Here is a 71,152-nt window from a genome sequence, read left to right on the forward strand (position 1 = left end):
CGGCGGCAGGACGGGCGTTCTCACCGGTAGGGTGGCGGCGGCAGGACGGGCGGTCTCACGGGCTGGGCCGCGGCGGCAGCACATACGGTCTCACGGGCCAAGCGGCGGCGGCAAGACGGGCGGTCTCACGGGCCGGGCGGGGGCAGGACGGGCGGTCTCACGGGCCGGGCGGCGGCGGCAGGACGGGCGGTCTCACAGGCTGGGTGGCGGCGGCACGACGGGCGTTCTCACCGGTTGGGTGGCGGCGGCATGACAGGCGGTCTCACGGGTCAGGCGGCGGCGGCATGACCAGCGGTCTCACAGGCCGGGCGGCGGCGGCAGGACGAGCTGTCTCACAGGCTGGGCGGCGGCGGCACGACAGGCGTTCTCACCGGTAGGGTGGCGGCGGCATGACGGGCGGTCTCACGGGCAGGGCGGTGGCGGCAGGACGGGCGTTCTCACGGGCCGGGCGGCGGCGGCAGGACGGGCGGTCTCACGGGCCGGGCGGCGGCGGCAGGACGGGCGGTCTCACAGGCCGGGCGGCGGCAGGACGGGCGTTCTCACGGGCCGGGCGGCGGCAACAGGACGGGCGGTCTCACGGGCCGGGTGGCGGCGGCAGCACGGGCAGTCTCACGGGCTGGGCGGCGGCGGCAGGACGGGCGGTCTCACGGGCTGGGCGGCGGCGGCACGACGGGCGGTCTCACGGGCCGGGCGGCGGCAGGACGGGCGGTCTCACAGGCTGGGCTGCGGCGGCACGACAGGCGTTCTCACCGGTAGGGTGGCGGCGGCAGGACGGGCGGTCTCACGGGCCGGGCGGCGGCGGCAGGACGGGCAGTCTCACAGGCCGGGCGGCGGCGGCACGACGGGCGTTCTCACCGGTAGGGTGGCGGCGGCAGGAAGGGCGGTCTCACGGGCCGGGCGGCGGCGCCAGGAAGGGCGGTCTCACGGGCCGGGCGGCGGCGGCAGGACGGGCAGTCTCACGGGCAGGGCGGCGGCAGGACGGGCGGTCTCACTGGCCGAGCGGCGGCGGCAGGATGGGCGGTCTCACGGGCCGGGCGGCGGCGGCAGGACGGGCATTCTCACGGGCCGGGCGGCGGCGGCAGGACGGGCAGTCTCACGGGCAGGGCTTCGGCGGCAGGATGGGCGGTCTCACGGGCCGGGCGGCGGCGGCAGGAAGGGCGGTCTCACGGGCAGGGCGGCGGCGGCAGGACGGGCGGTCTCACGGGCTGGGCGGCGGCGGCAGGATGGGCGGTCTCACGGGCCGGGCGGCGGCGGCAGGACAGGCAGTCTCACGGGCAGGGCGGCGGCAGGACGGGCGGTCTCACTGGCCGAGCGGCGGTGGCAGGATGGGCGGTCTCACGGGCCGGGCGGCGGCGGCAGGACGGGCGGTCTCTCTGCTGGTTTCTGGTGGGCCTGGACTCCGCATTCCAACCTCTAGGGCTGGGCATGGCCCTCCCAATCTAATTCGCCTCTGCTCTCACAGTCAGGTACATTTTGGTGGGAAAGGGAAGGAAGGAGTATGAGCTGGTTGGAATCATGCTGAAGCAAACACATCCTAAGATGGGTCTGAACTGCAGGAGGGTTTGGACTTGGCTCATAAAGAGCATGAGATGAGGCTTGAAACTGGAGAAATCTCTTCCGTTCAAAGACTTAGTGGCCTCAATAAATAAATGAAAACAGCTTATTTGGATGAGCAAAGGATTATTATTATTATTATTATTATTATTATTATTATTATTATTAGTCTCCCCACCCCGATACATAGCGTAACAAAGAGAAAAAAAGATATATAATAAACCAGCAGACACACAAAAATCAATCTTTAAAGCAGGCAAAAATAAATACATATGAACTTATACCAGCTTTAAGGTGTTTCCAATAGTACATATAAAAATGTAATTTTAAGAAAAATCTTAGCCTTCCAAAGGTGAAGACTTGTCCATCCATTAACGGAATACCTGTATGATTGCTGCCTGCAGTAACTTGCGCACTAGGTCATGGAAGTGTCCGTATCGGAGTCAGACATCCCCTAAGTTGGAGCAAAGCCACTGTAAGTGCATCTTTTATTATGTATGCATTCATCTTCTATCAAAAAACATTGTCCATATATATTAGACATGATAGCAGTGAATGCAGCTGAAGTTGTACAATTAAATAAAAAATGTGTAAATGCTAAAGAACATTTGACAGTTAAATTGCGAGGAATAAAGAAACCATAAGAAACATTAGAAATAATTGCTTTTTATATCGGTCCTGGAGGTTTTGCTGAACATGATTAGAAGGGACCAGCTGGTTAAAGGGGTACAGGTCGGAGTTAAACAGTACAAACTGAGAGCATTCGCAGATGACTTGGTACTTACATTACAAGAGCCAGACACTAGTACTAAAAGAGTCTTAGAATTAATTCAAGAGTTTGGTCAAGTCGCAGGATTTAAACTGAATAAATGAAAGACTAAGGTATTAGAGAAAAATTTAACAGTTACTGAAAGGGAGAGGTTCCAGAATGAAATGGGTTTAACTGTGGTTAAGAAAGTGAAATACTTGGGGATTAACATGACAGCTAAAAATGTGAATTTATTTAAAGACAATTATGAGAAATGCTGGACGGAAGTAAAAAAGGATCTAGAAATATGGTCAAATTTGAAGCTTTCACTGTTGGGCCGTATTGCTGTGATCAAAATGAATGTATTGCCTAGAATGTTGTTTTTGTTTCAAACATTGCAAATCGTGGACAAGATGGATTGTTTCAAGAAGTGGCAGAAAGATATCTCGAAATTTGTCTGGCAGGGAAAGAAACCCAGAATAAAATTTAAGATTTTAACTGATGCAAAAGAAAGAGGGGGATTTGCCCTGCCGGACTTTAAACTTTACTATGAATCAGCAGCTTTCTGCTGGTTGAAAGACTGGCTGCTTCTTGAGAACAAAGACATTTTGGATTTAGAAGGTTTTAACAATATTTTTGGGTGGCATGCATGTTTATGGTATGACAAGGTTAAAGCTCACAAAGCTTTTAAAAATCATATTCTCAGGAAAGCATTATATAATGTCTGGATTAGATATAAAAACCTGTTGGAAAATAAAACCCCAAGGTGGTTGTCGCCAATGGAAGCTAAGGCTGTGAAAAAACTCAATATGGAGGCAAAATGGCCGAAATATTGGGAAATTTTGGAACAAGAGGGGGATAAATTTAAATTGCAGAGTTTTGAGAAATTAAAAGACAAAGTGAGAGACTGGCTCCATTATTACCAAATAATGGAGGTTTTTAAGTTGGACAGGAAAATTGGCTTCCAGGTGGAAAAATCAAAATTAGAAACAGAACTGATAGAACCCAATACTAAGAACTTGTCAAGAATGTATAACTTGCTGTTGAAATGGAATACACAAGATGAAACAGTGAAATCAGCTATGATAAAGTGGGCACAAGATATTGGTCATAACATTATGTTTGCTGACTGGGAAGAGTTGTGGACCACCGGTATGAAATTTACGGCATGTAATGCCTTAAAGGAAAATATTATGAAAATGATTTATAGGTGGTACATGACCCCAGTCAAGCTTGCAAAAATTTACCACTTGCCTGATAATAAATGTTGGAAATGTAAAGAAACTGAAGGTACTTTTTTTCACCTTTGGTGGACGTGCCCAAAGATTAAGGCTTTCTGGGAAATGCTATATAATGAAATGAAAATGGTATTTAAATATACCTTCCTTAAGAAACCAGAGGCCTTTCTCCTGGGCATTGTCGGCCAATTGGTGCCAAAGAAAGATAGAACATTCTTTATGTATGCTACAACAGCAGCAAGAATACTCATCGCAAAGTATTGGAAGACACAAGTTCTACCCACCTTGGAAGAATGGCAGATGAAGGTGATTGACTATATGGGACTAGCATAAATGACTGGCAGAATCCGGGACCAGGGGAAAGAGACGGCGGAAGAAGATTGGAAGAAATTTAAGAACTATCTTAGGAAACATTGTAAAATAAATGAGTGCTAGAATGATGTGGTTTTAGAAATTAAATGGAGTACAGCTGTAAAGATTAAGTTAAAAGAAAAGAAAGGTCGACAATTAGATAAAATTAAGGGTGAGGATTTGCTGAACTAAATATTTGAAATAGGAATGCAGAAAGGGGAGGTATGAGGAGGTCAGTGAAGTAAGTTTTAAGAAAATAAGGTTTTGAAATTATACTTGTTCTTTTTTTGTGTTTGTGTGTATTGTTTTGTTTGATATAATTTGTAAAATCTTAATAGATATATATATATATATATAAAAGAGACATTAGAACAGGCATTCCCTGTTTCCAGTTCCTACCTCAAAGTAAAACGCCATGCCGATGGCTCTCTTTTGATTGTTTGGAGAGCACATATATTCTTTTGCCAATCGGGAAATCCTCCTGTACTCTTTGGGTGAGGAGGTGAATAAGGTCCTGAAACATAAGAGTAAGAGCAAAGGATTCACAAGCCTGAAGCTGGCAGGAAGAACCGCTCAGTGTTCCTGCACAACCACCACCACCACCAGGTTACTTGAACGCTGAGCAGAGCCTCCCACCTGCATTCGCTCCATAAGACGCACACACATTTCCCCTTACTTTTTAGGAGGGGAAAATTGCGTCTTATAGAGTGAACAATATGGTACATTTTCTGAAATAAATAAGAAGTTTATCCCCATTTCCCCAGAAAGCAGGCCTTGCTCTTCATGCCTCACCTGCCAGTCCTTTTCACCTTCTTACCTTGCCAGAAGACGAATGCCTTTGAAAAAGCTTTCTGGACTTGACAGCATATCCCAGCAGCTTTGCAACCCCAAAGCCTCAGAATCATCAAGGTATTCAAGACGCCCAATCAGTTGTTTCAGGGCCTTCACAGCGATCCTGAGTCAAGTGAAGGAATTAAGAAGATTATATTTTTAAAATTTGTATACTGCCCTTCACCTGTAGATCTCCGAGCAGTTCACAACATAAAAATGCAAGTTAAAAAGCACAAAATACAGAATAAAAACAAGAACCAAAGCAAACCAATAACTCCTCTCCCTCCAACAAACACAGTTGAAAGGGCATAGGAGGTGAATCAGCCAATGGCCTGATTGAAGAGGACCATTTTTGCCTGGCATATAAAGGCACCAGGCAAGCCCCTCTGGGGAGAGCAACCCACTAATGGGGAGCCACCACAGAAAAGGCCCCTTCTTGTGTGGAGGAGGCACAAGTGAAGAGGGGCTTCCGATGATGAGCACAAGGCCTGGGTATGCTCATCTGGGGAGTTTTAGGTCCTTGACATCTTGCAGTCCAACCCCAACCATCACCCCCTGCAGCCTCCCCCATGTTTCCAGCACAAGGGGCAACCTTTTGGCTGTGATGGAGACTTAAGGTTTCATGACACGTGAGTCCCACCACACCCAAATCAGCCCATCGTGCGGGAGAGCCTCCAGCATCATAGAATCATAGAATCATAGAATCATAGAGTTGGAAGAGGCCACAAGGGCCATCGAGTCCAACCCCCTGCCAAGCAGGAAACACCATCAGAGCACTCCTGACATATGGTTGTCAAGCCTCTGCTTAAAGACCTCCAAAGAAGGAGACTCCACCACACTCCTGGGCAGCAAATTCCACTGTCGAACAGCTCTTACTGTCAGGAAGTTCTTCCTAATGTTTAGGTGGAATCTTCTTTCTTGTAGTTTGGATCCATTGCTCCGTCTCCGCTTCTCCAGAGCAGCAGAAAACAACCTTTCTCCCTCCTCTATGTGACATCCTTTTATATATTTGAACATGGCTATCATATCACCCCTTAACCTCCTCTTCTCCAGGCTAAACATGCCCAGCTCCCTTAGCCGTTCCTCATAAGGCATCGTTTCCAGGCCTTGGACCATTTTGGTTGCCCTCCTCTGGACACGTTCCAGTTTGTCACTGTCCTTCTTGAATTGTGGTGCCCAGAACTGGACACAGTACTCCAGGTGTGGTCTGACCAGAGCAGAATACAGTGGCACTATTACTTCCCTTGATCTAGATGCTATACTCCTATTGATGCAGCCCAGAATTGCATTGGCTTTTTTAGCTGCCGCGTCACACTGTTGGCTCATGTCACGTTTGTGGTCAACCAAAACTCCTAGATCCTTTTCACATGTACTGCTCTCAAGCCAGGTGTCACCCATCTTGTATTTGTGCCTCTCATTTTTTTTGCCCAAGTGCAATACTTTACATTTCTCCCTGTTAAAATTCATCTTGTTTGTTTTGGCCCAGTTCTCTAATCTGTCAAGGTCGTTTTGAAGTGTGATCCTGTCCTCTGGGGTGTTAGCCACCCCTCCCAGTTTGGTGCCATCTGCAAATTTGATCAGGATGCCCTTGAGTCCATCATCCAAGAAGTTGATAAAGATGTTGAATAAGACCGGGCCCAAGACAGAACCCTGTGGCACCCCACTAGTCGCTCTTCTCCAGGATGAAGAGGAACCATTGATGAGCACCCTTTGGGTTCGGTCAGTCAGCCAGTTACAAATCCACTGAGTGGTAGCATAGTCAAGACCGCATTTTACCAGTTTCTTTACAAGAATATCATGGGGCACCTTGTCAAATGCCTTGCTGAAATCAAGGTAGGCTACATCCACTGCGTTCCCTTCATCTACCAGGCTTGTAATTCTGTCAAAAAACGAGATCAGGTTAGTCTGACATGCCTTATTTTTCAGAAATCCATGCTGACTATTGGTGATCACAGCATTCCTTTCTAGGTGCTCACAGACTGTTCGCTTAATGATCTGCTCCAGAATCTTCCCTGCTATTGATGTCAGACTGACTGGGCGGTAATTATTTGGGTCCTCTCTTTCCCCCTTTTTGAAAATAGGGACAACATTTGCCCTCCTCCAGTCTGCCGGGACTTCGCCTGTTCTCCAGGAATTCTCAAAGATGACTGCCAGTGGTTCTGAGATCACATCTGCCAGTTCTTTTAATACTCTTGGATGCAGTTCATCTGGCCCTGGAGACTTGAATACATCCAAACTAGCCAAATATGCTTGTACTATCTCCTTAGTTATACTGGGCTGTGTTTCCTTTGCTGAATCATTTGCTCCAAATTCTTCAGGTCGGGCATTGTTTTCTTTATCGGAGAAGACTGAGGCAAAGAAAGCATTGAGGAGTTCAGCCCTTTCTGTGTCCCCTGTTTGCATTTCACCATCTTCTCCTCTGAGTGACCCCACTGTTTCTTTGTTCTTCCTTTTGCTACGAACATACCCATAAAAGCCTTTTTTGTTGCTTTTAACCTCTCTAGCAAGCCTGAGTTCATTCTGTGCTTTAGCTTTTCTGACTTTGTGTCTACACGTGCTGGCTATTTGTTTGAATTCCTCTTTGGTGGTTTCCCCCCTTTTCCATTTTTTGTACACATCCTTTTTTAATCTTAACTCAGTTAAAAGTTCTTTAGATAGCCACCCTGGCTTCTTTAGGCACCTTCCATGTTTCCGTCTCATTGGTATTGCCTGACGTTGTGCTTTTAGTATCTCCCTCTTAACAAACTCCCAGCCATCATGAACTCCCTTTCCTTTTAGTATTACTGTCCATGGGATCTCACCCAGCACTTCCCTAAGTTTTATGAAGTCGGCTTTCTTAAAGTCAAGAAATTGAGTCCTAGTATGCTTGGCTGCTCCTTTCCGCTGTATAGTAAACTTCAGAAGAGCATGATCACTCGTGCCTAATGATCCTTCCACTTCTACCCCACTAACCAGGTCATCAACATTGGTTAGGACCAGATCTAAAATGGCTGTTCCTCTTGTTGCTTCTCCCACTTTCTGGACAATGAAGTTGTCTGCAAGGCCAGTGAGGAATCTGTTTGACCTTATGCTCTTGGCTGAGTTTGACGTCCAACAAATATCCGGGTAATTGAAGTCCCCCATTACTACTATCTCCCTTCCTTTTGCATGCTTGGCCATCTGTTCCAGGAAGGCATCATCTATGTCCTCCATTTGGCTTGGGGATCTATAGTAAACTCCCACAATGAGGTCTCTGTTATTCTTCTCTCCCTTAATTTTGACCCAAATGCTCTCACTTTGGCTCTGAGGATCTAAATCTTGGATCTCTTCACAGGTATACACATCCTTGACATATAACGCCACTCCTCCTCCTTTCTTGTCTGGTCTGTTTCTCTGAAATAGATTGTATCCCCCATTATTACATTCCAATCGTGGGACTTATCCCACCAGGTTTCAGTGATGCCTATTATGTCATATTTAGTTTGCTGTACCAAGAGCTCAAGCTCATCTTGTCTATTTCCCATGCTTTGCGCATTAGTGTACAGACATTGAAGTCCATTAATCATTCCTCCGTGTCTCTTATTTAAGGATTTTTTCCTCCCATCACTAGGTCTGCGTGCTGTTTGCTCCATTTGGTCTATGACATTTGGATGATCATCTTCATCAATTGATAGACTCCTACCTTCAGGAGCACTGTCTCCCTCCCCCACATTAGTCAGTTTAAAGCCCTCCTGATGAGGTTTCTGAGATTTTTGGCAAAAACATTCCTCCCAACCGTTGTGAGGTGCAGCCCATCACTTGCCAGAAGTCCATCTTCAAGAAACTGCAGTCCGTGATCTAAGAATCCAAACCGTTCCTGTTTACACCATTTGCGAAGCCAGCTGTTCACTTCCACTATTTTCCCCTCTCTCCCTGGGCCACGTCGTTCAACTGGGAGGACAGATGAGATGACAATTTGTGCATTTAGTTGCTTCAATTTCCTGCCCAGAGCCTCGTAGTCTCTTTTGATCTTCTGGAGGCTATTGCTTGCAGTGTCATTGGTTCCCACATGAACAAAGAGGAAGGGGTATTTGTCAGTGGGTTTTATGATTCCTTGCAGTCGTTCAGTTACATCTTGGATCTTAGCCCCGGGGAGACAGCACACTTCCCGAGACATCTTGTCAGGCCCACAGATCACTGCTTCTGTTCCCCTCAGTAGGGAATCCCTTATCACCACTACACGCCTCCTCTTGGGTTTGGTCGGGGTTCTTCCGTGAGCTGTCCGTTCCAAGGTCGCCTGCACATTCCCTGAGGACTGACTTTGCTGCTTGTCTTCATATACCTGATCGACTGTAATGAGGGAGAGATCCTCAAATGGAGTCTGCTCTTCGTCTTCCATGCTAGGGGAGAGGACCTCAAAGTGATTGTGTATTTCTAAACATTCAGAGTGAACCCTGGGCCTCCTACTTCTTTGAGTCACGTTTCTCCATATATCTGGCTCCTGTGTTGGTGAACTAGACTCTGCCTCCTCCTTGGTGGAGACGGTGTGCTCTGTTGCTTCCAAGAAGAGCTCCAGCTCTCTAATTCTTTGGAGCGTAGCTACACGTTCCTCCAGTTGCTGGACTTTGTCTTTTAAGAGGGCAATCAACATGCAATTGCTGCAGGTAAAGCTGCCTGCAACCTTTGGCAAGATGGCAAACATTGCGCAGGAATCGCAGGCGACTGCAGCTGTTCCCTCCCCTTCCATCTTGAGATCGTGTCGTTGGGGGTGGCTACAGAGGTCCTCCATCATAACAAGCTTGAAGACAGGACAAATAACTTCCCCCACCAAACAAAAACAAAAACAAAAAAACCTAGGTCTCCCCCCACAAACGTTTGAGACTAGCTCCCCTAAATCTAAAAGATGGATATAAGTGCGCGCGCCGCTAGGCGCGCGCTGCTGCCCTGCAAACTCTGATAAGCTCCTCCCACAGCTAATCCCCTGCCTCAACAGAAACCCTGCCCCCCTCTGACCTTTACACAGGGAAAACAGCTAATCAGCCACAAAGAAACACACACACACAAGAAAACCCTTTTTGCTCCTTCTTCAACTGCTGCCCTGCAAACTCTGATAAGCTCCTCCCACAGCTAATCCCCTGCCTCAACAGAAACCCTGCCCCCCTCTGACCTTTACACAGGGAAGACAGCTAATCAGCCACAAAGAAACACACACACACAAGAAAACCCTTTTTGCTCCTTCTTCAACTGCTGCCCTGCAAACTCTGATAAGCTCCTCCCACAGCTAATCCCCTGCCTCAACAGAAACCCTGCCCCCTCTGACCTTTACACAGGGAAAACAGATAATCAGCCACAAAGAAACACACACACACAAGAAAACCCTTTTTGCTCCTTCTTCAACTGCTGCCCTGCAAACTCTGATAAGCTCCTCCCACAGCTAATCCCCTGCCTCAACAGAAACCCTGCCCCCTCTGACCTTTACACAGGGAAAACAGCTAATCAGCCACAAAGAAACACACACACACACAAGAAAACCCTTTTTGCATCCTCTCCCATCCGAGTGTCCTTCAGATGTTTTGGGCTACAACTCCCATCTTCAGCCCAGTTATGCTGGCTGGGGCTGGTGGCAGTTGTGGTCCAAAGCGACTGAAGAGCACAGGGGTTGGGGAAGCCTGGGTCTCCTAGCTATCTAACCTAAGCAGAACCTCCATGTCCAAATGAAACCTATCTCTTGGGGGAGGGCTGAGCCTATGGGTCAGAGAGAGAAGGGAGGGCCCCCCCAAATGCATTAGCAGGTCCCTCACGTCAGCGGATGGAGATGCGAAGAGGGCTCCGGGATTAGACTTGACGCCCTCGAACCTCTTCTTCTCGCCTCATGGACAAAACAGATCTGAGTGCTAAGTGCAAAGAGCAGGTGGTGGAACTTCATCTTCAGGATGCCTGCAGCCTCAGGGAACGACAGGATGTGACACAGAGCGTTGGTAGCCTGGAGGGACAAGGAGAGGAGAACGGCATTCAGCAGAGGTCATCGTCAGATCAAGATCTCAGACGCGACTCAGAGCCTCGGTCCATCTCACTCAGTGTTGTCTACACTGACTAGCAGTGGCTGTCCAGGGTTTCAGGCGAGGGACTCCCCGACATGGAGATGCTGGGGCCCTTCTGCATACAAAGCAGGTGCTCACAGGATGGACCACTTATGAAGATGCACCCCCCTCCCAGCAAGAAGCCCCCAGCCCCATCCAGCTCCCATTCAAAACAATCCAGGAGAGAGAAACTGACCGCCATTGGCATTTGAGAAGTGCTGCGTCGCCTGGAAGTGACTTCCGCTTTGGGGTCTGCATCCTGCAGCCTTTTCAGGAGGGGTCTCAGCAGCTTGACGCTGGAATACTGGTTGGCAACCAGAGCCTTCCAGATCTCTGTGGCACTTCTGCAATTTTTCAAAACAGAATTTTTCATTTTTCCTTTTCTTAAAAAAAGTCAGGCCTTTGATATTTTCTTTATATTGCACATACATTAGCAAAGAAAGAAACCACAACTTGGAGCACAATTTTTTGCAAGTACGAAATTCAATATAAATAAATATAAATTAAGAAACCCCTTAAATCTAGCCCTCCCCATTTTCACATCACAAAAACTTACTCATCACACTCCATCGAGCAGTCCAACAGGCTGTCTACGACTGGCTGCAGGCGCTTGGTGGCTAGGCTGACAATAGCCGAAAGCGTCTGATCCTTAGTGTGGGTGTCAAGGATCTGATGGAGATGGTTGTAAATCTCCTTCACAACCATAGGCAGCTGAAAGAAGATAAAAGAAGACCAGCATGAGAAAGTGTGGTGAACCTGTTTCTATTTTGCTTAATGTATGGAGGGTTTGGTGTCAGCGTTACTCGTGCCGGTTCTCTGCTGTTCACTTGTGTGTTTTTTATAATAATTTTTATTGATTTACAACACAGATATACAATTTTATCCAATTTTTAACAAATAAATTCTCTCTTTTTGGACTTCCTTCAGCTTCTCTGACAATCATCCATCATTACCTCTTAATTACGCATTCCTTCTCCTTAGTATTGTCTTTAGTCTTCCCTCCCACTTCTATTATTTTTTATAACAATACATCTCAAATTTCACAGTGCTTCTTGAAATACAGTGGTGCCTCGCAAGACGAAATTAATCCGTTCCGCGAGTCTCTTCGTCTTGCGGTTTTTTTGTCTTGCGAAGCACGGCTATTAGCGGCTTTAAGAAAAAGGAAACAAACTCGCAAGAACTCGCAAGACGTTTTGTCTTGCAAAGCAAGCCCATAGGGAAATTCGTCTTGCAGAACGACTCAAAAAACGGAAAACTCTTTCGTCTAGCGAGTTTTTCGTCTTGCGAGGCATTCGTCTTGTGGGGCACCACTGTATCACTAACGTTGTTTGCACATCACATGTATTTTTCAGATATTCTACAAATTTCCCCCAGTCTTCGATGAACTTTTGGTCCTTAAGATATCTAATTTCCCCAGTTAGCTTGTCCAATTCTGCATAGTCTGTCAGTTTCAGTCTCCAATCTTCAATAGTCAGCATTTCCTCTTGTTTCCATTTCTGGGCCAGTAAAATCCTTGCAGCTGTAACTGCATATTGGAAGAGTTTACAGTCATAGAATCATAGAATCATAGAATCATAGAATCATAGAGTTGGAAGAGACCGCAAGGGCCATCGAGTCCAACCCCCTGCCAAGAAGGAAACACCATCAGAGCACTCCTGACATATGGTTGTCAAGCCTCTGCTTAAAGACCTCCAAAGTAGGAGACTCCACCACACTCCTTGGCAGCAAATTCCACTGTCGAACAGCTCTTACTGTCAGGAAGTTCTTCCTAATGTTTAGGTGGAATCTTCTTTCTTGTAGTTTGGATCCATTGCTCCGTGTCCACTTCTCCGGAGCAGCAGAAAACAACCTTTCTCCCTCCTCTATGTGACATCCTTTTATATATTTGAACATGGCTATCATATCACCCCTTAACCTCCTCTTCTCCAGGCTAAACATGCCCAGCTCCCTTAGCCGTTCCTCATAAGGCATCGTTTCCAGGCCTTGGACCATTTTGGTTGCCCTCCTCTGGACACGTTCCAGTTTGTCACTGTCCTTCTTGAATTGTGGTGCCCAGAACTGGACACAGTACTCCAGGTGAGGTCTGACCAGAGCAGAATACAGTGGCACTATTACTTCCCTTGATCTAGATGCTATACCCCTATTGATGCATCCCAGAATTGCATTGGCTTTTTTAGCTGCCATGTCACACTGTTGGCTCATGTCAAGTTTGTGGTCAACCAAGACTCCTAGATCCTTTTCACATGTACTGCTCTCAGGCCAGGTGTCACCCATCTTGTATTTGTGCCTCTCATTTTTTTTGCCCAAGTGCAATACTTTACATTTCTCCCTGTTAAAATTCATCTTGTTTGTTTTGGCCCAGTTCTCTAATCTGTCAAGGTCGTTTTGAAGTGTGATCCTGTCCTCTGGGGTGTTAGCCACCCCTCCCAGTTTGGTGTCATCTGCAAATTTGATCAGGATGCCCTTGAGTCCATCATCCAAGTCGTTGATAAAGATGTTGAATAAGACCGGGCCCAAGACAGAACCCTGTGGCACCCCACTAGTCACTCTTCTCCGGGATGAAGAGGAACCATTGATGAGCACCCTTTGGGTTCGGTCAGTCAGCCAGTTACAAATCCACTGAGTGGTAGCATAGTCAAGACCGCATTTTACCAGCTTCTTTACAAGAATATCATGGGGCACCTTGTCAAATGCCTTGCTGAAATCAAGGTAGGCTACATTCACTGCGTTCCCTTCATCTACCAGGCTTGTAATTCTGTCAAAAAACGAGATCAGGTTAGTCTGACATGACTTATTTTTCAGAAATCCATGCTGACTATTGGTGATCACAGCATTCCTTTCTAGGTGCTCACAGACTGTTTGCTTAATGATCTGCTCCAGAATCTTCCCTGCTATTGATGTCAGACTGACTGGGCGGTAATTATTTGGGTCCTCTCTTTCCCCCTTTTTGAAAATAGGGACAACATTTGCCCTCCTCCAGTCTGCCAGGACTTCGCCTGTTCTCCAGGAATTCTCAAAGATGACTGCCAGTGGTTCTGAGATCACATCTGCCAGTTCTTTTAATACTCTTGGATGCAGTTCATCTGGCCCTGGAGACTTGAATACATCTAAACTAGCCAAATATTCTTGTACTATCTCCTTAGTTATTCTGGGCTGTGTTTCCTTTGCTGAATCATTTGCTCCAAATTCTTCAGGTCGGGCATTGTTTTCCTTATCGGAGAAGACTGAGGCAAAGAAGGCATTGAGGAGTTCAGCCCTTTCTGTGTCCCCTGTTTGCATTTCACCATCTTCTCCTCTGAGTGACCCCACTGTTTCTTTGTTCTTCCTTTTGCTACGAACATACCCATAGAAGCCTTTTTTGTTGCTTTTAACCTCTCTAGCAAGCCTGAGTTCATTCTGTGCTTTAGCTTTTCTGACTTTGTGTCTACACGTGCTGGCTATTTGTTTGAATTCCTCTTTGGTGGTTTCCCCCCTTTTCCATTTTTTGTACACATCCTTTTTTAATCTTAACTCAGTTAAAAGTTCTTTAGATAGCCACCCTGGCTTCTTTAGGCACCTTCCATGTTTCCGTCTCATTGGTATTGCCTGACGTTGTGCTTTTAGTATCTCCCTCTTAACAAACTCCCAGCCATCATGAACTCCCTTTCCTTTTAGTATTGTTGTCCATGGGATCTCACCCAGCACTTCCCTAAGTTTTATGAAGTCGGCTTTCTTAAAGTCAAGAAATTGAGTCCTAGTATGCTTGGCTGCTCCTTTCCGCTGTATAGTAAACTTCAGAAGAGCATGATCACTCGCGCCTAATGATCCTTCCACTTCTACCCCACTAACCAGGTCATCAACCTGGTTCCCGATCCGGGCTGCCTGCTGTCTCGAGCGCCTGTACATTTGAACTTCGCGCGCGCCCAGCCTGTAACCTTCCTCCTGACCGTTTCACTGCTCCTGTCACTGCTTCCCCCTTCGGGGGGGCTAGCTGGACCTGACACCTGGGACTCTTCCCCCCCCACTATGCTCTGGTGGGGAAGCAGGTCCTGATCTCCAGCTGCTGCTTTGGGAGTCCCCGCTGGCCCCCTGTTTCTGGTGCGTCCCCCCTGGGACCCCCCTCGCCCTGACCATCGGCGCCTCCTTCTGGGAATCTTCTGATTTGCTGGAGAAGCTCATGGAATCTCTCGGGTCACTGTCATACTCCCCTATGCTGCCCTCAGATCCTTCCCCTTCGCTCTCCATCTCCTCTCTGCCCTGTGCCTCTGTCCCTGAGCCCCTGACACATATAATCCATCAACTTCATCTGCCATTCTTCCCAGGTGGGTAAATCTTGTGTCTTCCAATACTTCGCGATTGTTGTTGCATTATTTCTATCATACTTTGCTCCATATTTTTTGCAATTATTTTAGTTTTCTTATTTAATTTGAACCCTGCCACTTTCCCAAATTGTTCAATCTCCTCTAATAATTCTTTTACACTTTCTGTTGGTTCTTCAATCGTTATTACCAGATCGTCTGCAAAGGCTTTAACTTTATATTAATTCTGGCCAACTGTTATCCCTTTTATTAATTTGTTTTGTCTAATCGCATTAAGAAAGACCTCCAGGACCATTATAAAAAGCAATGGCGAAAGCAGACATCCTTGCCTAGTTCCTTTAGATATTTTAATATCTTCCGTAGTCACATTATTTACAATCAATTTAGCTCTCTGTTCTGTATATATTGCCTTTATCCCATTGAAAAACTCTTTTCCCACCTCCATATACTCCAGATTTTTCAACATAAAGTCCCATGCTATGTTGTCAAAGGCCTTTTCTGCATCCACAAACATATAGCTTGTTTCTCATTCCTGGCAGTCAGATATTCCAAAATATTAATTATGTTCCTTACATTATCCTTCATCTGTCTACCTGGAAGGAAACCTGCTTGATCCTTATGAATAGTTTCTAATAATATCTTTTTCATTCCTCTTGCTAAGATCCCTGCAAAAATTTTGTAGTCTGTATTCAGCAATGAAATAGGCCTATAGTTTTTAACTTGGGTTAAATCCGAGTCCTGTTTTGGGATAAGTGTAATGAATGCTTCTTTCCACGTTTCTGGGATGTCTCTTTCCTTTAAAATATTATTCATAACTTCTTTTAAAGGTATCATCAGAACATCTTTTAACTCTTTATAATAACCTGATGTAAATCCATCTGGCCCTGGGGCCAGTGTGGTGCAGTGGTTAAGAGCGGTAGTCTCGTTATCTGGGGAACCGGGTTCGCGTCTCCGCTCCTCCACATGCAGCTGCTGGGTGACCTTGGGCCAGTCACACTTCCCTGAAGTCTCTCAGCCCCACTCACCTCACAGAGTGTTTGTTGTGGGGGAGGAAGGGAAAGGAGATTGTTAGCCGCTTTGAGACTCCTGAAGGGGAGTGAAAGGCGGGATATCAAATCCAAACTCTTCTTCTTTCCCCTCTATTAGGGCATTCAGTTGGTCTTTTTTATCTGCCGGGATCCTTTGCACCTTTTTCCCTTTTAAAAATCTCTCAATTTCCCTCATATTATTCCTTTCTTTATTTTTATATGGTTGTCTGTAAAAGTCCAAGAATCCTTTTCTAATTTCTTTCGGATTATCTATCTCTTCGCCATTCACAATGATTCTGTTAATTGTGTTCTGCTCCTTTCTTTTTTTGATTTGCCTCGCAAGCCATTTGCCTGATTTGTTAGCGAATTCAAAGTTTCTCTGTCTTAACTTTTTAATATTCCATTCCACTTCTTTGTTTATTATCATTGCAAATTGTGATTGCAAGGTCTTAATTTCTTGTTTTATTTTGGAGTTATTTCGTTTTCTAATAAATTTTTGTTCATTGTCCATTATCTGCTTTAAAATTTCCTTTCCCTCCTTTTCTCTGTTTTTATTCTTCAATGAATTCTGCTGGATTAAAAAACCTCACATCACAGCCTTGCTTGCGTCCCATACTACGCTCATCTTTGTACGCTTGTTGCAATTCTCAACAAAGTATTCAGTTAGTTTCTTTTGTGCTTTTCCTACAATTTTCTGGTCATCCAAAAGATAACCCTTAATTTTCCATCTAAATGTTCTTTCTTCAAAGCATTTTAGTTCCAATTTTATTGGATTATGATCTGAGATTACTTTAGATTGTATTTCAACTTGTAGTATTCTTGGAGTCAGTTCATTCGAAACACATATTTGATCTATTCTTGACATTGACTGGTTCGATTCAGAAAACTATGTAAATTGTTTCTCCACTTGTGTTCCTTTGGTGGTGAGAGAGGTTGGGGTTGGCCTAGGGTGTAGTTGTTTGTTTGTGATTGGCTGTGGTGATCTTTGTTTTCGTGTGAGAGTGGGGTGGGTGGGTGTTTTGGATCAGGTTAGCCATATTGATTTGCATGCTGTTGGTGGATTATTGTCATTGTCTTGTTGGGCTGTGTATGTGATAAAGGGGAGCCATACCGGGGTGAAGGCGTCTTCTTCTGTTTGTCCCTGTGTCAGTTTCAGTTTATTGGTTAATTTTTCTAGTAGGGCTGTTTCCCATACTATTTGGTACCATTGGTCCAGGCTTACTCCTGACAAGTCTCTCCAGTGTCTGGTTATGGTGTTTCTGGCTGCTGAAAGTAGGTGGGTTATGAGTTCTTTGTCGTGTAAGTGGGCATTGTTGTCTTGGAAGATGTTTAGTAGGGCCAGTTCTGGGGTGATGTCTATTACTTGCTTAGTTATTTTACATATTTCTCGTATGGCTGTTGTCCAGAATAGTTGGATTTTGGGGCACTCCCACCACATGTGGAGGTATGTGCCTGTGGAGGTGCACCCTCTCCAGCATTTTGGTGAGGTTCCTGGGCATATTAGCGCTAGTTTTCTTGGTCTTAGGTACCACCTGTAGGTGAGTTTCAGAGTGAGTTCTTTTCGTTGATGTGGCTTTAAAGGGGGGGTTTAGACCACATTCTGATCCATTGAGTGGGGTTAATCTCATAGCCTATGTCATTCTCCCATTGTTTTTTTTATTCCGTCTAGGGGGTTTGTGGGATTTTGGAGTAGTATTTTGTATATTGCGGATACCATCCCTTTACCGTTTCCCTTTGTTGCTAGGAGGAGGTTTTCAAAGGTTATCAGGGGCCTAGTTGCTGCTGATTTTATTGTTGGATTGTTTAAGAGGGCATGTAATTGGGGTTGTGTTAACCAGGGCATTTGGGTGTCTTCTAGTTTGACTTGTATTTCTTGTGTTGACAAAGGTTTGTTATTTTTACAGAAGTCTATTAGGCGATATAAGCCTTTGGTTTGCCAGGTTTTTATCTGGAGGTTTTGTGCTGCATGGTGGAATAATGGGTGGTAGGGCAGGGGGATTAGTGGGGATGGGGTTGGTATTTTCAATTATGTCCCTCTCTAGGTCTACCCATTGTTTTGTCTCATCTTCTAGTATATATGGGATTATATGGAGTATTTGGCTGGCAATGTAATATGCTTCTATGTTGGGGATTCCCCATCCTCCTTCTGAGGTGGGGAGGTCAGGTATTTGGGGCTTATTTTTGTTTTTTTATGTGAGAAGATAAAAGAGTGTAGTTTTCTCTGCCCTCTGCGGAGTTGTGTTGGGGGAATCCAGATTGGGAGGGTTTGGAATAGGTAGGTTAGTTTTGGGAGGGTATCATTTTGATCATAGCAAAGTTTTATTAATTGACCTCAGTGTTGCCCATATTGTGTTTCCTTTGCACTGAAATGAACAGGGTGGAATAATGTAATTAAAATACTGCCAAAGCAGACAGCGAGATGAAAAACAGGGTGTTTGATTTTTGGAAGCCGAACTGCAGCAGGATGAAAACAGAGGTGCGAGCCACAGACACGGAAATTGAAGAAGAAGAAGAGTTTGGATTTGATATCCCGCTTTATCACTACCTGAAGGAGTCTCAAAGCGGCTAACATTCTCCTTTCCCTTCCTCCCCCACAACAAACACTCTATGAGGTGAGTGGGGCTGAGAGACTTCAGAGAAGTGTGACTGGCCCAAGGTCACCCAGCAGCTGCATGTGGATGAGCGGGGAAGCGAACCCGGTTCCCCAGATTACGAGACTACCGCTCTTAACCACTACACCACACTGGCTCTTCTTACTTCCCACACAATGCCTTCTTACTTCCCAGAAAGAAGCTAATTCTAAGTCCGAAGAGAATGTTTTAATTTAGAAGAAACCCGCTCCCCCTGCCTCCGTTTTGAGCCTTACGTTTTCCATCTCCATTCCACATTCATCAAGGAAGGACCTTAGGAGCTTTCCTGCAGCCTGAGAGACGGCTCTGTCTTTCACTATCAGGTTGTCAATCGCCTTCAACACGACTTCGTTGATCTGGCTGGGCGTGAGGTGCTCCCCAAAAGCCTGGCACAAAGAAGAAAGAAGAGGGAGTTTTCTTCTGCTCCACACTCTGACCACGTTTCAGTAGTCCAAGGGTGCCTTCACAAACCAAGTGAAAGACATCTCCACTCTGCCTTGAGAGGGTTGAACTAAGTGACCCCCGCGTCCCTTCCAACTCTACAATTCAGTGATTCTATTTATGTGTTTATTTAAGTAGCTGAAAGGTTTTACAACAAACAAAACTAAAAGTCAGGTGACGCCTTGCTATTTTCGATCCACATCTTAAATTGGTTATGACATTGGAACATGAAGAGGTTCAATCTAAAATCAGACTAGAAAATTTAAAAAAAATTCTCGCAGGAACAGAGAGGGTGAATAATAGTGGCTATCCGTTATATAACCAATGCCAAACAGACTGGGTGGGAACCTGCCGGCTGTGTGCTTAGTTCTTAATATACAACAAAAACACCCACCACAAGGTTGGCATAGTTCACTGGCTTGGCCGTGCCTCGTGAAAGATGCTCCGAATGAGTCCACTTTTCCTATTCTTTTTCCGCCCTGAGGAGCCCCTGCATGGTTCTCTCTCCTCCCCGTTTCAGTCTCACGAGGGAGGCTAGACTGAGAGACTGGGACTGACTGGTGAGTTTCAGGGCTGAGGGGGGATCTGAACCCCAGGTCTCCCAGCACCTGGCAGAATGTCAAGAAGTAGAATTCTGCATGCAGCTCAGGCTACCGGGCACTTGTCTTTGAGCAATTGATTCTAATACAATGCATTTCTGAATGTTATTTACACTAATAGCTCGCGCATGTATTTTTTTACACACTGTTTGGCATTGCGAAATTCAAGGACATGTGAATTTCAAAGGCGGGTTGTGTTTCAGTTCTCCTATTGTTTCTGAAAGCCTCGATTTGATAGTTTGGCTTCCAGTGTGAACTGCTCTGAATCTCTCCCTCATCCCTAGAAGGCGTGGGCTGCCTGAGGGCAGGCTGAAGTTGGTGGGGCAGGGCCCCATTGGCCCGAATGAGCAAATCTTTGCTAACTGGGAGTGGCTGCGGTCTTAGCAATAAAGAGTACAAAAAGCCACCCCTACCTTGGCCACTTTTGCGATGTTGTAGTGGAAGAGGGAGGGCCCAGGGATGAAGAAGTCTTCTCGGACCCATCTGACCATGTTGCCTTTCTTATTTTTATTCCCCCTCTTCGCCAGTTCCTTACCTAAGCAGCGTTGGGTTTTGGAATATGCATGCAAAAGAAACCAGCATTAGTGCTCCCTGCTCAAAACCTCCAGTTTTCCCACTGGGACCAACAAAAACAATTATCGATTTCACCTCAAAAATTATAATTCAGAACTGGGGAAAAGGTTCAGAAGGGGGCAACCAAAAGGACTGGGGTGCTTGTGGAGCTGGTTGCAGCATTTGGGGGGGGGGTTCCGTTTAGAAAAACGGCGAGGAAGAGGAGACACAATGTATGGCATGGAGAAAGTGGAGAGAGAAAGCTTTCTCTCTCACCGTCAGAACATGAGAACAACTGGACCTCCAATGAAACTGAAGTTTCAGGATGGTCCTTCTTCTTGCAGTGCACAGCTAAACTCTGGAACTCCCTGCCACAGGAGGCACTGATGGCCACGGACCAAGATGGCTTTCAAAGAAGATGAGGCAAATTCATGGAAGAGAAGGCTACCCATGGCTATTAGCCAGGATGGCTATGCTCTGCCTCCATGGTCAGAGGCAGCAAAGTACAGGAGTAGAAAGAGCTTGAATTCTGCTTGCTGGATTCCCACAGGCATCTGGTCAACCCCTGTGGGAACAGGATGCTGGACTGGGCTGGGCCAGAAGGCTTTTCTGATGTTCTTCAGCAGTGAATCCCTCCCCCAAGACTGCCCTCTCGTCTCTGGCCAACAGGGTGTTGGCGTTAGGCCAGTGCTGGCACGAATTCTGGCCCTCCTGAACTCCCTGATCAACCCCAGCAGCAGCCAGCATGGGCAACACTCAGGGATGATGGGAGTTGGAGCAGCCTCTGGAGGGCTACAGACCTCCCACCCTGCGGCTTACAAGAAACAAGCCATTTCCCAGCATCGCCCTCACCCATTTTGGATATCATGATGTAATGGAGATGGTACAAGGCCTCCGCTGACTGCAGGCCAATCTCCTTCACGTTGTCTGTGAGGTGAAGGGACAAGAGCGCCACCAGCCTCCCAAGAAGGGGGAAATCCTGGGATACCTAGGAGGTGGAGAGAGAGAGATGCACAGTCAGCCCTCGTCCCACAGAGCCCAGCAAGAGAAAACCTAGCACCTAGCTCTCCCATTACCCTGGGGGATGGGTTGGTGGTTGGGTCTGGTTTGTTGTTGATCTGCCCTGGAGTGTCAACACAAGGGGGCTTGTGAAGAAGGCACAGCAGAGACTGTACTTTTTGAGAATTCTAAGGAAAAACCATCTTCCGCAGAAACTGCTGCTTGCCTTCTATCACTGTGCCATTGAGAGCGTGCTCACTTATGGCTTATGTGTGTGGTACGGAAGCTGTACTACCCGGGACAGGTTGGGGTTGTGCAGAGTTGTTAAGGCAGCAGAGAGCATTGTTGGCTGCCCACTCTCCACCTTAGAGCAGATTTATGCCACAAGGTGCCATAGGAAGGCACTGGACATAGTAAAAGATCCATCGCATCCTGGTCACTGTCTCTTCGAGCTCCTGCCGTCGGGACGGAGATACAGGACGATGAAGACAAGAACGAGCCGTCTTAAGAACAGCTTCTTCCCCAGAGCGATCTCGGCCCTGAATGGGAAGCCTGGACTTTGAAAGTCATCTAATCTTCCTTGCTGTATTATACTGTATTGTTTTAATTAGTGTTTTTATAGTTGTTTTGATTTTGTGTGGAGTGCCCTACCTGGGTGGATGGAGCAGCCAAGTAATTTCGTTGTCCCCGAGAGGGGGCAATGACAATAAAGATATTGTTGTTGTTGTTGTTGTTGTTGTTTTGTTGATGATGATGATGTATTTAGTGTATAAGGAGTTTTTGTTTTTGTTATTAAAACCTTGTTTAAGTTATTTTTGAGTCCCTTTTTAATGCATGGTCTCCCCAGCAAGCTCTCTGCAGTGCTACTATACTGCAAATAGCTAACATCTTTGGTTATGGGCCCAGCTGCTGAGTGGATGACTGCATATTTTTGGACTCTGAGAAAGGTTTGAAAACTCCTTCTCCTGTTAGTGTAGTTTCTGTGGGTCTGGAAGAGTTCCAGAATGGTTGACCGGGTTCCAGAAGCCGAGAAGGCTCTGGTGTTCCCACAGTTAACAGATGAGAACTATAGTTTATGGTCTTTTCGGGTGGAGGCGCTTTTGACCTCTAGAGAAGTATGGACCTATGGACTTCCGGGTTAGCGCAATTGGCTAATGGCGGATTCCCTCCGAGCTCCGGAGGGAATCTGCTCGACAGGGGCTGGGTCTTGCCGCGCCAGCGACGCGGGGACCCTTAAAAACCACGGGCGCGGATGCCCGTGGACATGGTGACTCGGCGGGCACCGTTAGCGCCCTCCCAACCCGCGAAGGAGCCTTTTTAAAGGCTACGGAACGGGGGACGGGGAGTGGCGCGGTGCTGTGAGTCTACTGCTTCCCCTGCCGAGTGAAGCTGCATGCCATTTGTCGGAGAGCGCTGACATCTTCCTTTAAAAAATTTGGACTCAAAATCAAGAACAACAACCCGTGAGTAATTTGGAAATTGGACTAAAATTATTCTTTTTTTGTGGATCTGGCACGAGCGGGGGAGGTGCAAAGAGGAAGTCCGTCTCCCCCCCCATTGTAAACAGTTTAAAGCAAGGATTTGCCAACTAAGGTTGAGAGAAGAGCTGTGTTTTTTTCCTGATTGGATAAAAGTTATTAATTTCCACGGATTTAAAAGTCTAAGTTACTGTGCTGGAGGACAAGAGTTTATTTGCTTTGATTAAGTGCCACTTTTCCCGAGACTGGGAGTAACCCGTGAAAGGAGCCTGCTGAGGGTTTACAGAAGATTTTGACAGCTGTCAAATTAGCTGTCAAAGTCGAAAAAAACTGAAAGTTTTGGTTTAGCCGGTCATATCGTTACAAGGTATTGAAAGTAAAGAAAGATTGATACAAATAAATTTGACTCTTGGATTGGAAGTGAAAGGAATACTAAGTAACCAGAATCCCTCTAGAGGGGATTCACGGACATTACAAGAGTGGAAATAGGTCGGAAAATTCTGGCAGATCTGGATGAGGTCGTCTTTCTCATGGGAAAGCTGCGAAAGATGTATGAGCAAGGCCATGTTTTGTCTACAAGTCCTACAAAACCGAAGTCAACAGTAAATATACCTTCTGAGCTGGAAAATGACTTGATGTTCAAAACACAGGCAGCTGGACAAGAAAAGAAACCAAAGACTGAAGAGGAGGAAAAGATACTTGCTGAACAGGAGGAGCAGAAAGGAGGGGCAGCCGAAATGTCACAGAAGGTAAACGATAGCCGGAGGCCTGTCAAGATGGCTACAAGCTCAACCAAGGTGGAAGCTGGAGTCTTTGGGATATTTGGATTTAAGAAACAGAGCTTGAGCTCCACCTTTAAACAAGTAGGCTTGGCTGGAAGGATCATGGACATTATAGAGAGAGTGCCCCTTCGAGTTTGGGTGTCAATCATAAGGGACTTTCAAAGAAGCCGGCTGAAAGGGACTGAGAGAGATTTGAGAGCCTCGGACGTAAGGTCACCAGCCTAAATAGATGGACTAAATGGACTACGGTTTGGGATTGAAACCGGGGAGAGAAGGGTGGGGTTTGGAAATCCAAAGGGGGCCTGATCTTTTTTATGCTGTGTCAAATTTCATGTTGTTTATCATTATAAGAATGGGGAATTCGTGGAAGGGAAATAGGGTCAACCTTAGAAAAAGTTTTTTACATATGATTAAGGTATATAAATTAAAAGTTGATTTATAAACTGAACTAAATATAATAATGAATTAAGGGTTAAAATCTAATACAAATAAACACATTAACAAATTAAGGTTAAGACATTAGGGATAAAAACTTATTGAACAAATAATTGGATCTGGAATACAAGAAGGGGAGGTGAGGGGAAGTCGTGAAAAGAAGTTATTGAAAATGAGATTTTAAAGGTGGAATTTTTTGTGTTTTTCTTTGTCTTTTTGTTTTGTTTTTTGTACCTTTTGAAACTTTAATAAATATTACTTTTTTTAAAAAAGAGAAGTATGGACCTATGTAACTGATGGCCCTCCTGACCCTGTAACTAATGCTTGGTTGAAAGGAGATGCAAAAGCCAGGACAATAATTAATTTGGCAGTTAGCAACCAGCAAGTAGTCTATATAAGAAATAAGAAAACTGCCAAAGAAATGTGGGACAGTCTTGCAGCAGTGCATATTAGAAAAGAGTCAGCGTCTGCATTGATGTTTTTCAAGCAGCTGTACCAGACCAAGTTGCAGCCTGGTGGTGATTTGGCAGCACACTTGAGATGTCTGGAGGCAATACGCTGCAAATTAATTCAAAGGGACATGGAGATACCTGATATTCAGTATGTTTTTATCATTCTTTGTTCCCTTAATGAGGACTTTGATGGTGTAGCTAGCCAGATATCTGCCGTTCCACCAGCACAATTAACTGTGGAAGGGGTAACGGCAAGATTAATGGGCGAGTTGGATAGAAGGGAGGCTTGTGCCATAAGCACTCCTGTTTCCAGAAAGAATGAGAAATGCCATATGCAAACTTGTGGTGATACGGCTGCATTTAAAGCTGCAAAGTGTTATTGGTTCTGCAATAAGCAGGGACATTTTGCAAAAGGACTGCACATCCATTGCAGATGAACATTTAAATACTGTGTATGCCAATAAGGCGGTTTTTGAGCCAAAAAGCTACAATGATGTTCAGAATTTACCTAAGCACCAAGTTGTAAATTGGTATAAAGCTATCAACTCTGAGATAGCTTCTTTAGAAGAGCATAACACCTGGTCTCTTGTACCACAAACCCCAGATATGAGACATTGATTCAAAATGGGTTTAAGAAAATGCAAATGGGAAGGATACGCCTATGGTGTGTGGTTTCACCTTTACAGGTGAAGATAAGCCATTTCCTAACAAAACTTTGTATCGTTCTGCTATAGGCAAGCTAAATTTCATTCAAAGAATCTCAAGACCAGATATAACTTATGCCTTTCACTTTCTGGCAAAATTTGTGGGAAAGCCCACTACGCAATGTTTCTCTGCTCTTAAGAGAGTGGTAATGTACCTTAAACATACCAAACATTATAGGTTGCAGTTTACATCATGTATTGACAAAGGTTTTGAAATTTTCTGCGATGCATCTCATGCAGTGGAACAAAATAATTGCAGGGGTGTGTCTGGTATGGTGTTTTGTTATAACGGTTGTCCATTTGAATGGAAGTCCCAGACACAAACCATTATTTGTCTCTCCACAACAGAGAGTGAATTATGTGCATGCGTTCAGGCCACTCATGATGTGGAATGGTATCTGCAAGTATTTGCAGACCTACAGATGAAAGTAACACTACCAGTAAGAGTTTACCTTGATTCCCAGAGCGGACTCGCTATCCTGTGTTCAGAGACCAATACGCAGTGCACTAGAGTCTTAAGGTTACGTTTACAGTTTGTAAAGAAACTAATTGCTGACGAAATGATTGTATTTCAATATGTTCCAGGTGACAATCAAATTGCAGACATTTTTACTAAAGCACTTCCAAAGGTTACTCATGAAAGACATGTACAAAATATGCTTTACGATTTTGTTCCACAATGATGAACCGCAGGGGAAATGTTGAATGGTTTCGTTAAATGTAAAGGTTCATCATTGTTCCACCAGTTGTGTATGTCTTTAAGGGGCCAGAGCAAGGGCCAGAGCAAAATAACGAGACCCAGCTTTACAGCTGTGAAACATAGCAGGTGCTGCTGAGTTGTATTGATTAAGCTGTGTCAGCATTTGGGTGTAGTATATAAGGAGCAGCACCTAGCTCTTCCGTTACCCTGGGGGATGGGTTGGTGGTTGGGTCTGGTTTGTTGTTGGTGTATTTAGGAGTTTTTGTTTTTGTTATTAAAACCTTGTTTAAGTTATTTGTGAGTCCCTTTTTAATGCATGGTCTCCCCAGCAAGCTCTCTGCCGTGCTACTATACTGCAAATAGCTAACACTGCCACCTCTCAGGTGGGCACTCTTGCCATTATAAGAGAATGAGGGAGGTGAGTTCATGGTGAGTCCTGGCACCTCTTTTTCTAGAAAAATAGCACTGGCTGGCACCTTTCCCTGGGATGGCCATGCCATACAGCTTTCATCTAGTTCACACCTGAACTTTCCAACGCAATATGATTTGAAATTGCAGCATTAAGCCTTGGTCACTCACATCAAAGTCCAAATGCTCGGAGACATATTTTATGAGTACGTTGGTGGTCTTGACTGCTCTTTGCCTCTCACTGATTTTTGTGGAGTCAATCCAGCCATTTGTGTGCTGTGAGAGAGAAATCATCGTCATCACATGGAAGGACAACCCTTAATCCAGGTTTGCAAATTCACAAAGCTTCATAGAGGGGACAAATTGCAAAAAGGGGTTGTTTTGTAAAGGAGAAAGTTTGCTGCAATTTGTTTATTAATAATAATAATAATAATAATAATAATAATAATAATACCCCACCTCTTTCCCAGACAGGGACTCGAGGCAGCTTACAAACAAAACAAGAACAACTAAAGACACAGAAAAAAGAAGCCGTTTAAAAAAAAGCATTAGTAGAATTAGATATTAATTGGCTCTTGGGTTGCTTTTGTTTTATTATGCTTTTTCTGTTCTGATTTTGTATTTTTATGTTGTGAACCGCCCTGCAATCTGTCATTTGTGTGTTTGTGTGTGTGATAATTGCAACAATACAACATGCACCTCACCACAGCCATAGCAATGGAATGCAGGAAGCATCCTTAGACCAAGCCCAGCCATTGATCCACAGGTAATGAGGACTGGCAGTTGGCCCTTTGGACTTTCAGACAGAGAGCCTTTTCCCAGCCCCACCTGGAGATGCTGAGGACTGAACCGGGGATCTTGGGCATGCAAGACAGATGCTCTGTCCCGAGCCACGGCCCTTCCCCATACGCCATCGGCAGAGGACATATCTTGTGTGCCTTGCACAAGCATTGCTAGCAGAACAGAGGCCCACTTGACCATCAGCACCCACAACCAGCGAGTTGGCCACAGATGCCCCCCGTGCAATCATTTCAAGAGGGTCTGTCCTCCGGCATGGGAGCTGCTGCTTCCCCCTGCTCTGACACCTTGGGGGCTCCCTTACCACTAATATCTCCTGCAGCGTCTCCAGAGAGGGGGCCTCCGACAGCAAGCTGGTGAGCATGTTGAGCCAGATGTAGACAGTCGGCTGATAACAGTCCTGGAAGGAGAGAAGCAAAAGCAATTAGAAGCTGAAGACCCCCATGGAAATCCCATATGCTCTGGAGCCTTCTAGCCCAAATTTGTAACAAAGCTTATGCAGGGGTTCAAGCACGGCACACAAAGAGTCATAAACATCAAACGTTTCTTGATGTATGTAAGGTTACAGGTCATGCGATATAAAGATACAGGACTCCACACTGGGCTCAACTTCCTTGGGGTGTTCCAAGGCAGAGGGCTGCCTTGGTGGTGGGGCCCACCCCGTGGAACACCCTCCTATCAGATGTCAGAGAGATACATCATTATACTTCCGTCTGAAGACATCTGAAGGCAGCCCTGCATAGGGAAGTTTTAAATATTTGACGTCTGGCTGTGTTTTAATTTGTTGGAAGCCGCCCAGAGTGGCTAGAGTAACCCAGTCAGATGGGCAGCATATAAACAAACAAGCAAACAAATTAAATTAAATGCAGCGTAGGAGGGAGGCATGAGAGTCACAAAATGCAGGCATGCAGGAATCATACGTGGATGCATTCTAGCAAAGGTGAAATGCAATAAATATGGAAACATGATTAAAATCAAAAATATACACCCCAAGTCTCTGGCTGTTACATCATTGTGATGGGTCAAGTGTCTCAGGCAGCATTCTTTGCGGCTTACACGGCTCAGACTCTTTGCCCTCAAATCCTTTAACCTGGCAACCCCATTTTCCTCCAGAAGCAGAAGGTCCAGTCACCTGGCTCTGGGTTGGTGGCACAGAGCTCCCAGCTTTGATCTTCGTAACCTGAAAGGATGGCAATTGGAAGACCTTCCGGATGGTGTTTTTGATCAGCTGAGCCCGGAGCAGGGGGTGTATGCATGGTCTCAAGGCACTGAGAAGAGAAAGAAGGGGAGAGGAAAGGATCAGCACCCAGCAGTCCATAAACCTGGTGAAGAAATATGTACTGTGCCTGGCCGTACTTACGTCAGGCGAGTGATGTTTTCCATTGCCTGGTGCAGGATGGTGAGTGATGCCACTGGCTCCTCTTTGATAACCTCCTGTGGTGGGGAAGCACACAGCATGTCAGGGAACTGGAGGCGCCATCCCTGCCGCCGCCACCACACCAAGCCCTGAGGTGTGCTCTCTATCCAGCCCACTTGACAACTTCTTTGCAATTGGCAAGTGGGTCCTCCTAGAGGAGAAGAGTGGGCTTCCTGGATCTGGGAATAAGACCCCTTTTTCTCCTGGGCAGAGCTCTACCCCATAAGAAGAGCAGAAGACCAGCCTTCGGGACCAGGCCAAGGGCCCATCTAGTCCAGGGAGCAGACCATGAGCCCAAGAGCCCTCTCCCCGCCTGCGGCTTCCAGCAACTATATGCAGAAACATGGCTTCCTTCCTCTGTGGAGGTCGAACATAGCAATCATGGCTGGGAGCCCTCGACAGCCCTCTCCTCCGGGGAGAACCTAGCCTCTTTTCCTTAGGCGCTGGTGACAGCCTGCTGAGGTTGCCACAATGGAGGGCTGCCTTTCAAGAGGGTTTGGAAACTTCAGCTGGAGCAGAACGTGACCACCCAGAAATGGTTTGGGGCCAGATGGTCAGAACATGCAACCCAGAGCTAGACCTACACAGCTATTTCTAAGAAAAAATGCTCTGAAAAGAAACCCCAGGAGATTCCCCCTCTTTTTTTCTTTTTCTTTCTACTCACTATGATGCAGAAGGTGAGCTCCTCTTTGTGGGGGAAGGTGACATGTCCCACAGTCGATTGCACAAGCGCCTGGGTTATTAGAGTTGCTGCCTTCATAAAGCTCTTCTTCAAATCCTCGTTCTGAAAGGAGAAGGGATTTTATAAAATTGAGTTTCAATCAAAATCACAGGGAAACATAAAGCCACACTGACCCTAACCCTAATTCTAATCCTTACCCTAACCCTAACCCAGAAATGGTCTTGTTAGATAGTTAAATTCATGTTGAATTGCTGTTTTAGGGTTTCTTTTAAAAAAGTCTGGAAAGAATTAATCCATTTTGCATTACTTTCTATGGGAAAGCGTGCCTTGGTTTGGAACACTTTGGTTTCAGAATGGATCAAGTTTGAGAACCAAGGTACCACTGTAATGCCCCATCTGGTCCTAAGGGTGGAGCCAGTATACACCCCAGTCTACCAGCCTTCGGTGGATGAAGCCAGAGACCCTGCCCTAGGGCACAGTCTGAAGGCAATGTGGTGCAAGGTCTGCTCAGTGCCTGGATGGTGACCACGGGGGAAATGGTTGCACACCTCCTGAAGTAATATGACAGGAGAAAGGCAGGATGTACCGTATTTTTTCATGTATAAGACACCCCCTATTAGGGGGGACTCCCAATTAAGAAAATGGGGGGGGGATTGCCCAGAGTTGCTGAGCTTTTGGAAGGGAGGATTACCCACAGTTGTTCAGCTATTTGGGTGGAGGGGATTCCAAAAATTGCTCACCTGCTGGACCTATGCTGCCACTTACACACGTCACAAAACCCACCTATTGTCTGTCCCTCGCCGGCAGAAACTGCCAATCGCCTTCCCAATTTCCGCAGTGACAGCCAGTCAACACCACCCCTTGCCGCAGCCACCAATAACACGCACAATAGCCACTGACTATCTCCGGCTTGCAGCGGCAACCAAACCCATGTCCCCCCTATGCACTATCTGTGTATAAGATGACCCTCATTTTTAAACATCATTTTTTAATAATAATAAAAAACACCTTGTCTTATACACGGAAAAGTATGGTATAGCTGAGAGAACAAACAACAGGAGTCCGTGTGATAATCAGAGCCATACCTTCCTGCTGTTCTGGAATTGGAAGAGGAGCTCCTGTGTTATTAGGTCTATGAAAAGGGGGAGCTCATCCTGCCGTGCCCCAAATGCCATTTGCCCGCAGCAAAGGATGGCGGTGATACTGGCATTGGTCTCGCTAGTATTCTGGAGGGAAAGAATGGGGAAAGTGAGTTTGGGAACCTTAAGTGCAATTGGAGACAAATCACCATTTAGTTGGGACCTTTTAGCAGCTGGGAAAATATTAGTAGTCAGTAAGTTGTTGTGCGAAAGGTGGAGGGCACAAGGAGAAGGGGACGGCAGAGGACGAGATGGCTGGACAGTGTTCTCGAAGCTACCAGCCATGAGTTTGACCAAGCTGCGGGAGGCAGTGGAAGACAGGAGTGCCTGGCGTGCTCTGGTCCAGGGGGTCATGAAGAGTTGGACACGACTAAACGACTAAGCAACAACAACAAGTTGTTGTGCAGACTTACAAATTTTGTATTTTTTTTTCCTCCAGGAAACTCAAACTGCTGGCAAGCCAGGGCTCCCCCATCCTATATATGTGCATCGGGTTCTTCCTGCCTAAATGTAGAGCCTGACATTTGACCCTACTGAATTTCATTTTGTTAGTTTGGGCCCAGTTCTCCAATCTGTTAAGGTTATCTTGAATCCCGATTCTGTCTTCTGTGGCATTGGCTACCCTTCCCAGTTTGGTGTCATCTGCAAATTTGATGAGCATCCCCTCAATTCCTTCATCCAAGTCATTTATTTTAAAAAAAAACGTGGAACAACAACGGGCCCAGGACAGAACCCTGTGACACCCCACTGGTCAATTTTTCCCCAGGATGACGAGGAACCATGAAGGTGTTCTCTTTGGGTTTGGTCAGTCAACCAGGGAGAAAGTACAGGACAGTGTAGGGTAGACTGACCACTGGTGCTCTTTTCCATGGGAGCTGCTTTTTTAAAATTAAAATGAACTGGGTGGATCTGCTCATCTTCTCCATAGTGAGGGTTGGGAAATTTCCTTGGTCATTTCCCAACTCACAGCAAAAATCCAGGGGTACCACACTCCTGGGTTTCATTTCTCTTGGATGGCAGAGCACAAGAGAGTTCAGGGCTGCGTTCAGATGTAACAATAAACCAGAGGGCATCAACATAGGTTGGCCTCTAGCTCCCATCAGCCTCAGCCAGCATGGCCAGTGGTCAGGAGGGATGGGAGTTGCAGTCTGTAGCATCTGAAGGGCACCATTTTGGTTACCTCTGTGATAAACTATGGTTTATTATTGTGTGAATGAGCCTTGGACTCATCGGCTCCTGCTCCCTTCTCCTCTAGCACAGTTGCAAAAAAGAGACCGGAAGCTTGAGGGAAGTTAACTGAAAGTGGAAGGAAAAGGTTCTGATCCCCTTCCAGCTGGGTTGGAGAATTGGAGAGTCGGGGGCACATGACCCCAAGGCCCCCTCAGGTTATGGAACTGTTAGATCCGCACGCAGTTACTATGCCTTTGTAATAATTTGCTTAATTGACAAATATATGGAGGTGAACACAGAGAGTGACACTCAACTATGCTTTGCTTCAAGTAGACCTGTTGAAATGAATGGGCCTAACTTAGTCATCTTCATTAAATTCAATGGGTCTACTCTAGAACATAGTTGAATGGGGCCAGCAGGCACTCCCGTAAGCAGAAGAACCCTTGCACGAGAGCAAATTTGGCAGCTGCCCTGCCCCGGGATGCAGCTGAAACCTCTCCCCTCTTTCTCTCTTCCTCTCCCAGCCTGCCGACTGCCTTCTCTCTTGGTTTCTGCTCCCTCCCCTCAGTTGGAGTGGTGTCCCCTCTTCCAAACTCTAAGAGGTTCTTCATTCAAAGCTTTCTGACAGCACAACACTCTCCCTTGGGAGGTTGTGGACTCTCCGTTGGAGGTTGGATGGCCATCTCTCAGGGATGCTTGAGCTGAGATTCCTGCATTGGAGGGGGTTGGACTAGATGACCCTTGGGGTCCCCCATTAGCTTCCACTATTGAGGAAATGCCAACCAACCATCTGACAACCAACCTAAAAACATGGGCCAGTGTACTTTTGTATTGCATGTACTCTGGGGATGACCAATGGTTTCTAACGATTCCGTTTGACTGACTGACTGAGCCAAGGGATCAGATCAGATCTAGGATCTGGAGCCACAGAGACAGGACTGCTGGAGCCCACTTCAGAAGGATGACTGAGACATACCCACAGAGGAAGTTGTCTGGCTTCCATACTGAGAGGATGAGCAGATCTAATTGCCTTTTTGGAATGGTAAGGATCCCATCCCTTGAAAAAGAGCATATTTGGAAATGGGGCAGGATTTGTTCTTCTCCAACACAGCTCTGTTTTCCTAGATCAGAGGAACCCAGAGGCTGCTTCACATGCTTTGGTGTGGATGTAAATAGCTGCTAAGGATCCAATTTGCCAGGACCTTCGTCTAACCATTGGCCATGCTGTCAGGGGCTGATGGGAGTTCCAATTCAAAACACACGGATGGGGAAGGGGCACCAGGCTGGGGATGGCTGACCTACACTCTTGCTATGCTCCTTCCTCACTTACCTCAGACGTCTCAGTCTTCCTTTCAATGGCCGCGCGGCCAAAATCCCGCACTGCCCTCAGCACCTGGGAAATATGGGTGCTTGAAGCCACACCAATAGCCTCAGAAATTCCCTAGAGAGAATGAGGCACGTCAAACATGTCGTTTTCTTGATTGCAATTAGTGATAATAATAATAAATTTTATTTATATCCCACCCTCCCCAGCCAAAGCCGGGCTCAGGGCGGCTAACAACAATAAAATAGTACAACATTCTAAAAACATTTCATTATAAAAATTAATTAAAATCAATTAAAATGAAATTGATGGCAACCATTAAGCTAAGCTGATCATGAGGGATGGAGGATCAATGTGATTCTGTAAGCAGATTGCTGCAAAATGTGGGGAACCAAATTTAAGAGTGGGGAAATGAGACACTTAGAGAACCAATTTGAACAGATTCTTTCATCCTGGATAATAATAGGGGTGGTTTGAAGAACGATATTTCTGTGGATTCTGATGTGAACTGACCAGACCACACCTCCCAGACTCATGTGCAGCTTGCAATGCAAGGATGCCTTGCATTCTGACATTTTCGAATCTTGTGATACAGTTCTTGGCTTCATTAAACACCCAACTACATTAAAATGCATCATTTATACACTGGAAGTATTTGTAATCCACCCCTCACCCAAAGGCGCCAGAGCAGGAATATGCACCATCTAAACCAGGGTGCTCCAATTTCTCATACCAAGTGGGCCACAAGAGTAGTTCAGCACAGAACCTGTGGGGTGCACACTGACTTGTCATGTGGGAGAGGGGAGCAAGGCCAACATTTGACACACACGCCCCGGCCTGCATGCTGCCTTCCCAAAGGTAGGCAGGTGAGGCGCTGGGTTTTGGGAAGGAGGCATGAGGTTCTGGTGGGACCTAGCGCCTTCCCACCTTCTTGCCAAAGGTGGGAAAGAGCTAACTGAGGACTCTAGGACCCTGACAGATCACACCTGCCTCCTTCCCCAAGCCCAGCACCTCCTTACCCAGCTTTGGGAAGGCGGTGCAAGGCCTACAGGTGTGTAGGGGTGCCTCCAAGGTTGCTGAGGGCTGCCAAGAAAGGCATTGAGGGCCACTTGTTGGCTGCTCTGATCGAACCCAAAACTAAACAAATCTGCCCCAGATATGTTGAATGCTGAAAAACTGTTCCTCCTTTGAGGGGGTGACCAGGTGGGCACGAGCAGAGACCAATCCGGAAATCAGGACAGAGGGCTGGTGGGGTCTGTGGGGTAATGTCAGGGACTGGCTGGATGAGTAAGAGTGGGGGACCCTGGATTGTGGTGGTGGGACACTGGGGAGCAGCCTGGGGAGGTGCTTGAAGCAGGAGGGTTCAGAAGGAGGAGGCTCTTCCAGGACACTGCTGGAGGTGGAGAGTCTCCGTGTGAGCGCAGTCCCAGTCCCACACATTCACTCACCTCTCTGTCTGCTTCCTCTTCGAGAGCCAACCTCAGGAGTAAGTGCAGGTACTGGTGGACTGTCTCTGCGCTCCTGGATTCCCGCAGCTTGAGTCCATAATATCTATAGAGGGCATTCTAAGGGTCGGGGAAGGTTTGGGTGAGTCACAGGGAGGAGACCCCACCAGCTACATCAACTGCTTTTGGAAAACCAAAGAATTTCAATTTTAGCGTCTGAAAATGTCGGGTAATACTAAATAATAATAATAATAATAGATTGCAAGTACTAGGCAATTGTTTTAATGATTTGTATGCAATTTTACACATCTTCTGAATTCCCAAGTCATGTTACAACTCTTTAAAGGTAAAGGTAAAGGGACCCCTGACAATTAAGTCCAGTCGCAAATGACTCTGGGCTTAAAGCTCATCTCGCTTTTGTAGCAGGAACCCCCCACCCCAATCATTCTGTTTGCACAAACTTCACACACACTCACACTCACACACTACATATGCCATATTTCTGTTATAAATTCATAGAAAATCAACCATACATCGGATTTGCACTGTTCCATTTTTTTTACTCCATGTGACAAGGACTATCAAAGGGGGGTGGCTTGGTTTCTGGTCAGCCATAATCCCTTCACCATCCCAGCACATCCACAGGAGCCCTGCCCAGTTGCTATGTCAACCCTGATAATCCCAGACAGAAGACAATCAAAATCACAAAGAACAGTGGATTCACCACAGACTGAAACAAAGGACAATGATCAGATCTTCCCTCTGGGGGCAGGAAACTGCAAACTCCCCATTGTCACCTGGAAAGTACTCATGGGGAGGGGGAAAGGAGGAACCAGCTGGGTGACAGGACACTCAGGTTACCACCACAACTCCTCCCTCAACCCCTCCTTTCTGTAATGTATGCATGATGTCAACCCTTTCTGTAACATATGCATGATGTCAACCCCTCCTTTCTGAAATGTATGCATGATGTTTCTGGGGGTGGGCTTGAGCTAGAGGAGGGGAATTTCAAAAGTTTTTATAAGGTCTTGCAGCCCATTGTTCTGGGTCTTTCCTCTCTCTTGCAAGTGAAGGGAATACCCTGTTGCAACAGTTCAATAAAGGCCAAGCCTACAGGCTGCTGTTTTGCTCCAAGTTATCCTGGTTGGTGTCTTTGTTTTGTCCAAGAGAGCCCTCGGATTTTTCTGTTAACAGTTGGCGACCGCGCTCAGGGACACTTGGTTCTCCTGTAAAGGTGAGAGGGGAGATAGAGGGGATCAGGCGCCACTGGGCAACCTTAGCCCAGAGATCCTTCTTCCTCTCCCTGCCTCCTCTTTGCGGGTGGTAATCAATCGTCACCAAAAGCTCAACCAGGGGAGCAAAGGCGAGGTCAAGCCGGCTAAGGGAAAAGGATCCCGGGATCTGCGGGGGGACATCTTCGAACGTGAGTATGGTTTGAAGTAAATACATTGGGAGGGGGGTGGAAAATTAATGTCCCCACGACAGCCAGACTTTCCTTCTTTCATTTCTGACGTTACCCTTCGGAGTCGGCCGGGTACGTTCTCTCTCTCCCCTTTTCTCCCCCGATTTTCCCCTTCGGAAAGTGGCCAGGGAAATCGCGGAACTTTTCTGTCTGACGTTATCTCTCGGAGTCGTCTAGAAACGTCAAAACCTTTCCCTTTCTCTCCCCACAAATTCTTACGCGGTGCTTGGCCGGGGAAATTGTGGTACCTTTTGCTGTTTTCCGGCGTTACCTCTCGGAGTCGTCCAGGGACGTCTTGATCTCTCTATCCCTTTTCTCCCCCGTTTTCCGTCTTGGAATTGAGTCCGGGAAAGCGTGGCTCTTTACTGTTTTTCTCTGACATCCCTCTCTCGGAGTCGTCCAGAGGAGTCTTTCAAGTATTCTCTTACTCTCCACCTACCCTAACTATGCAAATGAAGCTTCCCCTCCTGCCTGGCGACCTTTGTTAGGGATGACCTGGGTATGTGAGAACGCAAGGTCGTTTGCTCCCCTTTCAAAACTTTGTTTTCTCAGACCCCCAATCTGGCACTGCACAGCGCAGGCGTCCAGTAGGGAGCCCAAACTTAGTCTCAAAGGCTAGGCAGGAGGCTGTTGTGGAGGGTAGAAGGGGCGGTTCACGAAGTGGGGCCCCACACTAGGATTAGTCTTGTGAAGCAGCGCTGAGGAAAAGGAATTTTAGTTTTGTGGCTGAAGTTTTCTCGGGCAAGGAGTCCCGTGGCTGGAGTTTTCTCGGGCAAGGAGTCCCGTGGCTGGAGTTTTCTCGGGCAAGGAGTCCCGTGGCTGGAGTTTGAGTTCATGTATAAGATTTCTTGAAATGAGTTTGTAGCTTGTAGATATGTAGGAATTGTGTTAGTCAAGGGTACTTTGAGTACTGAAAGGATATTTTTTTCTGTCCCCCCTTTCTTTCCCATTGCCTTTCCTCCCTTGTGTGTGTGTTTCCACTCTTTCTGTCTTTAGCGTACTTCGTTAACGGAAGAAAAAAAAGGCCCAATAATAACATATGAGAGAATGGGAGCTCACTAAACTCCCTAGCTGGACTCCTCCTGGCAACAAAGCTTCCATGAAGCCTTTTTGCCCCAGAGAGGATTCTAATATGCCCCTCCAGCTTGTCATCTCCAATTAGAGAAAAAATAGAAATAAAATAAAGGGGCGAAAATGGTCAAGTTTGTGTTGTTAAACTGTAGCCTAGAGCTAGAACATGAAACTGTAAACTTAATGGTGCTCAGAAGGCAGTAGATATAATAACAGCCCACGCATTAGAGATCTTAGTTTCTCTTAAAAAAAATAAAAATAAAATAAAATAAAATGAATGAATAAGAGATGTACTCAAAGATTCAGGAATATTTCAAGGGTTTGTATTTACATTGGCCTTGGCGTCCACAGACTGTTCTTAAATGCACATAGTTTTAAATTGCAAGCTTGCTTCAAAATTTTAAATCTAAGGAAGCCATGTTGCGCCTTATCAATCTTAAACAAAACAAAATTGAGAATGGAGTGTGCAAATGTTTGTTACTTGAGAGAGGCTCTAAAAGAGTTTTCCTCCCAAGTGGTAAAATCCTGTATACGTGCTACTTGTGTTCTGAAAGGGGATTACCCCACCTCCTTCCTCTAGTTTAAGAGAGGAGGGTGATTTAAGTCTAATGGTAAATGATGTTTTGTTGTAACTTTTGAGAGTACACTTCTGCTCCAGTCTATTTTGGAAGGTGAAGTTACCCTAATGTTTCTGCTGCAAAAGCCTAGTTGAGCCAATTGCTCTCTCAAGCTAAAATGCAGTGTATGTATTTCATTAAACGTATGCCTATAAAAGTATGGTGTTCATTCTAAGAAAAAATATGTGAGTCCAGTTTTAACTTTGATTTGGTGGGACAGAAGAGTTATTGTAAGGCTCCTGATATCAGTCTCTGTAAGACTCCCTGGCCTCTTGTGTTAGAAAACGCCCCCCCCCCCTTGTTTCATTCTGCCTCTTTCAGTTGTTTTCTCCCTTCTTCCTTCTGTGCCAGGTAAATTTACTCCCGAGTAAGCTTCCTTTAAAGGAAACTGCAAAGAGGGGAGGGGGGCAACACTTGTGTATTCCCTTTAAAAAAATCAAATCTAGGGCTGCTTTAACTGTGCTTTATAAGAGATCCTCTCCCTATCTTACGAAAACTGTTCACTTCAATCTTCCTTAAATATCATTTCAAACTCACTCAAACTATCTCAAGATCTGCAAAAAGGGTTCTGTGTAAAGTTATGTACTTTTATTTTCCTTTTCCTTAGTAAATGATATGAGCATAGATGTTTGTTTTCTTTCCCAGCTGTAAATCTGTACTTAAATGTGTATGCCTCTTTGGTAGTACAAATCTTGCTGCGAAATCTTGCTGTGAACCCTATATTTTGGAGGGTTGGACTAGATGACCCCAGGGTCCCCTTTCAACTCTCCCGATTTGTGGCTGTGTGGAAGGACATGTGTCTGCAAGCATTGGAGGGTAATTCTTAAATTCTGGTGTGGTAATGGAGTTGAAATTCAGCCTAGCTTTGCTTTTTAGTTTTAAAAGGTGCGAGATGAAGCCATTATTTTTTGGAGCACAACTGGTAACATCAAGCATTTGGGTGATTACAGTGTTTATCATTTTGTCTACTATTTAAAAAAATCAAACTTCAAAGTCAACTCAAAGTTTCAGCACATACGAATACATAGGCGCCTTGACCATCCATCCTGTAAATAAAGGGCAGTAAAATTTGTCTGCAAATGGTAAGGCTGAAATGACTGAGAATGTTAAAAAATCCTATGAATTCTAACTCTGGCCATTTTTACTCATAAATAAGAGAGCGGTTGATTGTTCCGCGAATGGCCAGAGGGATATTAGCCCTTTCCTGTACATAAAGGAAGCAGTCTCTTTTGCTTGGGCTGAAATTGCTAGTTTTGGTGAATACTTAAATTGCTGAGTTTCTCTTTTTTGTTTAAAATCAAACCCTGTTTTCAAAATCTACTCCTTACCCTTCCCTTCCCTTATTCAAATGGTAATTTAGCCAAAGGATGCAACATTTTCAATAGTATAAAAGGTTTGCTGAGACATGAACTCTGCACATGCACAGAGGCTAGATCAGCTAAAGAAGAGAGAGAGAGGAAGGGGGGAACTGTAAGGGGGGAGAGGAGGCTTCTTCCAAATGTAAAAGAAAACTTGGAACCATTGAGGGAAATCACCCTTAATCTGTCTTTGCTCCAGGGGCTACTTAAGACAAAAGGCTAAAAACAACAACAACAACAACAAAACAAAAAAAACTAGCCCATCAAAAGTCAAGAGCATCAAAAGTCAAGAGCTTTCCAGGTTCCAAATCTTAACATGCCAAATTCTTTTCACAGGTAAATATCAAAGCATTCCCCCCCTCAATGGGAATTTTAGGAACAGCATTTCCTGACAGGCTTCTCACATGAAATAATTTTCCCTTTTAACAGGATATGTGAACCCCGATAACAAAGTGTTTGTCCCTTTTTCCTCCCACAGCAACTTACTTTCTGTTCTGTGAAACAAGTCTGAATCCCTGCTATATTAGTAACTTCCATCTCTTTGTGGCCTTGACACTTTTTTTTAAGTTACAAATAATCTGTTTTCATTTATTTAATCCGTTTCTCCATGATGTCTGTGAAGTTAATCGAAGCACAACCAAACATTGTTTGTGGAATGGTACTTGTTTACCTTTTTGCCTGAGCATTTCTTATTAATTCTGTCATTTTGGCTAGTGCAAGGTACCTGCACAACTTTAAATTGCCATTCATTTTTCTTGGTATTAACTCATTTCCCAGTATTCCGCTATTAACATTACAGCTGATGTTGTCACATCATTTGGGATGCTAAAATGCCAAAACAGATTACTTCAGGTTACTTCAAGTTTCTTATTAATTGCGTGTCTTAGCATTTATTTATTTTTGGTTCCTCATAGGTGATTTTGTGTGTGTGTGTTCTACTTTGGGGACATGTTCATCACATGTTGAAAGTCAGTTTCATGAAGTTCTTTTATCAGATAGCACATGGTGAATTTAAAGTTTTTCCCCATGGTTTTCCCATTTTTTTCAGTCTAGTAGTAATCTGCGTGGTTTTGATAATATATTTAATAATAATTCTGTTCTAAATCTGATGTCTTTGTGTCAAGTTTGTTTTCATCTGACTGGTAATCTAATTTTTTGCTTTCCTTTGTATTTTTTAACCTTTGTATTTTTTACAGTTCTCTTTCTATACATGTGAGTAATTTTTTTTTTATAATATGAAAAGAACAACAACAACAAAACTAAGTGAAGGAAAGCAAACAAACTTAGCAGATAATAACAGTAATTATGCGGAAATGTGATAATAATATTGAAATGAATAAAATGCTTAATGTGCTAAGATTGTTATTATTTGCAGCTTCCCATGGAAACTGGAGGACATCCTTTTTGCCTTTTGCCCCTTCCTTGTCTAACTGTGTTTTTAAGTCCCCAAAACCCTGCCCCCTTACAGGATATCACTTCTACAGATGTGCAATGATGAAAAGCAGCAACAACCCCTCAACTCAGTTCTTCGTCATCACAAGACCTGCAACAAGACACCAGAGTTTTCAAGTGCCCACAGCTATCTCTTTCAAAGGATATAGACTGCCGGGGGAGTGGGCCTGACAAAGGGGGGTGGAGTTGACTTGCAAGGACATCTTTTCACTTGAACCTCAAGCCTCTGTGCTCCAGGATTCAAAAGATACATGCGTAAAAGATCACAATTGTGTCAAGATATGCAACTGATATTTAATTAGTTTGTTTTGTATTACGTGTTATTACGTAGGAATGTTGAAATGTGTCTGACAGTGTGTTATTTGTGGGGGGGCTATTTTGTGTGTAATTGTTTTTATGTTTAATGTCTTATTCCTTACACCCCAGTGGAGGATTCTCATACATTTTATGCTTTTTAATAGGTCAGGCTATTATGTAGTCCAATGTTTAGAATTAGATAAATTTATAACCACATTTCGTTGTTCCACCTGGCACTCTGCCAACTTCCCTACCCATTTTAAAATGTGCTAAAACTCGCTTTACCAAAGAGAAGCTGATAAGATACATGAAGGTGCACATGCTTTGGTTTAGCAGGAACAATCCCTTATAGAGTTAAATTGTCTTATTTGGACAAAGTGCCCTTTTAAGAACGGTTTTCCTTTAACAGACTGGTTTGAAAGGTTGAGAACCATGGGCACATAAATTCAAATTGGACTCAGTTTGAATTGGGCAAGTGTATCCAGGCTGCAATTAGCTTTTTGGTCCTTAAAGTGCAAGTGAGCAACTTCCCAGGACTGCAAGACCAGAGCCTGTAATAATAATAAGAAATCCCATGGATTTTGGCCAAGGCAAAGACATTTCTCTCAGGACGTGTCCGAAACCTGTGCCAGCTGTGGTGGGTGCCAGGCTACATGATAAATATGAAAGCCCTAAGTGGATTCACCAGGGATTGCCACTACTGCGACACCATGCCGATGTGAGACCACAGAAGAGCTACCTTGACACCTGAGAACACAAAAACGGCAGGGGGGAAGCAAACTGCACTTTGCAGTCATTAGTGGACCTTCCTGCTAAATGTAAAGCATAGACCACTATTGAGAAAATATTTCTTCCAAGGTGCTAGAATACCACAAGTAACTGAGCAACAAAATATTAATTTACGTGATATCCTATGTCTAACTATGTGCACTGTTACACCATTATATTTCTATGCAAATATCCTTAAAGTAGCATGATATCCAAGTCCCTTTCAGGTTCACATGGACACACACATCTGGGACGGAGAATACCAGGTTATTATTTACCACCTTAAATTATGTGGAGAAAAGGATTGCAAAGTAGCCACCTTTGCAATCTTATCTCCGAAGGGGGGAACTGTAGCAGGAACCCCCCACCCCAATCATTCTGTTTGCACAAACTTCACACACACTCACACTCACACACTACATACGCCATATTTCTGTTATAAATTCATAGAAAATCAACCATACATCGGATTTGCACTGTTCCATTTTTTTTACTCCATGTGACAAGGACTATCAAAGGGGGTGGCTTGGTTTCTGGTCAGCCATAATCCCTTCACCATCCCAGCACATCCACAGGAGCCCTGCCCAGTTGCTATGTCAACCCTGATAATCCCAGACAGAAGACAATCAAAATCACAAAGAACAGTGGATTCACCACAGACTGAAACAAAGGACAATGATCAGATCTTCCCTCTGGGGGCAGGAAACTGCAAACTCCCCATTGTCACCTGGAAAGTACTCATGGGGAGGGGGAAAGGAGGAACCAGCCGGGTGACAGGACACTCAGGTTACCACCACAACTCCTCCCTCAGCCCCTCCTTTCTGTAATGTATGCATGATGTCAACCCCTTCTGTAATGTATGCATGATGTCAACCCCTCCTTTCTGAAATGTATGCATGATGTTTCTGGGGGTGGGCTTGAGCTAGAGGAGGGGAATTTCAAAAGTTTTTATAAGGTCTTGCAGCCCATTGTTCTGGGTCTTTTCCTCTCTCTTGCAAGTGAAGGGAATACCCTGTTGCAACAGTTCAATAAAGGCCAAGCCTACAGGCTGCTGTTTTGCTCCAAGTTATCCTGGTTGGTGTCTTTGTTTTGTCCAAGAGAGCCCTCAGATTTTTCCATTAACACTTTAAGGCCGAGGGAGCCGGCATTTCTCCGCTTCTGCAGACAGTTTTTCCAGGTCATGTGGCCAGCATGACTAAGTCGCTTCTGGTGAAACCAGAGCAGCACACGGAAATGCCGTTTACCTTCCAGCCGGAGCAGTACTGGCTTCGGCTGGGGAGGGATTGGATATAAATATATTATTATTATTATTATTATTATTATTATTATTATTATTATTTTATTTATTTATTTATTTACTTGCACTATGTGCTTTTGAACTGCTAGGTGGGCAGGAGCTTGGACCGAACAACGGGAACTCACCCCATCGCAGGGATTCGAACCGCCAACCTTCCGATCGGCAAGCCCAAGCAGCACAGTGGTTTAACCCACAGCGCCATCCGCGTCCCTATTACAACTCTTTAGTATTCCTCATTTGGGGAATTTGAAAGTTGACAAGTTCAGCATGTCCTAATTGCTCTTCCTCCACTGTTGGAGGCAGGAATGCTTCTGAATAAAGAAAAAAAAATGCAACATTTCCTGGGGTCCAAGTCACCCCACCAAATCAAGTTCATGGATTGGTTCTTCTTCCGGTCTACAGATCCTGCACTGATCGTCTTCTCTGCTTCCCCAAGTTTGCCTGGTCCTCTTTTCAAGCCCCCCCAGACTGGTGGTTACCACTCCTTCTCACCAGCGGAAAGTCGTCTCCTGCATGTGCAAATGGGACCTTCCTCCAAGCTGGGCTCCCAATAGTTCAGGCCTAGGCAAACACAGCCCTCCAGCTGTTTGGGGACTCCAATGCCCATCACCCCTGACCTGCTGGTCCTGTTAGCTAGGGATGATGGGAGCTGTAGTCCCAAAGCAGCTGGAGGGCCAAGTTTGCCTTTGTCTGTGATAGTTAATGGCAGTTCCCCTCAACCTGAACCCTTCTACATGCTCCCACCAGCCCCAGGCAGCATATGGTCCAGAACATTTAGAGGGCACCAGGTTGGGAAATCCTGGTTCACGCTGCGCAACATCAGACCAGGGTGGATAAAAATCAATGACCCATTATTATTTTTAATGGATTTCTTTGATTTAAATCACATTTTTTAAAAAAATTAAATTGGATTTCTAAAATAAAATGCTTTTAGAGGAAAAATCTTTCGGAATATATTTTTCTATTTAAGTTGCATTATAGTCCAGAGGCTATTCACTGGGAAGTAAGGATTTATTTTAAGTTTTTCATATATGCTAAAATTTAGTCTAAGAATTTTTTTAAAAAAAATGTTTAACTACATCATGGATATATAAGCTATAATGTTATTGTTTTAGTTAAATAAATTGTTTAAATTCTTATTAAGGAAATGATTATTTTTCTCCTTCCAATAAGGTACAGCAGAAAAGTTGTCCAAATATACAATGGTACCTCAGGTTAAGAACTTAATTCGTTCCGGAGGTCTGTTCTTAACCTGAAACTGTTCTTAACCTGAAGCACCACTGTTAGAGGTATCGGTTGGTTGCTTGAGAGCAATCAGGCAATACGGCTCAAGAGTCTGTTTTCAAGCTTTCTTCTTAGTGATCAAAACTTTTAGAATGCAGAGCGCCTCTATTCCGTGTCTTGCTCATTCACGGGCAGAATCTGAGCGTGGGCGGCCCTTCAACCTTCCCCAGCAGAGTAATTTCTTGGCGCCCAGTCTGCGCCTCCCCTCTCTGCGCGGAAGCCTACTGCAGAAGGAAGGCTTGGGTAATGGGGGACCCCCCTCCTCCCCGCTTTGCTCAGGCAAGGTGTCCAGGCACCGCCTTGCCTCCTCCGACCCCTGCATCTCCTCTCCTTCCTCCGCTGAGGAACTGCTGCTTCCCACCATCTTTGGGGGCTCTCTGTAATCCACCCGGCTTTTCCCCTCTCACCCCTGAGCCGATGGCAGTTCTTAACCCGAGGTACTATTTCTGGGTTAGCGGAGTCGGTAACCTGAAGCGTCTGTACACAGTTAACTTATTATACCCCACAATAATTTCATAATTATCTGTCTATGCATTTCTAACAGTATAACCAAATCAGTAGTAAAAACTACTCTGGAAATTTATTATTCCCAAAATGAAACCTTCATCTGGTTGTAAATATTAAGATTATACAAGCAAGAATGTAAAAATATGTTTTAAATTGATTTGATTTCAATCAAATCCACCCTGCATCACACACACCTGGGGAGATGTCTGGAGGTGTTGGAGGATGGTGTCCAAAATCTCCTTTTCATCCATCCTCTCCAAAGCTTCTGGGATTGTTCTTCCTCCCCCCAGCATTTTCTTACCCATCCACAGGAACTTGAAGTTTTCATCAGCGAGTTCTTCAGAAAGAAAGAGAGAGAGGGGTGAGTAAATGAGGCGGATGAGAGGGAAAGGTACCGTATTTTTCCATGTATAACACGCCCCCATAGATAAGACGCTCCATATTTTTGGGCACTCAAAATTTAGAAATGGGGGCAGATTGCCAAGACTTGTTAAGCTTTTTTGGGGAGGGGTTGCCCAGAGTGGTTGAGTTTTATTTGGGGGGAGGGAGCCATTAATCAAATTGCACAGTTGCAGGCATCAACCACCAAGTCACCTATCGTCTGCCAGTCGACAACAGCAGCCCTTTCCACAGCAAAGAAATCATGGCTGGGAATCTGCTCCTGGCAGCTACAACCAAGCGCCCGTCCCCCCTCAGCACTCCCCCTGTAGAAGAGGAGCCCCAATTTGACACTTGATTTGGGGGGTGAAAAACCTCGTCTTATACAGGAGAAAAGACGGCGAGTTCTTTCTCAGGGGGCTTCTCGCCTGTTGCAATGAGCGGGTGCATGCCATATCTGAACAGGGATCATAGAACTGTAGCGTCTGAAGGGACCTGCGGGGTCACCTAGTCCAACCCCCAGCAATGCAGAACAGGGGCAGCCACCCGGAAGTCCCTGCTCCATGTTACACGCCTCATAACAAGGAGGGGTGGGGTGGGGGGGGCCTACACCCAGACATCAAGGAAACCAAGAGAGACCCCAGCCTTGTATCATAATAATAATAATTTATTATTATTATTATTTATACCCCGCCCATCTGGCTGAGTTTCCCCAGCCACTCTGGGCGGCTCCCAATCAAGTATTAAAAACAATACAGCGTTAAATGTTAAAAAACTTCCCTAAACAGGGCTGCCTTCAGATGTCTTTTAAAGATAGGATAGCTACTTATTTCCTGCACATCTGAAGGGAGGGTATTCCACAGGGTGGGCGCCACTACCGAGAAGGCCCTCTGTCTGGTTCCCTGTAACCTTACTTCTCGCAATGAGGGAACCGCCAGAAGGCCCTCGGAGCTGGATCTCAGTGTCTGGGCTGAACGATGGGAGTGGAGACGCTCCTTCAGGTATACAGGACCGAGGCTGTTTGGGGCTTTAACACTTTGAATCATGCTCGGAAACATACTGGGAGCCAATGCAGATCTCTCAGAACCAGTGTTATGTGGTCCCGGCGGCCGCTCCCAGTCACCAGCCTAGCTGCCACATTCTGGATTAATTGCAGTTTCTGGGTCACCGTCAAACGTAGCCCCACGTAGAGCACGTTGCAGTAGTCCAAGCGGGAGATGACTAGAGCATGCACCACTCTAGTGAGACAGTCCGCAGGCAGGTAGGGTCTCAGCCTGCGTACCAGGTGGAGCTGGTAGACAGCTGCCCTGGACACAGAATTAACCTGCGCCTCCATGGACAGCTGTGAGTCCAAAGTGACTCCCAGGCTGTGCACCTGGTCCTTCAGGGGCACAGTTATCCCATTCAGGACCAGGGAATCCCCTACACCCACCCGCACCCTGTCCCCCAAAAACAGGACTTGTCAGGATTCAACATCAGAGTTTGCAGGGCAGCAGTTGAAGAAGGAGCAAAAAGGGTTTTCTTGTGTGTGTGTGTGTGTTTCTTTGTGGCTGATTAGCTGTCTTCCCTGTGTAAAGGTCAGAGGGGGCAGGGTTTCTGTTGAGGCAGGGGATTAGCTGTGGGAGGAGCTTATCAGAGTTTGCAGGGCATCAGTTGAAGAAGGAGCAAAAAGGGTTTTCTTGTGTGTGTGTGTTTCTTTGTGGCTGATTAGCTGTCTTCCCTGTGTAAAGGTCAGAGGGGGCAGGGTTTCTGTTGAGGCAGGGGATTAGCTGTGGGAGGAGCTTATCAGAGTTAGATTTAGGGGAGCTAGTCTCAAATGTTTGTTGGGGGAGACCTAGGTTTTTTTGTGGGGGAAGTTATTTCTCCTGTCTTCACGCTTTTTATGATGGAGGACCTCTGTAGCCACCCCCAACGACACGATCTCAAGATGGAAGGGGAGGGAACAGCTGCAGTCGCCTGCGATTCCTGCGCAATGTTTGCCATCTTGCCAAAGGTTGCAGGCAGCTTTACCTGCAGCAATTGCATGTTGATTGCCCTCTTAAAAGACAAAGTCCAGCAACTGGAGGAACGTGAAGCTACGCTCCAAAGAATTAGAGAGCTGGAGCTCTTCTTGGAAGCAACAGAGCACACCGTCCCCACCAAGGAGGAGACAGGGGACTCCGCTGAGAAGGAGGCTAGTTCATCAACACAGGAGCCAGATATATGGAGAAACGTGACTCAAAGAAGTAGGAGGCCCAGGGTTCGCTCTGATTGTTTAGAAATACACAATCGCTTTGAGGTCCTCTCCCCTAGTATGGAAGATGAAGAGCAGACTCCATTTGAGGATCTCTCCCTCATTACAGTCGATCAGGTATATGAAGACGAGCAGCAAAGTCAGTCCTCAGGGAATGTGCAGGCGACCTTGGAACGGACAGCTCACGGAAGAACCCCGACCAAACCCAAGAGGAGGCGTGTAGTGGTGATAGGGGATTCCCTACTGAGGGGAACAGAAGCAGTGATCTGTGGGCCTGACAAGATGTCTCGGGAAGTGTGCTGTCTCCCCGGGGCTAAGATCCAAGATGTAACTGAACGACTGCAAGGAATCATAAAACCCACTGACAAATACCCCTTCCTCTTGGTTCATGTGGGAACCAATGACACTGCAAGCAATAGCCTCCAGAAGATCAAAAGAGACTACGAGGCTCTCGGCAGGAAACTGAAGCAACTAAATGCACAAATTGTCATCTCATCTGTCCTCCCAGTTGAACGAAGTGGCCCAGGGAGAGAGGGGGAAATAGTGGAAGTGAACAGCTGGCTTCGCAAATGGTGTAAACAGGAACGGTTTGGATTCTTAGATCACGGACTGCAGTTTCTTGAAGATGGACTTCTGGCAAGTGATGGGCTGCACCTCACAACGGTTGGGAGAAATGTTTTTGCCAAAAATCTCAGAAACCTCATCAGGAGGGCTTTAAACTGACTAATGTGGGGGAGGGAGACAGTGCTCCTGAAGGTAGGAGTCTATCAATTAATGAAGATGATCATCCAAATGTCATAGACCAAATGGAGCAAACAGCACGCGGACCTAGTGGTGGGAGGAAAAAATCCTTAAATAAGAGACACGGGGGAATGATTAATGGACTTCAATGTCTGTACACTAATGCGCAAAGCATGGGAAATAAACAAGATGAGCTTGAGCTCTTGGTACAGCAAACTAAATATGACATAATAGGCATCACTGAAACCTGGTGGGATAAGTCCCACGATTGGAATGTAATAATGGGGGGATACAATCTATTTCAGAGAAACAGACCAGACAAGAAAGGAGGAGGAGTGGCGTTATATGTCAGGGATGTGTTTACCTGTGAAGAGATCCAAGATTTAGATCCTCAAAGCCAAAGTGAGAGCATTTGGGTCAAAATTAAGGGAGAGAAGAATAACAGAGACCTCATTGTGGGAGTTTCCTATAGATCCCCAAGCCAAACAGAGGACATAGATGATGCCTTCCTGGAACAGATGGCCAAGCATGCAAAAGGAAGGGAGATAGTAGTAATGGGGGACTTCAATTACCCAGATATTTGTTGGATGTCAAACTCAGCCAAGAGCATAAGGTCAAACAGATTCCTCACTGGCCTTGCAGACAACTTCATTGTCCAGAAAGTGGGAGAAGCAACAAGAGGAACAGCCATTTTAGATCTGGTCCTAACCAATGTTGATGACCTGGTTAGTGGGGTAGAAGTGGAAGGATCATTAGGCGCGAGTGATCATGCTCTTCTGAAGTTTACTATACAGCGGAAAGGAGCAGCCAAGCATACTAGGACTCAATTTCTTGACTTTAAGAAAGCCGACTTCATAAAACTTAGGGAAGTGCTGGGTGAGATCCCATGGACAGCAATACTAAAAGGAAAGGGAGTTCATGATGGCTGGGAGTTTGTTAAGAGGGAGATAGTAAAAGCACAACTTCAGGCAATACCAATGAGACGGAAACATGGAAGGTGCCTAAAGAAGCCAGGGTGGCTATCTAAAGAACTTTTAACTGGATTAAGATTAAAAAGGGATGTGTACAAAAAATGGAAAAGGGGGGAAACCACCAAAGAGGAATTCAAACAAATAGCCAGCACGTGTAAACACAAAGTCAGAAAAGCTAAAGCACAGAATGAACTCAGGCTTGCTAGAGAGGTTAAAAGCAACAAAAAAGGCTTTTATGGGTATGTTCGTAGCAAAAGGAAGAACAAAGAAACAGTGGGGTCACTCAGAGGAGAAGATGGTGAAATGCAAACAGGGGACACAGAAAGGGCTGAACTCCTCAATGCCTTCTTTGCCTCAGTCTTCTCCGATAAGGAAAACAATGCCCGACCTGAAGAATTTGGAGCAAATGATTCAGCAAAGGAAACACAGCCCAGAATAACTAAGGAGATAGTACAAGAATATTTGGCTAGTTTAGATGTATTCAAGTCTCCAGGGCCAGATGAACTGCATCCAAGAGTATTAAAAGAACTGGCAGATGTGATCTCAGAACCACTGGCAGTCATCTTTGAGAATTCCTGGAGAACAGGCGAAGTCCCGGCAGACTGGAGGAGGGCAAATGTTGTCCCTATTTTCAAAAGGGGGGAAAGAGAGGACCCAAATAATTACCGCCCAGTCAGTCTGACATCAATACCAGGGAAGATTCTGGAGCAGATCATTAAGCAAACAGTCTGTGAGCACCTAGAAAGGAATGCTGTGATCACCAATAGTCAGCATGGATTTCTGAAAAATAAGTCATGTCAGACTAACCTGATCTCGTTTTTTGACAGAATTACAAGCCTGGTAGATGAAGGGAACGCAGTGAATGTAGCCTACCTTGATTTCAGCAAGGCATTTGACAAGGTGCCCCATGATATTCTTGTAAAGAAGCTGGTAAAATGCGGTCTTGACTATGCTACCACTCAGTGGATTTGTAACTGGCTGACTGACCGAACCCAAAGGGTGCTCATCAATGGTTCCTCTTCATCCTGGAGAAGAGCGACTAGTGGGGTGCCACAGGGTTCTGTCTTGGGCCCGGCCTTATTCAACATCTTTATCAACGACTTGGATGATGGACTCAAGGGCATCCTGATCAAATTTGCAGATGACACCAAACTGGGAGGGGTGGCTAACACCCCAGAGGACAGGATCACACTTCAAAACGACCTTGACAGATTAGAGAACTGGGCAAAAACAAACAAGATGAATTTTAACAGGGAGAAATGTAAAGTATTGCACTTGGGCAAAAAGAATGAGAGGCACAAATACAAGATGGGGGACACCTGGCTTGAGAGCAGTACATGTGAAAAGGATCTAGGAGTCTTGGTTGACCACAAACTTGACATGAGCCAACAGTGTGACGCGGCAGCTAAAAAAGCCAATGCAATTCTGGGCTGCATCAATAGGAGTATAGCATCTAGATCAAGGGAAGTAATAGTGCCACTGTATTCTGCTCTGGTCAGACCACACCTGGAGTACTGTGTCCAGTTCTGGGCACCACAATTCAAGAAGGACACTGACAAACTGGAACGTGTCCAGAGGAGGGCAACCAAAATGGTCAAAGGCCTGGAAATGATGCCTTATGAGGAACGGCTAAGGGAGCTGGGCATGTTTAGTCTGGAGAAGAGGAGGTTAAGGGTGATATGATAGCCATGTTCAAATATATAAAAGGATGTCACATAGAGGAGGGAGAAAGGTTGTTTTCTGCTGCTCCAGAGAAGCGGACACGGAGCAATGGATCCAAACTACAAGAAAAAAGATTCCACCTAAACATTAGGAAGAACTTCCTGACAGTAAGAGCTGTTCGACAGTGGAATTTGCTGCCAAGGAGTGTGGTGGAGTCTCCTACTTTGGAGGTCTTTAAGCAGAGGCTTGACAACCATATGTCAGGAGTGCTCTGATGGTGTTTCCTGCTTGGCAGGGGGTTGGACTCGATGGCCCTTGTGGTCTCTTCCAACTCTATGATTCTATGATTCTATGATTCTATGATTCTATCAATCTGTTAGCCACCATCCATCCTCCAACCAGCTCCAGGCACTCACACAGGACCTTCACCGCCTTCACTGGTTCTGATTTAAAGGAGATTTAGAGCTGGGTGTCATCTGCATACTGATGAACACCCAGCCCAAACCCCCTGATGATCTCTCCCAGCGGCTTCATATAGATATTAAAAAGCATGGGGGAGAGGACAGAACCCTGAGGCACCCCACAAGTGAGAGCCAGGGGTCTGAACACTCATCCCCCACCACCACTTTCTGGACACGGCCCAGAAGGAAGGAGCGGAACCACTGTATAACAGTGCCGCCAGCTCCCAGCCCCTCTAGACGGTCCAGAAGGATGTTATGGTCAATGGTGTCAAAGGCCGCTGAGAGATCCAGCAGAAGTAGGAAACAGCTCTCACCTTTGTCCCTAGCCCGCCGGAGATCATCAACCAGTGCGACCGAGGCAGTTTCAGTCCCATGGTGAGGCCTGAATCCCGACTGGAAGGGATCCAAATGGTCCGTTTCCTCCAGGCGTGCTTGGCAGATTTGAGACTGGGCGATAGTTGGCCATACTGGCCGGGTCTAAAGATGTTTTTTTAAGAAGCGGTTTAATGACCGCCTCTTTCAGCGGGTCTGGGAAGGCTCCCTCACAGGGGGAAGCATTCACCACCCCGCAGAGCCCATCGCCCAGCCCTTCCCAGCTCGCTTTTATCAGCCAGGATGGGCAAGGATCAAGGAGACAGGTGGTCGGTTTCACTTGTCCAAGCAGCCTGTCCACATTCTCGGAGGTAACAGATTGGAATTGATCCCATGTAACAGGACTAGACAGAACTCTAGCACTCTCCCGCCCTGGCCCTGCTCCCACGGTGGAGTCTACCTCCTTATGAATCTGAGCGACTTTATCTGCAAAAAACTTTGCAAAAGCATTGCAGGAGATCTTGGGGTCCCTACCAGGCCCCGGTGGTGCAGATGGTTCCGATAGATTGTGAACCACCTGAAAAAGTCTCCTGCTGCTGTTTTCTGCAGATGCAATGGAGGCGGCGAAGAAGGCCCTCTTCGCCATCGCCATTGCCACTTGGTAGGCTCGACGTTGAGCTCTAGCCCGTGTCCAGTCTGATTCAGAGTGAGTTTTCCGCCATCAGTGCTCTAGCTGTCTCAACGATTGTTTCATCGCCCTCAGCTCTGGGGAAAACCACGGGGCTGTCCGGGCTCCATGCAATCGGAGAGGGCGCTTCGGAGCCAGACAGTCAATAGCCCTGGTTAACTCCGCATTCCAAGGGGCCACCAGGGAATCAGCCGAGAGGCCATCAACTTGGGATAAAACATCCCCTACCACTCTCTGGAAACCAGTTGGATCCATTAAGTAGCGGGGTCGGACCATCCGAATCGGTCCCACCTCCCTGCAGAGGGGAAGGGTCGCGGAGAAGTCCAGTTGCGCCAGGAAGTGATCTGACCATGGCACTTCTTTTGTTAGTGTCAGATCACCAACATCCGTAGAGGTAAACACCAAGTCTAAGGCCAAGGGGAACCCAAAAGGGATCTGGTTCTGCCTACTCACCTGGGAACGCTGGCCCAGAGTCCGCAAGGCTCTTCTTTTTTGAGGGCCGCTGCTGGCTTGGGTCTTGCTTGCTGGGCAGGGACAAGGGCCGCTGCTGTCTTGAGTCTTCCCTGCTTGGGTCTTGCCTGCTGTCTTGCCTGCTTGCCTGCTGAAAAGTGCTGGTCTGGGGCTGCCCCAGCCCTGGCAAGACTAGGGGTCTGGCCTCTGCCGCCCTGGCCTCTGCCGCTGATGGTGTAGGCTTTGCCAATGGCGGCAGTAGGGCATCGGCCTCTTCCTCAAGTGAGGGGTAGATCTTGTTTTTGGGTGCAACTTGATTTTTCCTCCTGCCCTCTGTGGCTGATGTTGAAGGCTTCGCCAATGGCGGCAGTAGGGCATCGGCCTCTTCCTCAAGTGAGGGGTAGATCTTGTTTTTGGGTGCAACTTGATTTTTCCTCCTGCCCTCTGTGGCTGATGTTGAAGGCTTCGCCAATGGCGGCAGTAGGGCATCGGCCTCTTCCTCAAGTGAGGGATAGATCTTGTTTTTCTTTTTTCTTTTTAGAAAAAAAGGCATCCTGCAAGATGCAAAAAGATTAGGAATTATTGGGAAATGATATATATATATAATGAATTGAAAAAACTGTGTAAAAAGACTTTTGTTAAGAAACCAGAAGCATTCCTTCTAGGAATTTTAGACCAAGATGTAAAAAAAGAAAACTGGGAATTATTTATGTATGCAACAACAGCGGCAAGAATTTTATTAGCACAAACTTGGAAGACAGAAGAAATACCCACGAAAGAACAATGGCAAGGGAAACTTATGGAATATGCAGAACTGGCAAAACTAACAGAAAAATTACATGAAAAGGACAACAAAGACTTTAAAAGAGAATGGGAACCATTTACAACATATATGAAGAGGCAACATAAAGAAATGGACTCATTGGCAGGGTTTGAGTGAACAATCACAACTGTCTACAACAAAAAATAAGACTATATGTATTGAGGAAATTTTGGGGAAACATCAAATACGCAAGGTGAACAATAGGGAAATAAAACAAATGTGAGTATGAGGGAAGTCCAGGGGAGGAGGGTCGAAATATGAAAAATTGTTAAAGATATAGTGTTAGAAGTAGAATCCATGGAAAAATCAATAAAAAAATATTTTAAAAAAATAAATAGAATCTCTGGATAAGAAATTGTCATTTTTAGGTAATCTGTTAAGACTGGAATATGATATTCCAGTTTTGATTGCTGGAAATTTAGCAATTGGGAAATATTACCCTGGATATTGATTCTGGGAATGATTCAAAGTATTTGGTATGGTATTTTTATTTGTAAACATTGAAATGAGGAAGTCTTTTTACTCAGAGTGAGAAGGATGACCAAATATTTGACAGACCTGGAAATAGCAAGCTCATGTAGATCCAAGGGGGGAGGAAGTGGATACCGTGGAAGAATATTGTAAAATTTGTGGAGGAAAATGATCTGACATGATCTACTATTGCAGCCTGGTTATCTCTTCCTAATTCTGGGTGCTGTGTTTTATTATCTTCAATATCTCTTGTGAAAAGGTCTTTTAATGTACGGTCAGTAAAAGCCTGGATGTAAGGCCTGCCTTTTGTGTGAATAGTTTTGTTTTAGTTTTCTCATTATGGGTGGATCCCAGGACAGACTAGGTCTGGCTGAAGGTCTGCCCTGAAACCTTGCTGGAAGGATCTCCCCTTGCTGGGCCACTTTGCAGGAGTCGACTCCTGCAGGCGGCTTGTCTTGTGTGCGGGTGGAGGTGCGCTGCCTGCAGAAGTGGACCCTGGGACTAGCTACCTGGGAAACCTCTGTGCCTGAGGACGCCACAACTCCTGCAGCCTTTTCAGGCTTTGCCCTCGGGTGGGAAGAGCACTGCACCCGAGAGAGGGAAAGGGGAGCCAAACAGGCACTCAAGGGATAATGTCAGAGAAAAAGCTTTATTTCTACCATCCGGGATTGGTAGAAGGAGCTAGAGTGATAACTTCACAAACAAGCACGAGTTCACAGCCATTTGCACAGAGCATATATTCCCCCCCCAGTTCCCTCCCCCTTCTCCCCCTCCTCAGGAGTCCTGCCTCACGAGTTTCCCTGAGCATGAACAGAAAGCTCTTTTTAAAAAATATATATATATTTATTGCTTTTCCAACAATTTAAACACTACAAAAAAGAAAAAAAATGGACAATACAATACAACACAAAAACACTACATAACACTAATACTAATACATAACATTAACACATTAAACTAACAAAACAAAACAAAAACCGTTTTAAACACATCAAACAATTTCAATATCTTATCTTTCATTCACTTATTTCAACGACCTCCTCACACCTCCCTTTTTGTATTCCACTTCTATTAATTGTTTCAGCAATTCCTTTCCATCTTCCTCTGTTTTCTATCCTATAATTATCTTAACACATTCTAACCTTATTTTTTCCTTTAACACTCTATTATCTATTTATACTTAATTCCTTATAACATTTCTACTAAAGCCATATAACTTCATTCCAACATTTTTCTAACATTCATTAATTTTACAGTATTTCTGTAAATAGTTGTCAGGGGTTCAGGAGCAGAGGCGAGGGCAAGGGAGGAAACAGAGAGCGAGGGGGAGGAGGCAGAAGAAAGGATGAGTGACGACGACGACCCGAGATCTCCGAGTCTGTCCAGTGAATCAGAAGATTCACAAAGAGGAGCACCAGTGGCCAGGGCAAGGGGGGAGACTAGGGGGACACCCCAGGAAGAAAGAGCCAGAGGGGACTCAGAGGGGAGCAGTTGGAGATCGGGACCTACGTCACCGCCAGAGAGTAGGGAAGAGGAAGAGCGCCTGGGAACTAGCGCTGGCAGCTCACAACAGGAGGGAGGGCACGAGTCAGGAGTGGCCACACCTTCATCGGGGAGCGAAGTGACGGTTAGACGGAAAGTGGAAGGTTGGGCATGCGCGCCAAGTTCAAATGCACAGGAAGGTGGCGCAGTAGGCAGCCCGGAAAGAGAGCCAGGTCCTAAAGCCCGGCGCAAGGAGACAGGGGAGTCAGGGGGGTCAGCGTCAGAAGAATCCCGGAAGGGAGAGACCCAGGGGGGCAGAGGGACCCAGAGGAGAACTGTCAGGCGGAAAAGGTGGAGCAGGGCTAGGATATTAAGTTGGTGCGCAAGGGGCGGAGACTCAGAAGGAGCTTCGCCGACCTAAGCATAAGGCGTAGGGTTGCACGCAGCAGCTCAAGAATGGAGACTGTAACTCAATAAAGACTTTTAATCAACAACCGCTGGCTAGCGTGATCCTCTGTGAGCTAGGATCTGGAAGTAACCCTGACAGTAAGCTCCTTCTCTTCAAATTGTGGACATCCACGACCTCGCGGAGAGGAGGGAAAGCGGGTGCCTACAAGAAAGCTCACGAACGGTAGACAATATGACGGCCGAACAGCAAATAACGGAACTCAGAGACGCGGTTTCACGACTGACTGCCGAGGCGGTGGCGTCCAGGAAGAGAGAGGAGGACGCAGCGGCCGCCTACAGGGATCTCCAGGTCAGGTTGGACGTGCTTACGAAGCAGGGGCAACAGACACCCAAATCAGAGGGGATTGGGTTGGGGAGACGCACAGGCAGTCTGGTCTCGCACTTCGATGGGAATTTGCAACAGTACCCCAATTTTAGAGCAGACGTAATGTGTGCACTACAACTACTGCACAAAGACTTTAGAGATGAACAAGAGAAAGTGGGGTTCATCATGTCCCATTTGCATGGAGACGCTAAAGCATGGCTGCGCAATTTGTGGAGGGATAAGGATCCTGCGCTCCAAAATGCGGACGCCTTTATTAAAGCGATGGATGGCTGTTTTTTATCAAGCATTGACGTGGATCTTGCCCGAAGGGAGGTGCACGGACTAAGACAAGGGAGGGCCAGCGTACGGCAATATCATGCCCGCTTTTTCGCTTTGGTCAGTGCCCTGGAATGGGACAGAGATTCGGCTCCCGTCAGAGACCTTTTTTGGGAGGGCTTGAACAGCTCGGTGAAAGATGAGATTGCGAGGGGGGAGAGACCCCGGACCACGCAGGAGATCGTTCAGAGGGCGCTGGCGGTGGGAGTGCGGCTGAAAGAACGTCCGTGGAGCAGGGACGAAGGGCGCAGCGGGCGCGAACCAGCCAGGGGCTCCTCCTTCCTTCCCAGAGAAGCAGCACGTGCGCAATCCACGCCCCCAACAGGGGGAGGGGTGGAACCGATGGAGGTTGGGAGTGCAAGGGCTCAGTCAGCAGCCAGAGCCCTAGCACCGGCAGCAGTGAAAGCGAAGCCTCCTAGAGGGAACAGGAAGTGTTATATCTGCGAGGATCCAGGCCATTTGGCGAAAGTGTGTCCCCGGAGGCTCCACAAGCACACTGCAGCCTCAGCAATGGTGACTGCAGCAACGCAGCAAGGAGAACCACAGCAGGGAAACGACGATGTCTGGCTGGAAGAGGAGGCACTGGGGCCCAGCCAGACGTGTCAGTGAAGCAGTCCCCAGAGATTTTACCACCCATGGACCCCCTCCCGCCCAAGCCAGTAGTGAGGCTCACCGCATCGCTCCAGCTACCCAATGGAATCACCATGGACGTGCCAATCACCGTCGACTCGGGAAGCAATGCAGACTTCATAGGGCAGGACTTTGTCGACCGGCACGCTATACAGTTGCTGCCTGCCGCGCTGCCACTGCAGGTTGTCACGGTGGATGGCAGGGAGCTGTTAGGGGGGCAAGTGGTGAAGCAGACGCCACCTATGGTGCTGCGGCTTGGAAATCACAAGGAGATTATCAGCTTCAACGTCACTCAACTCTCAGACACGCCTATCGTATTGGGCATGAGTTGGCTGTACAGGCACAGCCCGACGCTAGCTTGGTACCAGAGGCAGCTGACCTTCGGCTCTTCCTTTTGTGCTGAACACTGCATCATGCCCCAGCAAGAAGGGGAGCAAGAGGAGTCACAGCTGCTGCTCGGCACGCTGCAAGCGATTCCCCACAAGTACGCAGAATTTTTGGAGGTTTTCTGCGAGAAGGAGGCAGACAAGCTACCCCCCCACAGACCATATGACTGCAAGATTGACCTGCTGCCGGGGGCGGCGCTGCCCAAAGGGAAGCTGTATTCCATGTCTGAAGACGAACTGCAGGAACTCAAGGAGTTCATTGATCATAATTTGAAACGCGGTTTCATCCGAGAGTCCCAGGCAGCGGGGGGCAGTCCTGTATTCTTTGTGAAGAAGCGAGACACGCCCCAGAAAAGGCTCGTGGTGGACTACCGCATTTTGAACAGTGTCACCAAGCCGTCGGACTTCCCCATGCCCCGAATCGACGACCTCCTCGCGAAAGTACGCAAGGGCAGCGTGTTCACCAAGTTGGACCTGCGAGGGGCGTACAACCTGATTCGCATGCGGGAAGGAGATGAGTGGAAGACAGCCATGTTCACACCCCTGGGCACCTACGAATATAGAGTTATGCCTTTTGGATTGCAAAATGGCTCCCACGTTTTTCAAGCTTTCATGCATCACGTGTTGGCGGGGCTCCTCTACAAGACGTGCGTCTGTTTCTTGGATGACATCCTGATCTTTTCGGAATCGCAGCAGGAGCATGACAGACACGTCAGGGAAGTGCTGAGCAGGCTCCAGCAACATAGGCTTTACGCCAAGCTGGAGAAGTGCCAATTCGACGTGACGGAGGTGGATTTCCTGGGATACAGGTTGTCTGACAAGGGGCTCGCCATGGACAGCGCCAAGGTTCGAGCGGTGTTGGATTGGAAAAGCCCACGCAACCGGAAGGAGGTCCAACGATTTGTCGGCTTCGCGAACTTCTATCGCAAGTTCATCAAAGGCTTCGCTATGCAGACTGCAGCCATTACAGACACGCTCAGTTCCAAGAAAAAGAAGTTCATCTGGACAGCGCAGGCGGAGCAGTCCTTTCAGGCACTCAAGCGTCTTTTCGCCTCGGAGGAACAGCTGCTTCATGTCGATCCTAGCAGGCCGATGAGAGTTGAAACAGACGCCTCGGACAGGGCCGTCGGAGCAGTCCTGCTGCAGAAGGACCCGCAGGGGGTTTGGAGGCCCGGAGCGTTTTACTCCAGGAAGCTCAGCAAGTCCGAACAGAATTACACCATCTGGGACAGGGAGTTGCTGGCTATTCATGCAGCGTTCAAAGCATGGAGGCACTTCCTGATTGGAGCCAAGCACACGGTGCAGGTCTGCACGGACCACAAGAATCTGGAGCACTGGCGCACGGCACAGTTCCTGAACCAGAGGCAGATACGTTGGGCTGAGTTCTTTGCGAATTTCGACTTCCGAATAGAGTATGTCCCGGGGGACACCAACATCATGGCGGACGCGCTATCCCGTAAGCCACAGTATCTGGAGGACGCCACGCCAGCGGCCGCCATGCACATCTTCGCGCCAACAGTGTGGGCGTGCGCTGCGGCGACAGTGGACCTGGAGGCGGTGCGACAAGCGTTGCAGAATGACTCTTTCGCGCAAGCAAAGATGGCTGAGATGCGAAGGGGCACGGCAGCGACCAACGGGTTCCAGCTGAGAGATGGATTGCTCATCCGCAAAGGGGCCATCTACGTGCCGGGAGACGAACTTCGCGCCAAGGTACTGCATCAGCTGCACGACGCGCCAACTGCCGGGCACTTTGGCAAGGAGAAGACGGTGGAATTAGTCGCCAGGGATTTCTGGTGGCCCGGAATGAGAGGGGAGGTCGCGGACTACGTGGCGAGGTGCGACACCTGCCAGAGGGCCAAACCAGTGCACAGACCGCCAGCCGGACTGTTGGAACCGCTGCAAACTCCGGTCGAGCCATGGGAGAGAGTCGCCCTGGACTTCGTCACGGATCTGCCCAGCTCGAGGGGCAAGACGGCCGTGCTGGTGGTGGTGGACTTGTTCTCCAAGATGGCGCATTTCATCCCGTGTGCGAAGGTGGCCACGGCGGAACAAACCGCCAAACTGTTCATAGACCACGTGTTCAAGGTTCACGGTCTGCCACGGTCTATTCTGTCCGACCGCGGGCGGCAGTTCATCTCGAACTTCTGGCAGAAGCTGATGGGCTTCCTAAACGTCAAGATCAACCTGGCGTCGGCGAGACACCCGCAGACCAACGGGCAAGCGGAGCGGGTCAATGCCATCATGCAGCAGTACCTGAGATGCTATGCGAATCAACAGCCTGCGACGTGGGTGGATTACCTGCCGCTCGCCGAGTTCGCCTACAACAACACGAAGCACGTGTCCACGGGGGTCACGCCGTTCTTCGCCAACAACGGGAGGCACCCCAGAACCTTCCCGGGACTGGAAAGACTGGTGGAGGGGGAGCCGCAGACAGCAGATGCGTTCGCGTCGGAGTTGCAAGAGGTTCACGATCAGCTGCGGCGGCACCTGGAGCTGGCCAAACACGCATACAAGGTGCAGGCAGACAAACACAGAAGGGTTGGCGAAGAGATCCATGTGGGAGACTGGGTCTGGTTAGCAGCCCACGCAGTGCCGGCCAGGTCGTTGGCCAAGAAGAAACTAGGGCATAAGCAACTGGGGCCCTACCAAGTCGAAGAGCAGGTCAACCCGGTGGCTTTCAGGCTGGCGCTTCCGGAGGGTTCCAGAATGCATCCGGTGTTCCACAGATCGGTGCTCACTCCCTACAAGGCACCGCACAGGTTTCAGGAACCCGGCACGGCGCCGAGTCCGCTCCGAGAGGGAACCAGGCAACGGGGAGTGGCACAGGAGGTGCGCCTCAACGAAGTCACGGAGATTTTGGACTCCAGATGGGGGGAAGAGGGGGTAGAATACCTTCTCGCTAAGGAGGGCACCCCGGCCAATGCCAACAGCTGGGTGCCGGGCTACGCTCTAGATGAACCTCTGCTCAAGGAAGAGTTTCATGCCCTCTTTCCCCATAGGCCAATGCCGGCGGACTTTTTCGACGACTGGCTTTTCACGCCCACGCTTTCAGCCAGCACGTTCCGGGGGTTCGACTCGGATGAGGAACCGACACGAGACGCCCGTTCCCCGGAGGGGTCACCCTCGGGATCTGCCTCAGAACCCTCGTATTGGTGGGATGATCGACCAGAGGAGCAGTGGCGCAGGAAGTGGCTGGAGGGTCCAGGACGAGCTACGCCTACAGAAGGAAGCGAGGGAGAGACCGACATGGACTTTTTCGGGGACAACCAGGGTCTCGAGCACGGCGGCACGGAGATGGAAGCAGAGGTGACCGTCGTTGACGAGAGCAGGGAGGAAGAACCGGGAGTCTGCGGATGGAGGCCGGCCACGGGAAGCGAACTGTACCCGACATTCGTCCCTTTGACACTGCAGCACCCAGTTCCCGCACCGGAGGGAGGGGAGGGGGGAAGGGGGGGCTTTGAGGGGGGGATGGATGTCAGGGGTTCAGGAGCAGAGGCGAGGGCAAGGGAGGAAACAGAGAGCGAGGGGGAGGAGGCAGAAGAAAGGATGAGTGACGACGACGACCCGAGATCTCCGAGTCTGTCCAGTGAATCAGAAGATTCACAAAGAGGAGCACCAGTGGCAAGGGCAAGGGGGGAGACTAGGGGGACACCCCAGGAAGAAAGAGCCAGAGGGGACTCAGAGGGGAGCAGTTGGAGATCGGGACCTACGTCACCGCCAGAGAGTAGGGAAGAGGAAGAGCGCCTGGGAACTAGCGCTGGCAGCTCACAACAGGAGGGAGGGCACGAGTCAGGAGTGGCCACACCTTCATCGGGGAGCGAAGTGATGGTTAGACGGAAAGTGGAAGGTTGGGCGCGCGCGCCAAGTTCAAATGCACAGGAAGGTGGCGCAGTAGGCAGCCCGGAAAGAGAGCCAGGTCCTAAAGCCCGGCGCAAGGAGACAGGGGAGTCAGGGGGGTCAGCGTCAGAAGAATCCCGGAAGGGAGAGACCCAGGGGGGCAGAGGGACCCAGAGGAGAACTGTCAGGCGGAAAAGGTGGAGCAGGGCTAGGATATTAAGTTGGTGCGCAAGGGGCGGAGACTCAGAAGGAGCTTCGCCGACCTAAGCATAAGGCGTAGGGTTGCACGCAGCAGCTCAAGAATGGAGACTGTAACTCAATAAAGACTTTTAATCAACAACCGCTGGCTAGCGTGATCCTCTGTGAGCTAGGATCTGGAAGTAACCCTGACAATAGTCTTTAAACTTTTTCTAGTCTTCTTCCACCGACTCTTCTCCCCGGTCTCGGATTCTGCCAGTCATTTCCGCCAGTTCCATATAGTCCATCAACTTCATCTGCCATTCTTCCCGGGTGGGTAAATCTTGTGTCTTCCAATATTTCGCGATGAGTATTCTTGCTGCTGTTGTTGCATACATAAAAAAGGTTCTATCCTTCTTTGGCACCAATTGGCTGACCATGCCCAGGAGAAAGGCCTCTGGTTTCTTCAGGAAGGTGTATTTAAATACCTTTTTCATTTCGTTATAAATCATCTCCCAGAATGTCTTAATCCTTGGGCATGTCCACCAAAGGTGAAAGAATGTACCTTCAGTCTCATTACATTTCCAACATTTATCGGGCAAATGGTAAATTTTTGCAAGCTTGACTGGTGTCATGTACCACCTATAAATCATTTTCATTAAATTTTCTCTTAGGGCATTACATGCCATAAACTTCATACCTGTGGTCCATAACTGTTCCCAGTCAAAATAAAAAAAATTCCTTCCAGTAGCACCTTAAAGACCAACTAAGTTAGTTCTTGGTATGAGCTTTCGTGTGCATGCTCACTTCTTCAGATACACTGAAACAGAAGTTGCCAGATCCTTCTATATAGTGAGAAGGTGGGGAGGGGTATTACTCAGAAGGGTGGTGGGAATCGGAGATGGGCAGATAGCTGAGATGAGCCTGTTGACGACTCTTAACGACTGTAATAGGTCTTACAGGAAAAGGCAAGGGGTGAGAAGGTGAGAAATGGTTAGTCAGCCATCATTGTTATGTCCAACATCTTGTGCCCATTTAATCATAGCTGATTTCACCATTTCATCCTGAGTGTTCTATTTCAACAGCAAGTTATACATTCTTGACAGATTCTTGATTTTTGGCTCTAACAATTCTGTTTCCAATTTTGATTCTTCCACCTGGAAGCCAATTTTTTTTGTCCAAGTTATATGCCTCCATTATCTGGTAATAATGAAGCCAATCTCACACTTTATTTTTCTATTTTTCAAAGCTCTGCAATTTTATACTGTCTCCATCTTGTTCCAGAATTTCCCAATATTTCAGCCATTTGAAGAAGAAGAAGAGGAGTTTGGATTTGATATCCCGCCTTTCACTCCCTTTAAGGAGTCTCAAAGTGGCTAATATTCTCCTTTCCCTTCCTCCCCAACAATAAACACTCTGTGAGGTGAGTGGGGCTGAGAGACTTCACAGAAGTGTGACTGGCCCAAGGTCACCCAGCAGCTGCAGGCGGAGGAGCGGAGACGCGAACCCGGTTCCCCAGATTACGAGACTACCGCTCTTAACCACTACACCACACTGGCTCTCATATTGGCATATTGGGGTTTTCTTTTCTAACAAATCCTTATATCCTATCCAAACATTAAACAATGCTTTTCTGTCAGGGAACTGCCATCAGAGGCACGGGAGAAGAAGAGGGTCTCTGATTCTGCAGGAGAAGGTCCCAGCACTAGGGGGAGACTCAGCTGGGAAAAAGGGGAAGAAAATGAGTGTAACACCAGAGATCCAGGAGAGCAACGGGACAGGGAGGTGCAGGGGCTCCAGGACTCTTCGTTGGAAGTTAGTGAGGAGAGCCCAAGCACCCCGCTGCCCACGCCCACCCTGCACAGGAGACTCCCGCGCAGTGAGAGGCGGAGACAATTGGGCGTCAAACAACTCTTATGTTGGCAACGCTTTAAGAAACGCCCACAGACAGATTCTACGAGTGACTAAGGGCAGCCACGCTGAGATGGGCTGTGCAGTCCGGAGGGTTTAACCAGGCAATCTTATGCTCAAACGGAGCAGGATTACGCACGAGTAACTCCCAACCATTATATTTTCTAACAATATGATTTTTAAACGCTTTATGTGCTTTGACCTTATCGTACCACAAATATGCATGCCAGCCAAATGCATTATTAAAACAACTTCTTGAAACAATCCATCTTATCCAAAATTTGCAATGTTTGAAATAAAAACAACATCCTTGGCAATACATTCATTTTTATCACAGCAATTCGGCCTAACAATGATAACTTCAGGTTTGTCCATATTTCTAAATCCTTTTTCACATCAATCCAACATTTTTCATAGTTATCCTTAAATAAATTCACATTTATTTATAAATTCACATTTTTGGCAGTCATGTTAACCCCTGAGTATTTCACTTTCTTAACCAATGTTAGTCCTGTCTCCTCCTGAAACTTCTCTCTCTCATTCACAGTTAAATTTTTCTCTAAAACCTTAGTTTTCATCTTGTTCAACTTAAAACCTGCTACCTGTCCGAATTCTTGGATCAGTTCCAATACCCTTTTAGTACTAGATTCTGGCTCCTGTAAAGTCAATACTAAGTCATTGTAAAGTCAATACTAAGACATCAGCAAATGCTTTCAGTTTGTACTGTTTAGCTCCCACTTGTATACCTTTAACCTCTTTGTCCTTTCTAATCATATTTAACAACACCTCAAGGACCGATATAAAAAGCAATGGAGAAATTGGGCAACCTTGTTGTGTCCCTTTCTCAATCTTAAACTCTTCTGTCACTACATTGTTCACAATTAATTTTGCCTTTTGTTCTGAATAAATTGCATCTATACCGTTTTCAAAACCTTGACCTACCCCCATCCCCTGTAGATTCTTCTTCATAAAACTCCAAGAGGTGTTGTCAAAGGCTTTCTCTGCATCCACAAATATCAAAACTGCCTTAGTATTGATATTCACTTGTAGTTTTTCTAGAATATTAAATATATTCCTCATATTGTCAGACAAGTGTCTGCCCGGGAGAAAGCCCGCTTGGTCTTTATCAATTTCTTCTACTAACACCTTTTTTAATCTTTTAGCCAAAATATCTGCAAAAATTTTGTAATCCACATTAAGCAACAATATGGGGCGGTAGTTCTTGAGCTGTGTCTTTTCAGTCTCTGTTTTCGGTATAAGTGTAATGTAAGCTTCCTTCCACGACTCTTGTGCCTTTCTCCCTTCCAATATTTCATTGCAGACTTCCTTCAATGGTTGTATTAGCCATTCTTTCAAAGATCTGTAATATCTTGAAGTCAAACCATCTGGTCCTGGAGATTTACCTAATTGCATGTTCTGAATGGCTCCTTCCACCTCCTGATCCGTTATTTTGTAGTTCAACATTAGCTGTTTTTCCTGAGAGATTTTATGTAGTCCATTTATTTTCAAAAATTGATCAATGTCCGTTTCTTTCTGCTTCTCCTGTGTATAAAGTTGTTTAAAATACCTCTGAAAACACTTCCTGATCTCCACTGGGTTCTGTATATTCTTTCCTTCCACTTCCAAATTCGTAATAGTATTGAGTTTTTGTCTTTTTTTATTTGCCAGGCCAACAATTTTCCACACTTATTTGCCGATTCAAATGTCTTTTGCCTCATCTGTTTAATCTTCCATTCTATTTCCTGATTCATCAGCTTCTTGTATTGTACCTGGTATAACTTTATCTCTTTCAAGATCTCCTGTGACTTTGGTTTTGCTCTCAGTTTCTTCTCTCCTTCCTTTATTTTCCTCAGGATTTTATCCTTTTTTTCATTCTGAGTTCTCTTCTTAATTGCATTCTGTTGTATTAAGAATCCTCTCATAACCGCTTTGCTTGCGTCCCAAATCACTCTTTTTTCCACAGTCTCTTAGAGTTTTTTGGGCCTTTTTGGTCACCTCTTCATTCCTGAACAAAGTATCGTTCATCCTCCATCTTAAGGAACCAATTGGCGTCAATTTCATTTCCATCTTCACGGCATTATGGTCAGAACAAGTTTTGGGGCAAATCTCCACTTTGCTGATCTTCGGAGCCAATCCCCTGGTTACCCAGATTTGGTCAATTCTTGTCCATGTCATTTTAGCCTCAGAGAAGAAAGTTCCCTCTCTTCCCAGAGGGTTCTTCATTCTCCAAATGTCAACTAAATCCATATTTTCAGTCATGTCGAAAAAGGTTTTTGGTAGTCTGCCATCTTTGGTGACTACCTGTCTCTGTGCCTTGTCCATATTTGTAGACACCACTCCATTCATGTCTCCCATCAAGATCATATTATAGTCCATGTAGTCCATCAGAGTCTCGTGTAGCTTCTTATAGAACTCCGATTTTCCTTCATTTGGTGCATAAATACCTACGATCAGAAATTTCTCTCCTTGTGATTGAATTTCAATTGCAACAAATCTTCCTTGGTCATCTTTGAATATGAATTTCGGTGATAGGCTCTCCTTTGCATAAAGGACCACTCCTCTTTTTTTAACTTTGATGAGATAAATTCTTGGCCCAGTCTTTTATTACTTAATATTTTCCTGTGTAGCCTTATCACATGTGTTTCTTGTAAACAAATCAAGTCCAAATGTTCTTTTTTCAATAAATGAAAGACTCTCCGCCTTTTTTCTGGAGAGTTCAGTCCATTCACATTCCAGCTCGGAACCTGCAACGCCATCGTGTAATTACTTTGATATTCCTCCAACAGCACCCAATGCTTGCTCTTCTTTTGTTGGTGGTGGTGGTGACACGTTCACTGGGAGATCCAGTCCAAAGGAGAATGCTGATATATCCAATATTCCCCTGTTTGGTGATCTTCTATCTGATGCTCCTTGCTCTAGTCCTCTATCTGGTGATCTTCTATCCAATGCTCTTGGCTCTTTTCCAAGTTCCTTCTGCAGATCTTCTTCGTATTTATACAAAAACTTTACTTTCTCTTCTACTGATCTTATTTTTATTTTCCTTCCTTTGAAATTGAATGATAGACCTTGGGGAAACTCCCACCTAAAGATGATTTTATTCCTTCTCAGCAGGGCAACAATATCTCCGTAGTTAGGCCTAAGATCCAAAAGATGTTTGGAGACGTCTTAAAAAAATTCCACTCTTGACTGTTGTACTTCTAAGTTCTTCTGGTAGTGCCAGCTCAAGATTCTATCTCTCTCTTCTTTAGTTCGAAGGGTGATCAAGCAGTCTCTTATTCTATTCTTCTCTTTTTTCCCTCCTCTTCCAAGTCTGAAGGCCCTCACAATTCTAAACTCTTCTTGACCCAAGTCCAAGTCCCAAAGGTCAGCAAATTCCTGTGTGAGAAAGTCTGTCAAACTTTCCTTCTCCAATTCGGGTAGGGCTCTAATCCTCAGATTCATCTGTTTTTCTTTAAGTTCAATCATAGCAAGCGCCAGCTTATGTTCATCAACTTGCCTCTGTGGGGCTGGGACCCTCTCTCTCTCCAGTTGTGTTACTTTACATTCAGCAGCAATGGCTTTCTCACTAGCTTCCTCCGCAGTCTGCCGTATCAAAGTAGATTCCTGTATCAGTTTCTGGATGGTTTCTATATTGGTGTTCACCTTTTGTCCCAAGTTATTTATACTTTCTGTATTTAAGTCGATTTTAATAGTTGCAGCATCCACTTTCACATTTGTCGCATCCGCTTTCTTATTAAGCTGTTCCAATGAATCATTTATCTTATTTCATGCAACCGCTAAGGCCTCTTCTGTCGACATTCCTCTTGGTTTTGATTGTACTGGTGCAGAAGCAGCAGCAGAAGAAGCAGCAGGGAGGCCTGGTGTTGAGCCTCTCCTGGGTTGCTGCCAAGTTCTCCCAGACCTTAATGTTTTTTTCAGCAGTTAACTGGTCTGTTTTTTCCTTTCCATTTGCCATAACACTTAAAAGATTCAAGGTCAGTCCCAGAGTCTCAGAGTTTTTATCTTGCAGCTGGAAATTCCCCTAGCCCAGCTATTGTAAAGTCACCAGTTCAAAGGCTTCCACTAGGGGGAAACAGTTTCTATTTATATTAGTCAGTAATGTCCTCTTTTAAATACAGTTCAAACAATCCAAAGTTAGTTTCAGTTTTCAGTTACTTTTACTCCTTTTTTAAAAGCAGCCGGAGACAGTATTTCTCTTGTTTAGCTAGCTGTCAATGAACGTTCTAAACACTGTCAATGAACATTCCAAAAGACGTCAGTCCTGCTAGCAGCCTGTTCCCAGGGTCAGAGCGGCGGTATTTTAGCTCTCTTCACTCTCTCCTGCAGGCATACTCAGTCCACAACTCCCCCCCCTTCTCCTGCCTCCAAGGGGGGGCTTAATGTTCTTTACCGATGGAAATTTAGTCCTTTACAAAAGGCTTTCCAAGACTTCAGCTTGCAGCCTCATTGCTTCAGTCTATTTACAAAAGGGGAAGATGGACTTCCTGTATTGAACCTCCCCGTTACAATACCAAATTAAACGTTTAAAAATCCAATTCTCCCGCTTCAGCTTTACTCATGGGTAATTACTTTGAAGTCAAATTGTCCACAGGAAAAAGTCAGCGCTCTCTGGCCACAGCTATGCGGCTTCGCTCCGTGGAAGGAGCAGACGATTCGAAGCACCTCGCCACTCACCCCACGTTGCTCCGGATCCCCGAAACCGGGTTTCCCCATGAGTAGGGGAGGCGCAAAGGGTGCCCGCCGAATCCCACATTCACAGGCTTCTCCCGCCTGTGATTTTTTGCGGGTCTCCGCCTTCGCCGTGGCGGCCAGACCCAGATTCCCACGGGGCAAATTCCTCCCGATCAGAGGAATTCCGCCATTACCGGAGGCACCAACCCGGAAGTCTCATGAACAGAAAGCTCCTGTCCTGGGACTCTTGGGTCTCTTGGCGCCCTTCCCAGGAAAGGGGGATGAGAAGCCAAGGGGGTTGAGAAGCCTTGCGTTCAGCGTGTCCAAGATGTGTTGCAACTGGATGAGATAAGACTCAGTTCCCAGACCTGCTTATTCCTGGCATTGACAGAGCCTATTCATTAGCTTTTTGAAGCCTTCTTGTACTGATAAAAAATAACCTTTTGCTTATGCAGCAGCATCTTGTGAGAAAGCAGAGAAGAGCAGAGAAAAGCTGTTGTAGACGAGAGAAAGGGGAAATTTGGTTTTGAGGCCTGGGGTGACTTCGGGCCTAGGGGGGTCACCTGTCCTCACCTCCTTCACTCCCTGGCTTCTCCCCCCCCCCCCCCGGAGAAAGGGGAAGGCATGTACCACAGACAGTCGCTTCAGGACACCGATCCGCTCTAAAGAAGCCTGCGCATGGGAAGAGCCACACCCCATCAGCTGCAAGCAGTACCTGTTCTGCCTCCAAATAATCATTTGGGCTTCTGTGTATATTCCCAGGTTGTACTTTTGGATCTCTATCCCAACAGAACAGCTGCATTATTTCTATGGGAAGGTTTTAGTTTAGGTTTTAGGATCCCAGTTGCTTTCCCCCCAAATCAGGTGACCCACCAAATCAGAAATCAGTTAGAGAGATGCCCGAAGTGGCGCGCAAGAAAATACTTAAAGAAATTAAGGCAGGGAGGGTAGCCGGCCCCTTTTCTGTCCCTCCCATAGAGGGTTTGCATATATCCCCATGAGGCATCGTCACCAAAAAGGCACCTGGTGAGTTTTGCATGATTCACAACCTATCCTACCCAAAGGGAGGGTCCATCAATGATGCGATACCTCAGGAACTTTGCTCTGTGAGGTATGCCTCCTTTGACCAAGCAGTTAAACTTATTCGCAAATTTGGAAAAGGTGCGTTGCTGGCGAAATGTGATATAGAGTCTGCTTTCTGACTCCTGCCAGTCCACCCGGAAGATTTCCAGTGGCTGGGTTTTAAATTTGACAGGGCATACTTTGTAGACATGGGACGTGGGTGGCGCTGTGGGTAAAACCTCAGCGCCTAGGCCTGCCGATCGTATGGTCAGCAGTTCGAATCCCCGCGGCGGGATGAGCTCCCGTCGTTCGGTCCCAGCTCCTGCCCACCTAGCAGTTCGAAAGCACTCTTAAGTGCAAGTAAGTAAATAGGTACCGCTTTATAGCGGGAAGGTAAACGGCGTTTCCGTGTGCTGCGCTGGTGCTGGCTCACCAGAGCAGCTTCGTCACGCTGGCCACATGACCCGGACAGCGCTGGCCCCCAGCCTCTTTAGCGAGATGGGCACGCAACCCCAGAGTCAGACACGACTGGCCCGTACGGGCAGGGGTACCTTTACCTTTACTTACTTTGTAGACAAAGCAATGCCTATGGGTTGCTCAGTGGCCTGTGCAGCCTTTGAGGCATTTAGTACCTTTTTGGACTGGGCGCTTCGTTTTAGAACAGGGTCTGAGGGTATGTTGCGCTACTTGGACGGCTTTATTCTCGTAGCTGATAGTAGGCATAAGTGCTCGGCCCTTCTGGAAGCCTTCACATCTTTAGCAGGAGAGCTGGGAGTACCTTTGGCTGCAGATAAAATGGAGGGCCCAGCTACAACTATGGTTTACCTAGGCATTGAGCTGGACACAGTCGCCCAAACCTCAAAACTTCCTAGTGAAAAAATGGTTGCGCTTAGGGACCTCATTCAGCAACTTCTCCCTCTAAGAAAAGTTACGCTCAGGCAGATTCAGTCGTTGTTAGGCCATTTGAACTTTGCTTGCTGAGTGGTTTCCCCAGGCCGCCCATTTTGCAGCCGCCTCGCGAGGTTGTCAGCAGGCTTGCGGTCACCCCATCACAGGCTTCGCCTATCTAAAGAGGTAAAATCCGATCTGGAAGTCTGGCTGAAGTTCTTGGAAAGGTATAATGGTGAAGAAGCAACCGTTGGAACGCAAAGGCAAAGCGGCCAGTACCAAATGCAAAGGGGTAGCGACAAAGACGTGTCCTTTTAAGCCTCCCTCCTTTTGCTCCACCAAGCCGCCCACAAACGTTAAAGGTGCCCCACCACCCTGCAAATGCGGCTAGAAATAAGAACCCCCAGTCTAACCTGATCCGTCAGGCGAGCTGTGCGCTTCCGAGTAAAAGGACTAAACGGCGATGGGCTGGCGCTGAACGTGCAAACCGCGTTCCGCAAAGCTCCGCTGCAGAGAAGCCACCCAGAGAGAAGGGAACACTCGGTCGATGGGGTTTTCCAGCGCGGTTTCAGCCCTGCTGTTCCGGAGCTAAATGGCTCTGGCTGCCGAAGCGGCTGCCTGGAACACGGGTGGGCAATCCAATGGGAGGCACAACACCGATGCGCGGGTAAATCCAAGTGAAAATCGATCACCGAAGGAATTGAGATACACAGCCTAAAGAAAAGGTAAGAGACAAAACAACCTTAATACAAACCAAAGTGGGATGGCTGGCGAGGCGAAAAGAGGGCGAGCCCCGGCCACGCCGGCCCTAAATAGGGCAGGCTACGCCCCCCAGCCACCCAACTGGCTGGCTGGGTTGACGACGCGGCCGGGATTCCCTCGGTCTCACGGGGGCTGGAAGCAGCCCCCGAGCACATGGAGTGGGCGTGAAGCCCGCAACCCCAACTTCTCGCCAGGTTCGGAAGTGGCTTTGTTGTGTTGAAAACAACAACTCCCATCTGTGGGAGCCTCAGCTTCTGATCCTAAGGATGAGGCTAATGCTTCTGGTCCTATCCCTGAAGTTCTTTTATAGGGACAGTGGTACCCCGCAAGACGAATGCCTCGCAAGACGGAAAACCCGCAAGACGAAAGGGTTTTCTGTTTTGGAGGCGCTTCGCAAGACGAATTTCCCTATGGGCTTGCATCGCAAGACGAAAGCCCATAGGGAAATGCTGGCGGTCGGGAGCAAAGACTTTCGCCCACAGCCAGCCTTCAGAAGAGGACCTCTTCTGAAGGCCGGCGGGGGGCAAAAGTCTTTGCTCCCCCCCGCCTGCCTTCCCCCCCGCCTGCCCCGGGCGATCTTAAAATGCTGGGGGGCGGGAGCGAAGCGTTCGCTGCCGACCCCCAGCATTTTAAAATCTCCAAGGGACAGCAGAGAAGTCTCTGTCCCGGGGAGGTTTTAAAATGCTGGGGGTCG

At 46.8% G+C, this 71,152-nt stretch overlaps 1 protein-coding gene and 2 long non-coding RNA genes across 3 annotated transcripts; 1 reads left to right on the forward strand and 2 right to left on the reverse strand.

Annotated features, from left to right (window-relative positions):
• Positions 1-1,376: 1,376 nt before the first annotated feature.
• On the reverse strand, positions 1,377-10,712 carry LOC309533359. Its single transcript, XR_014220166.1, has 3 exons — positions 10,482-10,712; positions 4,291-4,846; positions 1,377-2,008 (listed from the first exon to the last, which is right to left on the reverse strand). It is a non-coding gene; the product is annotated as an uncharacterized lncRNA (long non-coding RNA).
• Positions 10,713-10,960: 248 nt separating this feature from the next.
• LOC309533156 (maestro heat-like repeat family member 5) lies at positions 10,961-52,328 on the reverse strand. Its single transcript, XM_082224352.1, has 14 exons — positions 52,254-52,328; positions 44,549-44,691; positions 34,245-34,361; positions 32,803-32,913; positions 30,249-30,389; positions 29,146-29,265; positions 28,425-28,498; positions 28,197-28,332; positions 27,369-27,464; positions 26,438-26,542; positions 21,161-21,296; positions 20,170-20,225; positions 18,953-19,102; positions 10,961-11,471 (listed from the first exon to the last, which is right to left on the reverse strand). Exons 2-14 carry the CDS (start codon positions 44,657-44,659, stop codon positions 11,313-11,315), a joined length of 1,512 nt encoding a protein of 503 aa, XP_082080478.1. The 5' UTR covers positions 44,660-44,691; positions 52,254-52,328; the 3' UTR covers positions 10,961-11,312.
• Positions 21,440-22,036, forward strand: LOC309532791. Its single transcript, XR_014220021.1, has 2 exons — positions 21,440-21,931; positions 21,973-22,036. It is a non-coding gene; the product is annotated as an uncharacterized lncRNA (long non-coding RNA).
• Positions 52,329-71,152: the final 18,824 nt, after the last annotated feature.

Source organism: Podarcis vaucheri (genome assembly GCF_965113315.1).
Source record: "Podarcis vaucheri genome assembly, chromosome: 5".
In the NCBI taxonomy this organism is placed as follows: domain Eukaryota; kingdom Metazoa; phylum Chordata; class Lepidosauria; order Squamata; family Lacertidae; genus Podarcis; species Podarcis vaucheri.

What these genes read in the sequence shown, in the direction of transcription:
- LOC309533156 (XM_082224352.1), bottom strand. Translation starts at nt 44,659, where the DNA reads ATGGGTAAGAAAATGCTGGGGGGAGGAAGAACAATCCCAGAAGCTTTG. An exon ending in CGCTGCAGGAGATATTAGTG is followed by an intron (nt 26,543 to 27,368) that starts GTAAGGGAGCCC and finishes TCTCTCTCACAG; the next exon opens with CACACAAATGGCTGGATTGA. An exon ending in GTGGAATGGAGATGGAAAAC is followed by an intron (nt 11,472 to 18,952) that starts GTAAGGCTCAAA and finishes ATCTTCTTTCAG; the next exon opens with CTGCCTATGGTTGTGAAGGA.